This window comes from Nicotiana tomentosiformis, chromosome 7 (assembly GCF_000390325.3).
Source record: "Nicotiana tomentosiformis chromosome 7, ASM39032v3, whole genome shotgun sequence".
In the NCBI taxonomy this organism is placed as follows: Eukaryota; Viridiplantae; Streptophyta; class Magnoliopsida; order Solanales; family Solanaceae; genus Nicotiana; species Nicotiana tomentosiformis.
Genome location: NC_090818.1, coordinates 124263390 through 124335478, shown reverse-complemented (window position 1 = coordinate 124335478; position 72089 = coordinate 124263390). Strand labels below are relative to the sequence as shown.

At 38.1% G+C, this 72089-nt stretch overlaps 3 protein-coding genes across 5 annotated transcripts; 2 read left to right on the top strand and 1 right to left on the bottom strand.

Moving 5' to 3' along the window:
- Positions 1–48586: 48586 nt before the first annotated feature.
- LOC104086912 (protein PSK SIMULATOR 1-like) lies at positions 48587–51733 on the top strand. 2 transcript variants are annotated; one of them, XM_009591263.4, is made up of 2 exons: positions 48587–48778; positions 49753–51733. In XM_009591263.4, exon 2 carries the CDS (start codon positions 49803–49805, stop codon positions 51546–51548), a length of 1746 nt encoding a protein of 581 aa, XP_009589558.1. In that variant the 5' UTR covers positions 48587–48778; positions 49753–49802; the 3' UTR covers positions 51549–51733. The 2 variants fall into 2 exon arrangements, with proteins under 2 accessions (XP_009589558.1, XP_009589557.1); XM_009591262.4 differs by having other exon boundaries at positions 49750–51733.
- Positions 51734–55661: 3928 nt separating this feature from the next.
- LOC104086911 (heterodimeric geranylgeranyl pyrophosphate synthase small subunit, chloroplastic-like) lies at positions 55662–59140 on the top strand. 2 transcript variants are annotated; one of them, XM_009591260.4, is made up of 3 exons: positions 55662–55907; positions 56798–57183; positions 58377–59140. In XM_009591260.4, the coding sequence occupies exons 2-3, from the start codon at positions 56842–56844 to the stop codon at positions 59031–59033; spliced, it is 999 nt and encodes a 332-aa protein (XP_009589555.1). In that variant the 5' UTR covers positions 55662–55907; positions 56798–56841; the 3' UTR covers positions 59034–59140. The 2 variants fall into 2 exon arrangements, with proteins under 2 accessions (XP_009589555.1, XP_009589556.1); XM_009591261.4 differs by having other exon boundaries at positions 55708–55907; positions 56804–57183.
- On the bottom strand, positions 58646–62047 carry LOC104086910 (cytochrome P450 76A2-like). The gene is made up of 2 exons (XM_009591259.4): positions 61071–62047; positions 58646–60352 (listed from the first exon to the last, which is right to left on the bottom strand). Exons 1-2 carry the CDS (start codon positions 61977–61979, stop codon positions 59741–59743), a joined length of 1521 nt encoding a protein of 506 aa, XP_009589554.1. The 5' UTR covers positions 61980–62047; the 3' UTR covers positions 58646–59740.
- Between the last annotated feature and the right edge of the window lie 10042 nt (positions 62048–72089).

Below are 72089 nucleotides of genomic sequence, written 5' to 3'. Positions count from 1 at the left end.
TGAATTCTTACAACTGAGCTCTACCACACGATCTAGAGTAAGAAGAAAGAGTGACAGTCTTAAATGCCCTATAGCCTTATGCTTATAAGTGTGGTGTATAACACACCTATAAATAAGACTCTACTAGACACGGCTTGTAAACTCCCTAGGACAGAACTGCTCTAATACCACTTTTGTCACGACCCAAACCGTAGGGCTGCGACGGGCACCCGGTGCCTAACTCAAGTGAGTACCAACGTAACATATCCTTCTTATCATACTATCATGGGTAAATAAACTGGAAAGGCCTTTATTAGATAGCTAGAATTAAACATAAGAGAATACTCGACATAGAAAGACCCAACATGATATAGAAGCTTATGCATGCGACATACGGGCCTATAAGGCCGACATGATCATTTGTATACTCAAAACATAGGCCGATAAGGCCATACAAGTATTCATATACATGACATCTGTCTACAAGCCTCTATGAGTATATAAACATCATAAAGGTCAGGACAGGATCCCACCATACCAATTAATGCATGTTCAAATCATACTGACCAAATAGGCAACTTTAGAGCAAGTAGAGTGCACAAACACTTTCCGCTGAGCTGATAGCCTACTAGGAGGACTCTCAACCTATCTATCGGGATATGTGGGCATAAAACGCAGCGTCCCCAGGCAAAAGGAACGTCAGTACAAATAAAGTACCGAGTATGTAAGGCATGACAGTAGTATATAAAAGACATGAAACAAAACATAGATTAGAGAACTCAACCTGTAATTCTGAATAGCTCTATGAATCATAAAAAATTTATAATGTCATACATGTGCGTATAAATGCCATACCATACATAGGTATATGCGTACATAACATCATAAAGCCTCTAAGGGCATCCCCATATCATCTCAGTCACTGTGGGCGAAATCATCAATGTATATCAGCTGATCAGGTGGTGGTGCGTATATAACGCCATAACCTTTTTCCATATCCCATATACATATAATATATGCATATATAATTCCATCTGATCATGGGTCAATGTACATGTATAAATGAATGTAATGCATAATGAAGTAAGTCAGTAAGATTTCTCGAAATGTCATAAGATCAATATGCCTACGGATAAACTTTAGCAACTTATGTATTTTTCTGATACCCATGAACATAAGATATAATAATATGACACATGGGAAATTAAGAACATAGGCACCCCTAGTACTTCTATGAATAGAGTCATTTATGAAAGTTCCGTATTTGCACGTTTCATTTGTATCATATGGATCATGCCAAAAGGAAAGAATGGATAGCCTTAGCATACCTTAACTTACTTGATTCCTTAATACCTTCCAAGTAATTTTTCAAACAACTCAACGCAATCTACCATAGCATAAGGAGATTAAAAATCAGTGTTGAGTAAAGGCTAAGTCTGCAACTTAAACTAGTAGCTCGTTTATGTAAATTTGGGCAGTATCTCCCCTATAACAAGAGACTCCTCCAATACCATATACCAACAAAAATGACCAGTGAAATCCATCAATACATAATTATCAATAACAAGACACCATATAACAACAATAAGTCACAACTACTTCACGACGAGCTACAAGCCCAATTGAAATTTGTATATCCCATATCACCCCTTACAGACTTCTTATTTTAACTTATTAGTATCATTAACAAGATAATAAAGTCATTCATCAATGATTCTAGCCTTATAGCATATATTTATAATAAAGAAAATAATCCACAACTCCAACTATCCTCAATTGGCAACTTTATTCACTAGTTCATGTCTAGTCCATCCATTTAACTTAATCAATATCAAGATAACCTTAAGCACATGAAAGAACACAATATAATTACCTCCTACAGTGGATTCAAGTTGATATACATAGCTTACAACAACCCAATACACCCCAATCACTTCATACCCAAAATGACAACTATAGTAGCGTCAAACACCCCGAAAATATTATAAAGAACGACTAATCCACCATTGCGCCATTGTGTGATGTTTATCCACACTATTTATACTCCAAAACTCCATTAAACAGTAGCAAAATACAAGCCCAAAAGCAACACGAAACAGCCCACAAAACAGTCCACTACAAGTCAAATAACTCGAACTCACGGCTTCCGATCACCGTCCCGTGAGTTCTAACTATTAGGAAATAAATTTATCAACCTTTCTTGATATTTAAAAGCTTAAATACAGAAATTAGGCATATTTTTAACTATTAAATACATTCCAAAACTCAAACTATAAAAAAAAAAAAAAAAGAGAGGCGATATAGCGATACCTACGTCGTAAGGATCGTTTTAATGTTATCACTTCTTGATTTCGTGCCCGGGAAGATAATCTTGTTTGAAGCCCTTATAGAGAGCTTAAGGGTAATGTTAGGGGGTGTTATTTGGTCGTGATCTCTGGGAAAATGGAGAAAGAGACGAGATAAGGGATGTAATATCCCATTTTGTTTAAAGTCAAAAAGGTGCTACTTGGCACCTTTGCATTGGTCCTGCTTTAGACGCTTATATCTTTTTATCCGGACGTCATATGAATGAATGGTTAAGAGAGTTAGAAATTAAATTCCAAGACCTTAAATTTGGTATATAATATGTCCCAAAAATACCCCATATAGCACAAGAAAATTATTGCTCAAAAAGCTCTGTTACAAGGCAAATCCTTAGTCGGTTTTTCCGTAACTTTAATCCGATTTTTCCCAAACTATATATTTTATATCCAAACATCATATATAGTCATATTATGACTTTAAACTCATTTAAATCATGATTAACAAGTCTCATATTCATCTCAACGTACTTAAAACTTCGGTAAACCTTTCTTATCCTTGTAGAAGGATTTCGTCCTTTTTGAGCTTATATTAGATAATCCTATAATGACATTGACGTCTTAAGTACGAGGTATAATAACATGTCCCCTTAGAAGCATTTGTCCCCGAATGATAACTCTTAAAGGCTTGCGAAAATGGGACGTAACATCATTAAATCACTTATTTACTTTCAAAGAGGATTTCATTTTCAAGTTTACATCAATTGACTTACGACGCACTTTCACGTACAAAAACATGGGGTGTAACAGGCAGGTTAATAGATGCATCTATGGTTCGTGCCGTTCGACCCTCGGCAGTGCACACAATATATACATATATATTTTGGATCGGGCCGTATGACCTCGGCATAAATCGTGTGTAATAATACTTGGAGCCTAATCGTTTTGATATGATTTTATTGGCTTGAAAGTTTACAATTATTTAAATGATGGAAATTGACTTGGGATTTATTATCAGTGAAAGAAATATTTATCTATCGCTTGTTATGGAGATTTATGATTGTTTACATAACTCATGCTTATTTAGAATTTTGGTATTTTATTGTTAGCCTATAGTAAGTGTCGAAGTCGACCCCTCGTCACTACTTCTTCGAGGTTAGACTAGATACTTACTGGGTACATGTTGTTTATGTACTCATGCTACACTTCTGCACTAGCCGTGCAGGATCTGAGGCAGGTGCATCTGGACATCATCCCGGCGCGCACTCCTGATACATCGAGACTTAGCGGTGAGCTGCCTTCCGAGCCCGTTCTGCAACACCCGAAATCTTTCTTTTGTATTTACTTTCTGTCTACTTTACTTCAGACAGTAGTTTAGTGTTTTGTATATTCTATTAGTAGTTCATACACTTGTGACACCGGATCTTGAAATTTTGCTAGTAGACACTTAATGATTTTTGAGTATTTATTTCACTACACTTGATCTTACAATTTGTTACATTTTATTTTATTAAATTTTCTCATCTCTTACTTATCTTATAATTAAAAATTAACTATTTTAAAAATATTAAAAGAATAGATACACGATTAGTTCACTGTTGGCTTGCCTAGCGGCGACGTTGGGCGCCATCACGACCTATAGGAAATTGGGTCGTGACAGTCATTGCTCAACTAATACTTCCTTTAGACGACGTTCTTAGTGTATATTTAATTCTTACGTTTCGATTAATCTGTTATGACTTGAACTCTTGGCATCTATATAATTTCTAATTCACTCTGTGTACGTGAATTTAACACATTGCCCTGTGTGAATTATTAAAAAAATTTATCAATAAGAAATGAATTTTTAAGTTCCTATAACATTAGCAAAAATAGAATCAAATAAAATTTAATATTATTCCTTCAAGATCATATAACGATTGACTAATCTTCCAGATTTAATGATGTTTTCCAAAGCATCAAAATCACTCAATAATACTCCATTATTTCTACAAAGAATAATGTTGAGCAAAATAATGTCCCAAAATATAAGTACCAATAAGAGATCTGTATTAAAAAAAAAAAAACGAACCGCCAAGAAAAAGTATAAAAAAAAAAATCTTAGGCGCATTAATCGTTCAATTATGATAAATTTGTCATGTAACTCCCACACATTCTAATACCATCTTCACATAAATTTACAAATAATTATATATTCAGGATTTTATGTTATTTCAGAATATGTAAAGATGGTTTTAAAATATACAACTAATGAAATAGAAGTATCCACTTCTCAAATCTTCATTTTCAAAATTATTTTCCTTAATCTAGAAATAAAAACCTTTATAGATATAAAAATTAATTTCTACACACATATATACCTCTTTGCAACAAATTATATTTCAATACAGATTTGATCAAATATTTATGATTTTCTTTTACCAAATGTCCATTCTAAAAAATAAAAAAGCTAGTAAAAACCAAGGAATAAAATAAAGGAAAGGAAAAGTTATGGAGAAAAGATGACGATACAAGCACAAATCTTGAACAAAAAAAAGAGTTTGATATAATAAACAATAGATGGTGTTATATATATATAAGCTGATTGTTGATCACAATTCACTGGGCTATCTTTATTTTCTTCTGCATATAAGAGAATTGATTATCAATTTAATTTGGCAACTCATAATTGTTACACACGAAATAGATCATTGTTTAGGTAGCTAAGGTAGGAGATGAAAAGACATAATAGATTCTTTATGACTCCATTCTCTGTAGCAATAATTTAGTATTTAGTAACATGATCCAATTTACTATGTTCACCATCGCTTAGTTTTAATAATTTTCAATAGCGTAGGACAAATTGGTCAATTAAATTTTGATGGGTATTAAAGTAATTTAACTTTCAACTTGGAGCTTCATACGTATAACATAGTATGATATGATATGATATGATATGATATGATGATTAGCAACTAGAGCCATCAATATAGGCTTGGATCATTGGGCTAGCCCAGCCCAACCCGTGATTTAGTAGGGTTGGGCTAGAATTTTTGGAGCCCATTTAAAAACGAGGCTTTTAAGCCCGACTCGAGTAAGCATTTGGCCCGTGAGGCTTGACTGATGTCACGACCCAAAATTCACTATAAGTCGTGGTGGCACCTAACGCCGCCTTCACGCAAGCCAACAGTGATTGATCAATTTAATTACTTTCGAAATCATAAATTTTATTAAAGAAGAAAATTTACACTTTTAAATCCACGGAAAAGTACAAAAATTGTAGTTTATAAGAGAAATGAAAGGCGATGATAATTGTAACGGCCCCACTTGTCGTTTTGAGAATTTACGTTATGTTCAGTGACTTAAGGTCCCGAGCAATTTCATAATATGTATTATGACCCGCGTGTGTGATCGAGTTTGATTTTCGGAAGATTCGGAATTAAATTGAAAGAACAATTCTTATTTTGAAACTTAAATGAAAAGAGTTGACCGGAATTTGACTTTTAAGAAAACGACTCCGGAATGAAAATTTGATGATGTCAATAGTTTCGTATGGTGATTTCGAATTTAGGCGTATGTCCGGATTTGGATTCGGAAGTCGGTAGGACAATTCGGCGAAAAGTTGAAAAATGAAGTTCTTGAAATATTCATAAATTCGACCGTAAGTCGATTGTTTCATAATGAGGTCGGATTTCAATTCTAAAAATTTAGAACAGTTCCATTATGACATTTATGACTCGTGTGCAAAATTTGAAGTCAATCCGGATTGATTTGATACGTTTCGGTGCAAATTATAGAAGTTGAAAGATTTAAAAACTCATAATTCGATTCGAAGCGCGACTTATAATTTTGGTGTTGTTTGATGTAATTTGAAAACCCGAGTAGATCCGTGTTGTGTTATGGGACTTACTGGTATATTCAGACGAGGTCTCGGGTAGTTCGGATGAGTTTCGAACGAGGTTCAGATCGAATTTGGACTTGTTGAAGCTGCTGGAAATCTGCTTGCTGGTGCATTCGCTTCTACGAAGCCTTGGTCGCAGAAGTAAGGGTTGCATCGTAGAAGCGAGAAAGGCTGGCTGGGGAGAGCTTCGCAGAAGCGAAAGAATGGCACGCTTCTGCGACCTCGCAGAAGCGACAGAATAGTCGCATAAGCGCCTCCTTGTGCAGAAGCGGACACTTGCTCGCACCTGCGATGGCGCAGAAGCGGAATTATTTCCGCAGGTGCGAGAGTGCGAATGAACTGTGGACTTCGCAGAAGCGACAAAGCAGATGCGCAAAATCCGTCCACAGAAGCGGAACTGGGCAGAATGTTAAGGACCATAAATGGTCATTTCATCATTTTCGATTTGGGATTTTTGGAGCTCGGTTTTGGGCGATTCTGGAGGGATTTTTCACAAGCATGGTTGGGGTAAGTGTTTTATATCCGAAAGTGATTATATTTCATGAATATATGGTTATATTCATCGTTTAATTCAAGTTTTAATGGAGGAAATTGAGATTTTTGTAAAACTTTTTAAAAACAAAAATTCAAGATTTGGAGGACGAATTGTTATTAGAATTCGATAAAATTGGTATGGTTGAACTCGTATCGGAATGGGTGTTCGAATTTCGTTAAACTTCTGTCGAATTCTGAGAAACGGGTCCCGCGTTGACTTTCGGTTGACTTTTTAATGTAATATTTTAAGTCGACGTTATATTATCCGGAGTTATTTCCGATGAATTTTAATAAAATTATATAATTTATTTGGGATGATTTTTGGAATATCGACCTAACTTCAAAAAGGTAAGTATCTTGCCTAACCTTGTGGGGGGGGGGGGGGGGGGGGAGGGGAGGGGGGAAATTTTTCCTTAGGCATTGAGTCTTATGTGGAAATTGTGTGATTGAAAACCATGTACGCGAGGTGACGAGTATGTACTTGGTTTATATGTGCAATTTATACCGGTCAAAATTCGTAGACACCCTTATGTATTATATTGGAATTATTAAATCCTTTATTTATCATGCCTCGTTCCTTGTTTGCCGAGGTTGTTTTTATATGATAAATTGGTATGATTGCCACTTTGATTTTTATGTGAAATTCCGTGGTTAGTTGGGTTGACATTTCTTGGAAATAATTTCATTATGGATTCCTTATCTGCAAATAATTATTTAAATAAGTTTAAATTGAGGCATTAATATATTTATCAAAAATTTGGATTAAAGAAGGCGTTGTCCTATGCTGAGTTACTTTTCCATCCTTGATGTCGTTTTTGAGGTTACATATATGTCACGACCCAAAATCCAACTAGTTGTGATGGCACCTAACCTCACCCGCTAGGTAAACCAAATAACAACAATCCGATTCAATTAATATTTAACTGATTTTAATACACTCCCCAAGGACTGGTAACACAAATCATGAGCTTCTACGATTAGAATTTACAAAACTGGTGTGAATTAACAATACATCATCTGCCTGAAATATACAAGAACAGATTTAAAAATTCTAAAGCTGCCTAGAATAAGAGGTTGTTGTAACTGGAACGCAGGTACACCTGTCAAATCTAGCTCCCGCCGTACGCAGCAACATCCGCATCAGAAATCTACACGCAAGGTGCAGAAGTGTAGTATGAGTACAACCGACCCCATGTACTCAATAAGTAACAAACGTAACCTTAGGTTGAAAGTAGTGACGAGCTTGTACCAAGGTCAGAGTCCACACCAATAACCAATAACATCTCTTAACAATACAATTTAAAGCAGCACAAATAATAACTCAATAATAACATGCTCAGCCCGTATACAGTTTTGAAAAATAAATATTTTCTTTTCATGTATAACAGTAAAACTCAAATATTTTGCCGAAAGTCACCGAAATATGAACTCATGTACTGAGATCTGTGATTTTCTCAAAAACTCATGTACTGAGATCTGTGATTTTCTCAAAAACTCTAACGACAAATAAGAAATTTCATTATCAAATGGCATGAGGAAAAATACTTCTTTATACCTGCATATCAAGTATGCATGTCTAATGCAATACAACACAGTGATGAACTCATGTACTCACACTCTCAGAGTACTCAATCACTCAGTATTGTATATGGCCAATCCAGCCCAGGGAACTCCATCCCAAACAAAATAAATGATTCGGGCAAGATCCATGTCCAGAAAAACTATAAATAAATAAGGAAACTCCATGCCCTGGGAAGTCCATCCCAAATATAAATAAATAAGGCAACTCTATGCTGTGAGAAAACCATCCCAAACATAATGTCATCTGCGCTCACTGTGGGGGGGGACTGGGGGGGTGTGCAGACTCCGGAGGGGCTCTTTCAACCCAAGCGCTATAATAAGCCAATCTGGCCTACTGCGGTGTGCATTCCGATCCCATAATAATAAAGCCTAAAAGGCTTGTTGCGGCGTGCAACCCCGATCCATATAATAATAACATATATAAAGCCAATATGGCCTACTGCGGTGTGCAGCCCGATCTCATAAATATCTTTACAAATCACAATCAGACCCTCGGCCTCACTCAGTCACCAATCTCTCCAGTCTCTCGGGCTCACAATGTCATGAAACTAGCCTAAAATGATGATATGATGAATCAATAAATAGCAACAAAGACTGAGAGATGATATAAAATGAATGAACATGATTGAGTATGAAATTACAATTTAAACAAATAATTCAACAACAATACGACCTCGGTGAGTCTCAATAATACAGGCATATAGCCTCGGCATAATTTTTAACATGATTCTCAGCTCAATTTCTCTAACACATGAAAGTACATGAAAAATGCCAAGATTATTTGACTATACAATTTCACGAAACCAATCACGTCACAATTTCTACGGTGCACGCCCACACGCCCATCACCTAGCATGTGCGTCACCTTCAAACAATTCATATAACATGTAATTTAGGAATTCATACCCTCAGCTCCAAGTTTAGAAATGTTACTTACCTCAAACCGTACAATTCTTTATTCCAATAAGCCTTTTCCTCGCGATTCGACATCTGAACGCCTCGAATCTAGTCACAAATAAATAGATACAATCAACACAATTTATAGGAATTATTTCCAAATGAAAATACTAATTTTTGAATAAAATCCAAAATTCAACTCAAAAATCGTCAGCGGAGACCATGTCTCGGAACCCGACAAAAGTTACAAAATATGAATGCTCATTCAACCACGAGTCCAACCATACCAAATTTACCGAATTCCGACATCAACTCGACCTCCAAATCTCAGATCTTATTTTCAAATCTTTAGGCCCAATTTCTCGAATTACACCTCAAAAACACGTAATCTAGTTAGAATAATCGATGATAATTTAATATTATTGACTAACAATAATTACATGTGACTTACCTCAAGTTTTTCCGTGAATTCTCTCTGAAAATTTGCCTCAACCCATGTTGGAAATGTCCAAAAATGCCAAAATCCCGCAACCCCTCTGATTTTATTCTATCCAGGGCCTTTCGCATCTGCGACTCACTTGGCCACTTCTGTGGTCTTGCAGATGCGAGGGCTTTGACTTTTCTGTGGCTTAGGGTATTTCTGCGGACTCGCTTCTGCGACGAGGCTGCCCTTTCCACTTCTGCGTTGGATATGCCGCTTCTACAGACTCGCTTCTGCGAGGTTTCGTCCACTTCTATGGACCTTACGCTTATGCGATGCCAAGCTCGCTCCTGTGAGAAAATATCTGCAGGTGCGATTGCACCAGAAGGCAAAATTTTTAGATTTCCTCTAAGTCCAAATTTTGATCCGTTAACCATCCGAAACTCACCCGAGGTCCCCGGGACCTCAACCAAATACACAAACAAGTCCTAAAATATCATATGAACTTAGTCGAAGCCTCAAATCAACTACGGACTTCTAAATAAATATCCGGATACACTCCTAAGTCCAAAATCACCATACGACACTATTGGAACCATCAAAACTCCATCCCGGAGTCATTTGAACAAAAGTCAAACTCTGGTCAATCCTTTTCATTTAAGCTTCCAACATGAAATTTATTCTTCCGAACTAATCTCGTAACACCTGAAACATCAAAACTGACAATTCACACACGTCATAATACATCATATGAAGCTATTCAAGACTTCAAATAGTTGAAAGGAGCATAAATGTTCAAAACGACAAGTCGGGTCTTTACACTATACATTGTATGGAGCCTTGGCTATTTGTTGTGAAATTAATTGATTTTGTTGTATCTTTGGAGTTGGTTGTGGCCTATGAATTGTTGTATTATGTTGTCGTAGTAATATTCCGTGTAAATGGTTGTGTAAATTGAGTTATTATTATAAGGACATAAGGGTGGCATTCCACTGTTGATATTATGTGGGTATAAGGGTGGCATTTCACTGTGATTATGTGTGTTGGGATATTGTATGGGCGGAGTGATAAGGGTGGCTATTATACGCAGCGATAAGGGTAGATATAGGAGCGATAAGGGTGGCTATTGATATTGCCAGGGCGGAGGGATAAGGGTGGCTATTATTATGGAGTGATACGGGTGGATATAGGAGAGATAAGGGTGGCTATTGTCAGGGATGATACGTAATGATGTGGGATTATTGTGTTGGTGATTTTATATGATGTTGTGATTTTTCTTGTATTTATTTTTATCTATTGTGAAACATGCCTTGTTGTTTCGGTAAACTTGATAATAGTTTGATTCATATTGAAATTGTGAGCCTGTGGTTATTGTCGGGCGGTTTATAATATTGGCACGTGAGTTGTCCATACGTTTATGAAATAAATATGGGCACGAGGTGCCGGGAAAATATGATGATTTTATTATTGGCACATGAGTTATCCGTGCGGTTATGAAAGAAATATGTGCACGAGGTCCCAGGAAAATATGATGATTTTATTATTGGCACGTGAGTTGTCCGTGCGGTTGTGACAGAAATATGGGCACGAGGGGTCGTGGAAATATGAAAGTGGGATGAGACCCGTAATTTTTATAATTATGAAATGAGGTGTCACATGGTGACTTTTATTTGAAAGAATTATATTCGAAAGATTTTCCTTGAAAGGAATATATTTGAAAGATATTTATTTGAAAGAATTATATTCGTAAGATATTTATTTGAAGGAAGTATATTCAAGATATATTTACTTGAAAGGATTATATTCTAAAGATTTTTATTTGACAAAACTTATAGATAAAAGAGGTATATTTTGAAGGGCTTGATTAATTGGTTGTGCTTGTGTTCATTATTCGTTTGAGTAATATTTATGGTGTTCTTGCTGCCTTGCTATTTATATCACTAGTTGATTATTGTTGCTATCACTGCTATTTGTCTTTCTATTATTTTCGTATGCTATATTGCACAGGTTATTTGACTAGTAAGTGTCTTGACTGTACATCGTCACTACTCCACCGAGGTTAGTCTTGATACTTACTGGGTACCAACTGTGGTGTACTCATACTACACTTTTGTATATTTTTGTGCAGAGCCAGATATTGGAGACATCAGATTCGGACAGAGGTTAGAGTGTGATCGCAATGATTCAAGGTAGAGCTGCTTGGTCGTCATAGTCCCTTGGAGCCTTTCCATTTTATTGTACTGTCAACTCTTATTCGAACAGTATTGTATATTCGATCCTTGAGATCATTGCATGTATTCAGTTAGAGTTCGTGACTCAGTATTACCAGTCTTGGGAGGTTGTTATGTTTGTTTCCGCTTTTGGTCTTGACACTTGTATTTAATTATTTGTTTCAAAAAAAAATGGCTTGAAAGGATTTGTTGTCGACACCAAAAATAACAGGTGCACAAAACCCACAAAAATAATCGAGGATAATTAGGGAACCAACAAAAATAACAAAACCCGGGTACAAGGGCAAACTGGCAATGCAATCGTGCCAGTGAATGCTGGTGTACAGCAGGTGCACACTACTAATAAATTTGCACTGGTGGAGGTCGAAGAAGATCAGACAAACAAGGTTAAAGCAAGGAATAAATTTGCAGTATTAGAGGAGGAACAAAGTGATATAAATGAGAACAAGCAACTGGTTTTGGTGGGGGGAAAACCAGTCTTCAGTTCCAAAGATGGTCCTACTCCTTCTGGGATTCAGTCCACAGTCGACTGGGTTCATAGAAGGTTTGGGACTAGCAAAGAGGAGCTAAAACAACTCAATGTGACCACAAACCAATCTTGTCATGAGATTCCATCTCAAACATTTAAAGATTCTGGGCAGATTGAGGATCTTGATGAGTTAAACTCTATAAAGGTCTTATGGAGTGATGCAGTAGAGGTTAAGGATGATCAGCTAGGCAAAACTAAGACAACAGAAGACAAGGTGAAGAAGGACAACAAGCCAAGCTCACCTGGCGATAGACTGGCGATGCCATGCCTTAATCCAGGCTCACCAGGCGTTAGGCTAGCGATGCCAGGGCTAAAGCCAGGCTCCCCAGGCATTAGGCTGCCTAAAGTCGGGTTCACCTGATGAGGCAGCTACAGTAAACCCCAACCTTAGTGCAACTGGAGAGATTTTGGCCTATGTAGATGGTGTTCCGGTGTATACATCAGAGAACAAACTTGATGGAGATGTTGATGTGAAGATTAGGGATGATATAGTGGGTTCATACCAAATTTCAGGCAATGGGAAGGGTGGTGATCTCACTAGAACAGTGCTTTCAGAGCAGACTGCTACAGTAACTCCTGGGCTAGGCAGTGTCTATGAGCTACAATTCAAGGAGTATGAACAGGTTGATGAGCGGGCAATTGTTCTAAGAGCATCTGGGTAAATAGAGGAAGTGCCTATGGAATCTGGCACTGATCAAATTATGCAGATACATCTTAATGTTTCACTTAAGACTCCTCTACAACATTTACATGATTTAGTTACACACAATGTGACACCAATTGATGAAGACTTATTGAGACAAAATCTAATGGAGGATGAAGGAGATGATGAACCAACTGCAGAAAACTTCAAACAAGTGGCTAGGGAAGGGGATTTATCACCCACAACTAGTGCTAAAGGAGGTAAAAAAACTAAGAAGAATCAGAGTAAAGATCCACCACAACCTTCAAGAATAATGCCCAGGAAGGCAGCTTCTCTATCTAAATGATGATGATCAAAATATTAATATGGAACATAAGGTCTGTAAATACACAACAGGCCTTTCCTAGGGTGATCAACATGAATAGGGAGCATAATTTTTGTGTAGTTGCATTGATGGAGCCTTTTCAAAAGAAGGGACTCATTGATAGATATAAAAGGAGGTTGAATATGGAGACTGCTTATGCAAATATTAATGGGCAAATATGGTTGTTCTTCGATGCAGTGGTGGAATGGGAATTAGTGGAGGATATTGAGCAACAGGTGACTGTGAGAGTGTTTCACCATGACCTGGGGCAGCACATGATGATGATATTTGTTTATGCAAAATATTCAACAATGGAGAGGTTGGATTTGTGGGATCACTTGTATTACTTAGAAAGTGATATGGAATTACCATGGTTGGTAGGAGGGGATTTCAATATGATATTGCATGAAGATGAGAAAATAGGGGGACTTCCAGTACACCCTCCTGAATATGAGGATTTTGCATTTTGTGTAAACTTTTGTGGTTTGTTTGAGAAAGGGTACAAAGGAAGTCCATTCACATGGTGGAATGGGAGATCTAATGCTGAGTGTATATTCAAGAGATTGGATAGGATTTTTGTGAATTTGCCATTTCAGAACATGTTGCCAACTATTAAGTTGAGCATCTAATCAGAACTGGATCAGATCATGCACCATTGCTAATGACATGTGGGGGAGACAACCAATTTTGTCAAGCCTTTCAGATTCTTGAACTTTTGGACAAATCATGCTACATTTATGGATGTGGTGAGGCAGAATTGGGAAGCTGATTTCATAGGGGATCTGTTTTTGATGTTCAAGCAGAATATCAAGAGGGTGAAGGCAGCACTCTCAAAATGGAGTAGGGAAATATTTGGTGATATCTTCAAGCAATTGGCTATTTTGGAGGACATTGTTAGGGTAAAGGAGATGTTGTTTGAAGAAGAGCCTACAACTGAGAATAGGATTGTGCTTCAAAAGGCTCAATCTGAATTGAAGAAATACTTGAGTATTGAGGAGCAGTATTGGAAGAAAAAAGCTGGGATGACTTGGTTTGCTGAAGGAGATAGAAATACAAGTTTCTTTCACAATCATATCAATGACAAAAGAAAGAAATTGCAACTGAAGAGGACCAAAAGTGGCAGTGGGGTATGGATTGAAGACCAGGAGCAATTGGCTACAACTGCAGTGGACTTCTATCAAAAATAGTTCACAAATGAAGGTGATGCTTCTGAATTTTTCTTGCTCAATAATGTACCTTCAATGGTCACTATGGATCAGAATTTGGAACTTAGCAGATTGCTACCAATTGAAGACGTAAGGGGCAACAGTTTTTGAGCTTAGTGGGGAGAGTGCTAGTGGTCCTGGTGGATTCACTGGCTTGTTTTATCAAACATCCTGGGATGTTATTGGTGTTGATATACACAACATGGTGCTACACTTCTATGGAGGAGCTGCATTGCCTAAATCCATCACTCACACCAATCTAGTGTTGCTGCCCAAGAAACCTAGAGTTGAGACCTTCTCTGACTTAAGACCTATTAGTTTGAGCAACTTCATTAACAAGGTCTTGTCTAGGGTGTTACATGACAGATTGGAGAGTTTTTTGCCATCTCTAATAACTCCTAATCAATCCGGATTTGTAAAGGGTAGGAGTATATTTGAGAACATCTTATTGACTTAAGAAATTGTCACTGACATAAGGTTAAGGGGAAAGCCAGCTAATGTGGTGATCAAGCTTGATATGGCTAAGGCCTACGATAGGATTTCATGGAAGTACTTATTGCATGTGCTAAGGAAGATGGGATTTTCTGAATACTTCATCAACATGGTGTGGAACTTGATGTCAAATAACTGGTATTCAGTATTGGTGAATGGGCAGTCCTCAGGGTAAGTTGACAAGTGGTGTGAAACAAGGGGATCCCCTATCTCCAGCATTGTTCATTCTATCAGCTGAGGTACTTTCCAGGTCTTTGAATAAACTCTTTGAAGACAAGTCATTTGTGGGATTTGGAATGCCTAAGTGGTCTGATCCTTTAAACCACTTAGCATATGCTGATGATACGATAATCTTTGCATCTGCTCATCCTCCCTCTTTGAGCAAGATTATGGTAGTGTTGGGGAACTATGAGAAGATATCAGGTCAGATGATCAACAAAGATAAGAGTTCAAACTACATGCATTCAAAGGTTGCTAATGGATTGTTTCAGGCAGTTGGAGCTATTACATGATTTGTAAGAGGTAAATTACCCTTCACATATCTAGGGTGTCCTATTTTTTACACTAGAAGGAGGAAGGACTATTATGAGGATCTTATCAAGAAGGTGAAGGTTAAATTGCATTCATGGAAAGGAAAGTTGCTGTAATTTGGAGGAAAGGCAACACTCATCTCTAGTGTGTTGCAAAGTATGCCAGTTCATATGTTATCAGTCCTTGATCCACCAAACAGTCCTGGGGCATCTACATAAGACTTTTGCTAGGTTCTTTTGGAGCACAAAGGAAGAAGGGAGAAGCAGACACTGGGCTTCATGGAAAAATCTTTGCCTTCCTAAAGAGGAAGGGGGCCTAGGTTTTAGGTCCTTACATAATGTCTCAAGGGCACTGTTTTCTAAACTATGGTGGAGGTTTAGGACCACAAAATCTTTGTGGTCTAATTTCATGTGGAATAAGTATTGCAAGAAGGAGCTACCAATAATGGTGCATTTTAAGGGAGGGTCTCATGTTTGGAGACAAATGCTGAATGCTAGGGAAGAAGTAGAACATGAGATCGTATGGGAATTGAAGAGTGGAACAACTAATATTTGGCATGAAAATTGGACTGGATTGGGTGCACTTTATCACGTATTACCTGCAGACTTTTCAATCAATGAAGATCTTCAGGAGGTGGTAGAACTGCGACAAGGAAAAACATGAGATGATCAGCTACTAGATCAAACTTTCAATGAGGAAATTGCAGAACATATAAGGCTAAATGTGCATTATGAAGGAAATGAGGGATATTGGGATAGGCCATACTGGATGCCAACTCCTTCAGGCAAGTTTAGTGTTAGCAGTGCTTGGCAAATATTAAGGCATAAGGCTGATCCTAATCACGAATTCAAGTTAATGTGGATTAAAGTTTTGCCATTCAAGATATCCTTATTCTTGTGGAGATTGTAGAGGCAGAAAATAGCCACCGATGACATGTGGAGGAGGCAAGGGCAAATGGTGATGTCTAGGTGTTGGTGTTGTCAGCAGCCCCAAGAGAAATCCATTGAGCATATATTTATCACAAGTCCTACTACCTCTAAGGTATGGAACTTGTTCATGGGGGATACTAGGATTTCTGTGCAATTGATTCAATTGAAGCAGATTATAAGGCATTGGTGGTATGCTCAGTGTTGTCCAAAATTAAAGCCACTATTTCAAGAAGTACCAGCTATCATCACTTGGGAGCTTTGGAAGAGAAGAAATATAGGTAAACATGGTGGTTCAGTGTCCACAAATAGGGTGATTCATGAGATAAATAGGACATTGCATCAACTGGCAAGAGTGAGGTATGCTTGTATCCCTAATATTCTATTGTTATGGCCAGACATGATTCAATACTTTGAAGGATATAAACCTATATTAATCACTACAAGAGTAACATGGCAGCTTCCTTTTCCTGGTTGGTACAAATGTAATACTGATGGAGCTTCAAAGGGCAATCCTAGACCTAGCTCCCTAGGCTTTTGTGTGAGGGATGATGAAGGTGATGTGGTGTATGCTAGGGCAGTAGGCCTGGAGTGACAACTAATGTGGTAGCTGAAGCTAAGGCTATTCTTCAAGGGTTGGAATATTGTGTGGAGCATGATCTTCACCCTCTCATATTGGAGACTGATTCATTGGTGATGAAGAAGATGATAGAAGGGGAATGGGATCCTCCTTGGGTAATTGCATAGGATGTGAAGAAAATTATAGAGATGAAGGACAACTTCAATGTGATCTTTCAACATGTGTTTAGAGAAGGCAACTCAGTGGCGGATTTTATAGCTAACATTGTGTTCTCTTTTGCAGGTACATCTGAGTTTCATTCATTCTCTGAACTGCCTAGTGTAGGGAGGAGGTTGATCAATCTAGACAAATCTCAATCACCTAACCTTAGGGTTAGGATAGCAAATAGAAGAACCCAGACTGATGGCTTCACAAGATTGGACTCCGCACAAACCTGTATGTTTCTTTGTCTCATTCAGTATACTATTAAGGTACTTTCTAATGGTATTAACATGGTCACATGCTCATTCTGGGGGTGCTTTGATAGTGTACAGAAAAAATGCGATAAGTAGGTGTGGGATGGTACAATTTATCCTACTTTTGATATGTCCAAATGCTAAGGAAAATGCTGAACCCATCATATGGTATTTTTGGAGATTGTTGAATCATTTCTCAGTGGTATTAGCATGCTTTCATGCTCAATTTGAGGATGTTTTAGCAATGTTTAAAATGATGTCTACATTAAAGGTTCTAGTAGGGAAGGATCTGAGCTTACAAGATCACAAAAAGGCACAATTTCAAAGCCTAGCATTTGCCTTGCAAAGCCTGCTTAAAGCCAGCTCATTCCTGGCTTTTGCCTTGCAAAGCTGGCCTAAAGCCATCTCATGCCTGGCTTTTGCCCTGCAAAGCCTGCCTAAAGCCAGCTCAAGCCTGGCTTTTGCCCTGCAAAGCCTGCCTAAAGCCAGCTCAAGCCTGGCTTTTGCCCTGCAAAGCCTGCCTAAAGCCAGCTCAAGCCTGGCTTTTGCCTTGCAAAGCCTGCCTAAAGCCAGGCTCCTCTTTTACACGTTAATTTTGATGAGTGAGCACATGATTAATACTTGGACAAAATCAGTCCACTGCATATGGAGATTATATAGTAGCTACACTTGGAAGACTATGCTGGCTTCAACTCTGTGGTGGAGATGTTTGGAATTCATTTTAGACTATGGATAGTATACCTTGGTGCCTGGTGAGAGCTTGATAGGTGTTGCTTGGTATTTTCCAATGATAATTTGATTCACATACACTAATAGGAGAAGGAAGCATTCAACTTATCATGTTGTAATAGCTAGTTCATTAGATTTTAAATTTTCTATCTTTTTAATAGCTAGTAGCTTCATGCAACTTCTATTTTGGTTTGGACATCTTGTAAGCTTTGGACCCATTTTGGGATTTTATTTATATATTAGCCACTAGGCAAGTGATGCCGAGTGGTATAGTTGCTTAAAAAAATTGGCGTATCTAGTCTAAGAGATTAAGTGCCATCACGACGCTTGAGGTGTGATTTTGGGTTGTGACAAGTTTGTATCATAGCTCTAGGTTCATAGGTTCTACGAGTCATGAACAAGTCTAGTAGAGTCTTGCGGATAGGTATGAAGACGATGTACTTATCTTCGAGAGGCTACAGAACTGTTAGGAAATTTCCACTTCTTTCATTCTTGTCGTGCGAAATTTGTTGATTTTGGAGTTTGAGCCTTTGTATCTCTATTCTCTCACAGATGGTGAGGACACGTGCTACCAGGTCAGCTGAGCAGACAAACGCGCATTCTGCTAGGGCCGCAAGAGGCCGGGGCCGAGGTAGAGGCCGAGGAAGGGCACGTACTACAGCTAGAGCACCTGTCAGAGCAACATTTCAGGACCCGTCAATAGCTCTAGTTGGGGGACAGGCTCCAGAGACACTTGTTGTTACCCCCGAATTTCAGGAGACTTTAGCACAGTTCCTAACCATGTTTGGTACATTAACTCAGGCGGGATTGATCCCCGTTTCACCAAATATTTCACAAATTGGGGGAGGAGTTCAGACTCCTACGCTCATACTCTAGAGCAGCAGTTTCACATTGGTCAAGTTCCGGGTGTAGTACTGGTATAACCTATTATTCTGGTTCAGCCTGAGGTCAGGCCAGAGGCATCAGAAGAAGAACAAAAGAGACTTGAGAGATTTAAGAGGTATAGCCCACCTACTTTTAGTGGCACAGCTACAGAGGATGCCTAGGGATTTCTAGAAAAGTGTCACCATATTCTCCGCACTATGGGTATTGTGGAAGTAAGCGGAGTTGCCTTTACTATATTTCATCTGTCAAGAGCAGCGTATCAATGGTGGCAAGTTTATGAAGAGAGTAGACCAACCGATGCAACACCACCGACTTGGGCTCAGTTTTCGGAGATATTTTTGAAAGAGTTTGTTCTCCAGACTCTCTGGGATGCATGGCGCACAGAGTTTGAATGGTTGTGTCAGGGCACCAAAACGGTGTCAGAATATGCTATCAGATTCGGTGAGTTAGACCGCTATGCACCTATCTTGGATCTTACAGTTAGAGACTGAGTCTGCAGATTCATTGAAGGGCTCAATTATGATTTTAAAATATGTATGGCTCGAGAGTTGCAGACTGACATTCCATTTCAGCAAGTAGTAGAGATTGCTAGGATGTTAGAACGTGTTCGAAGTGAGTCTAAGGAGACCAAAATGTCTCGGAACTCTGGAGGATTTAGTGGATTCTACTCTACAGATATGACTCATCATGGCGGAGGCTCGGGCAGTCGGTCAGCCCACTCCGCAATTCAGAGTACTCGTAGTGCTCTAGTTATTACTTTTAGTGCACCACCAGTATGAGGTTCTTATAGTGGTTATTCCAATTATCCGGCACAGACTCAGTACGAGCAGCCACGACCTCAGAGGGGTTGTTATGAGTGTGGCGATACTAGGTATATCATGAGAGATTGTCCCATACTTGGGAGAGGTGGATTTCATTAGAACACTCAGGCTACGTGCTCTATTCCAGTTACTATCCCACATGCACAACCAGTTAGGGGTAGAGGACATGTAGGTAGATGGCGCCCTAGAGGGGGAGGTCCAGCCCGTTGATATAATTTCTATGGTATGGCTGAGGCCGCTACACCAGATGGTGTCATTACAGGTACGATCCCGATTTGTTATAAAAGAATATTTTCCTTAGTCTGATTCGGTTCTAAGTATCGAGGCGAGTCCTCCTATTATGCTCCACTTATGGGTGAGCTTCGTAATTCTGTAACCTACTTATGTGTTTACCCCTGATGGGAGATTTTATTGCGATAGCCGTGTCTATCATTTTGTGTTGTACACTATTGAGGACTATGAGTCCAAAAGTGACTTTTTATTACTCACTACAGTGGGTTTTGATGTTATTTTGGGATAAGTGATTACAATTTTATGAATTATATGCCCTATCAGTATGGGGGTTCATTATGTGTTGTGAAATTGTTTCACGAAATTTATTAAAAAGAAGAAAGAAAAGATATGAAAAATTTCAGCTGGCACAATGTGCAAAGTACTTGTGATTCAGAGTTGAGGATGAGATCCTCGGGGTCTAATGTGATTTGATATCTTTAACCCAGGTTACGTGCTGCGGTGGAAGTTATATCAGGATAAGATCCTTGTATTTTAAAAATTCATTTGCATTATAGTACAGATAGGGAGCTATGCCTATTAGGCTTATTTGATAACTCTTGTATTTGTTTTTCTGTGCATATTTAGCCATATTCATGCTGTAATTATTGAGTTTTAGCCCACGAGATGAGTGCCAGGTGGCGTTAAATGTGACTCGATAATTCAGGTAAATAGTTATGAGGTCTTCATGCCTCGCGATTTGCTGTCAGTATTGTGAAAAAATTTGAAATGAAGGTTTGATTAATATGAGGTTAATTGAGGATACTGGAATTAATTATGAACAACTATTATGACCAGTGATTTGGTTATGGGCAGACGTATAATGTGTGTGTGGGCACGAAATTCCTACAACCGATTGAGACAAACATGATGTGTTGATATAAAAAAAATAAAAAAATCAGACCTTTTGAAAATGTTTGGAGTGTAAGAAATTGGTTTTAAAGTTTATAAATGTGGATAAAAGAAATAATCTCAACTAAGATGGTGCTGTCAGACCATGCTAAAATTTCGGTGATGTGGACTCACCGAGAGTAGGTGTGTAATAGTACACTCAGTAATTTAATGTCCTCAGAATAATTCTTGGCACGTTCGAGGACGAACGTATGTTTTAAGAGGGGGAGAATATAACGACCTGACTTGTCGTTTTGAGAATTTACATTTCGTATAGTGACTTAAGGTCCCGAGAAACTTCATAATATGTATTATGGCCCACCTGTGTGGTCGAGTTTGATTTTCAGAAGATTCAGAATTAAATTGAAAGAACAATTCTTATTTTGAAGCTTAAATGAAAAGAGTTGTCCGGAGTTTGACTTTTGAGCAAATGACTCCGGAATAAAAATTTGATGATGTCAATAGCTTCGTATGGTGACTTTGGATTTAGGCTTATGTCCGAATTTGGATTCGGAAGTCCGTAGTACAATTCAGCACATTTCGGTGAAAAGTTGGAAAATGAAGTTCTTGAAAAATTCATAAATTCGACCGTAAGTCGACTGGTTGATAATGAGGTCAGATTGTGATTCTGGAAATTCGGAACAGCTCCATTATAACATTTATGACTCGTCTGCAAAATTTAAAGTCATTCCGGATTGATTTGATACGTTTCGGCACAAATTATAAAAGTTGGAAGATTTGAAAACTCATAATTCGATTTGAGGAGCAACTTGTAACTTCGATGTTGTTTGATGTAATTTGAAAACTCGAGTAGGTCTGTGTTGTGTTACGGTACTTATTGGTAAATTTGGACAAGGTCTCGGGTAGCTCGGATGAGTTTTGGACGAGGTTCAGATCGAATTTGGACTTGTTGAAGCTGTTGGAAATCTGCTTGCTGGTGCATTCACTTCTGCGAAGCCTTGGTGGCAGAAGCGACTTCGCAGAAGCACGGGTTGCATCGCAGAAGCAAGGAAGGTTAACTGGGGAGAGTTTCGCAGAAGCGAAAGAATGGCACACTTCTGCGACTTTGCAGAAGCGACAGAATAGTCGCATAAGCGACACCTTACGCAGAAGCGGACATTGGCCTCGCACCAGCGATGGCGCAGAAGCGGAATTATTTCTACAGGTGCGAGAGTGCAACTAGACTGTGGACTTCGCAGAAGCGACAGCGTAAATGCGCAAAATCCGTCTGCAGAAGGGAACTGGACAGAATGTTAAGGACCAAAAATGGTCATTTCGTCATTTTTGATTTGGAATTTTTGGAGCTCGGTTTAGGGCGATTCTGGAGGGATGTTTCACAAGCTTGGTTGGGGTAAGTATTCTATATCCGAAAGTGATTGTATTTCATGAATCTATGGTTAAATTCATCGTTTAATACTAGTTTTAATGGAGGAAATTGAGATTTTTGTAAAACTTTTCAAAAATAAAAATTCAAGATTTGGAGGACGAATTATTATTGGAATTTGATAAAATTGGTATGGTTGAACTCGTATCGGAATGGGAATTCGGATTTCGTGAAAGTTCTGTCGAATTCCGAGAGGCGGCCTGCATTGACTTTCGGCTGACTTTTTAATATGAAATTTTAAGTCGACATTATGTACGCGAGGTGACGAGTACGTACTTGGTTTATATGTGCAATTTATACCGGTTAAAATTCGTAGACACCTTTATGTATTAGATTGGAAAAATTATTGGAGCTTATTAAATCCTTTATTTGTCATACCTCATTCCTTGTTTGCCGATGTTGTTTTTATATGATAACTTGGTGTTATTGCCACTTTGATTTTTATGTGAAATTTTGTGGTTAGTTGGGTTGACATTTCTTGGAAATAATTTCAATATGGATTCCTTATCTGCAAATAATCATTTAAATAAGTTTAAATTGAGGCATTAATATATTTATCAAAAATATAGATTAAAGAAGACGTTGTTCTATGCTGAGTTACTTTTCCATCCTTGATGTCGTTTTTGAGGTTTTATATACGTTATGTGGATCCTTGGGCTATTTGCTCTGAAATTAATTGATTTTGTTCTATCTTTGGAGTTAGTTGTGGCCTATGAATTGTTGTATTGTGTTGTCGTGGTAATATTCTGTGTAAATGGTTGTGTGAATTGAGTTATTATTATGAGGACATAAGGGTTGCATTCCACTGTTGTATGTGGGTATAAGGGTGGCATTTCACTGTGGTTATGTGTGTTGGGATATTGTCTGGATGGAGTGATAAGGGTAGCTATTATACAGAGCGATAAGGGTGGCTATATGTGCGATAAGGGTGGCTATTGATATTGTCAGGGCAAAGGAATAAGGGTGGCTATTATTATGGAGTGATACGGGAGGTTATAGGAGAGATAAGGGTGGCTATTGTCAGGGATGATACGTGATGATGTGGGATTATTGTGTTAGTGATTTTATGTGATGTTGTGATTTTTCTTGTGTTTATTTTTATCTATTATCAACATGTCTTGTTATTTCGGTAAACTTGATAATATTCTGAGTCATATTGAAATTGTGAGCCTGTGGATATTGTCGGGCGGTTTATATTATTGGCACGTGAGTTGTCCATGCGGTTATGAACGAAATATGGGCACGAGGTGCCGGAAAAATATGATGATTTTATTATTGGCACGTGAGTTGTCCGTACGGTTATGAAAGAAATATGGGCACGAGGTGCCGGGAAAATATGATGATTTTATTATTGGCACGTGAGTTGTCCGTGTGGTTGTGATAGAAATATGGACACGAGGGGCCGTGGAATTATGAAAGTGGGCTGAGACCCGTAATTTTTATGATTATGAATTGAGGTGTCATATGGTGACTTTTATTTGAAAGAATTATATTTGAAAGATTTTCCTTGAAAGGAATATATTTGAAAGATATTTATTTGAAAGAATTATATTCGTAAGATATTTATTTGAAGGAAGTATATTCAAGATATATTTAATTGAAAGGATTATATTCTAAAGATTTTTATTCGAAAAAACTTATAGATAAAAGAGGTATATTTTGAAGGGCTTGATTAATTGGTTGTGCTAGTGTTCATTATTCGTTTGAGCAATATTTATGGTGTTCTTGCTGCCTTGCTGTTTATATCACTAGTTGATTATTGTTGCTATCACTGCGATTTGTCTTTCTATTATATTTGTATGCTATATTGCACAGATTATTTGACTAGTGAGTGTCTTGACTGTACCTCGTCACTACTCTACCGAGGTTAGTCTTGATACATACTGGGTACCGACTGTGGTGTATTCATACTACACTTATGCATATTTTTGTGCAGAGCCAGGTATTAGAGATATCGGATCCAGACAGAGGTTAGAGTGTGATCGCAAGTATTCAAGGTAGGGCTGCTTGGTCGTCGCATTCCCTTGGAGCCTTTAAATTTAATTGTATTGTCAACTCTTATTCGAACAATATTGTATATTCGATCCTTGAGATCATTGCATATATTCAGTTAGATTTAGTGACCCAATATTACCAGTCTTGAGAGTTTGTAGTTTCGACACTTGTATTTAATTATATGTTTAAAAAAAATAGCTTGAAAGGAAATTGTAATCGGCTTACTTAATCTAGGAGACTAAGTGCCATCACGACTTCTGAGGTGGAATTTTGGGTCGTGACAATAATATACAGAACTGTAAGCATCAACTAGTATATCCCAAAACCTGACGTCCCAAGTGCATGAGCATTTACTACGGAGTACAACAATAATAATACAACATCTGTCTAGAATGTAAATAAGACAGAATATAGTAAATGGTACGATGAATACTCTATGGGCTGCGATGCGTAGCCTGGAATGCAACTCACCATAAAGTTTCCTCAGCAGCTACGTTTATGCGCCAAGATGACCACCAAACGAATCTGTCGGATCCTGCATATTTAGTGCAGAAGTGCATCATGAGTATGTAAATCAACGCGTACCCAATAAGTATCTAGCCTAACTCCGGAGAAGTAGTGACGAGGGGTCAACATCGACACTTACTAGTGGTCTAATAAATCAATATGGTATATTATAAATAAATAAGAAGCACAACAATAGTAGTGAAGTAAACCTGTAACTAACACAATCTCCAAATATTTCTTTAAACGATATTAATTCCTCATCTCGTATTCTATCTCAACAGCTCAGAAAATACCTAGCGCCAATATCATATAAATAAGAAATATCATATAAAATGCAAGGCATCAGTGGAAGGAAAAATCTCGTGAATATTTGGACTGCTAGCGATATAATGCACGATTACGTCGAAGTCGTACAATCAGATTTCAGAAAGAATATGATACTGCCAAGGCGATCGGCCCGATCCCATCATAACATGTACAGTGCAGAGGTTCGAGCGGCACGAACCATAAATGCATCTATTATACTGTCGGGGCGAACGGCCTGCTCCCATGAGAGTGTGATACATAATCCTGCTGAGGCGTTCAGCCCGCTCCACAAGAAAGGAAAAGAATTATCGAATTACGAGACACGAGCTTACGGTACAGTATATGAACACAAGGTGAGTATAACCTTTACCGTTTCTCAAATAACTTTCCAACAACTCAAGGTAATAAAGCTCGGCCTAATATATATGTATATATTTCTAAATCAAGTTCAATTATAATTTCAATTAATTAAGCCAGCAAAATGAATTTAAATATTTTAAATATTACATGGTAAAGTTCTAAATCTACCCGGACATAAACATGTTTTAGCTACGTACGGACTATCATCACCTCGTGCGTACATAGCACCCACAACTAATAGCACATAACAATAACATCACCTAGGGGTAGTTTCCCCCTCACAAGGTTAGACATGAGACTTACTTTACTCTGAAGTTCTATAGCCGGCTCCAACGCCTCTCTAACACCTTAACTAAAATCCAAATGTCCCGAAACTAGTCAAACAATGTGCAAATCAATCAAAATATACTCCAATGCTTATAATTAATCAATTTATAATAATTTTTAACTCCGCTGGAAAAGTCAATAAAGTCAACCCTCGGGCCCATGTGCCCGGATTCCGAAAATTATTAAAAATAAATATTACTCTTAACTCATATGGTTTATATCCATAAAATCATCCAATTTCGTCCATGAATCGACCCTCAAATCAAGGATTTACTATTTCTCAACTTTGAGGCTCAAAATCCCAATTTCTACAATTCAAATATAGATAAAAATAATAATTAATGGAAATAATCATGGAGAAACATCAAAATAAAGGTCTTATATTTACCCCATTGTTGAGACGAGAACAACGTTGTAAAAATCACCTCAAACGGAGCTCTAGAACTCAAGATATGCCCAAAATACTAAAATTCTCGGTTTAAAACACTGTCCGGATGATTTTTCTTCATCGCCTTCACGGGAGAACTTCGCGTTAGTGAAGAGAAATTTTTCGCGTTGACCGGTCAACCCAGAAATCCTTCTTCGCGTTCACGAATAACAAAACTTCGCACCAGATTCTAGCAATTTTGTCTGACACAGAAATAGGCATAACTCTCTTACACGACATCGGAATTCGACGATTCTTATTGCTATGGCTCCATAATTATGATACGGATCTAATGGTTCAATACAATCACAAATCAAAGGTCGTTTGGTCAATATAGTGCCTTTTATGCCCAAAAACATGACGTTGAAACATCAAATAAGAGCGCGACACAACCCAAACACCTCCGAAAAACACCCGAGGCCCCCGGGACCCCGTCCAATTACACAAACCAGTCCCAAAACATAACATGAACCTGCTCAAGTCCTCAAATCACACCAAACAACATCAAAACTATGAATCGACGATTGAAACCTTTCTTTAAACTTTCAAACATTCAAACTTTGATGAAGGTGTACGATTCATTCTTAAACATTCCAGAATGACGCCAAACTTTACACACAAGTCATAAATCACGATACGAACCTATTCCAAGGCTCGGAACCTCAAACGGACATCGATAACACCAAAGTCCACTTCAAATCAAACTTAAGAAATTCTAAAACCTTCAAAGTGCCAACTTTCCATATTAAGAGCTGAAATGCTTCCGGACCACCCGATACTCAACCCGAAGACACGCCGAAGTTCGAAATCATCATACAAACCTATTGGAACCTTCAAATCCTGATTCCGAGATCGTTTACTCAAAAGTCAAACCTTAGTCCATTCTTCCAACTTAAAGTTCCAAAATTAGAATTTTCCTTCTGAATCAACTCCGAATTTACCGAAATTCAATTCCGACCACACGTACAAGTCATAATACCTGAAGTGAAGCTACTCAAGACCTCAAACCGCCGAACGACGCTAGATATCAAAACAACCAATCGGGTCGTTACATTCTCCCCCACTTAAACATACGTTCGTCCTTGAACGTTCCAAGAATCATTCTGGAGTTGTCCAAAATCATTGTTTAACACCTCATGCACCTACCCGTGCCACCACAACCCAGTTGAGCGCATTAGCTCAAGACAAACTGAAGATACTCCATTTTATTTAGTCAATAAGCCTTAGAACCAAATTCCAATATACGGAATTCTCCATGAGACCCGATTTATTTTAACATACGAACACCGCATCAATCACTACACACTGTACCAAAACATGATCATGCTCCTATGTTGAAATCACACCATGTACCACATAAGTCTTTTGCCCATAATAACATCCTCCGATTTCAATAGCTGTAATTTCATGAATTTGATGCCCGCAATACACCTCATAACATATATAAGCCCTGTTCCAACTCTCGCAATACTGCCACGACGGAAGAAATGTGTAGAAACTCATAACCACTTGCCGAATCAACAAATCATGGAGTCTCTCCTCCTGACAAGGACCATTACCTCATTCTGAACTAAATAACGATATTTCCTCTTTAATATACCTTATGTAAATTTGATTGCATTGATTTCAGGTCCAATAATCTCGTCTCACCCAGTACAAACTGCTCAGGCAATAAGCCACCTCAAACACTGACCAAGATCTCATATGACGCCATCAATGCGCCGACAAGCCAAAACTTGAATATGACGCATAAGGAGGAACAAACTCTAGAAAAGAACTACCCAGCCCGCGTAACGAATAAAACGGTCAAACAGATGCTATGAACCCTTCTCATAGAATGAAAAACAAAATACACAAGAATAGATGTAGGGAACTGTACTCAACATCTCACTGTTGCGGCGTGCAACCCGATCCACACATGATACCGTTGCGGCATGCAACCCGATCCAAACAACATACCCGTGGCGGCGTGCCACCCGATCCACACATAACAATAAATTAGGAAATACCCATCAAGCCATAATTCTTACACCTACGAAATACCCGAATATAGACCACAAGCATGCCAAGTACAAAAATACAACCCTAGGGAGACGGATAGCTCCATATGCTACAAAACCCAAGCACGACTATGGTGCAATAAATGACATGCATCTCGAGAGCCATCCTGCTCATATAATACCACAAGCTACACGGGACCACAACACTTGTGCGAATAATCAAGTCATCTCACAACCCACATAGCACATTAGAGTATTACATGGAATAGCTGACGACGGGAATAACATCCAATGCCCGAAGACTCCTCCATAAGCAATGATATGCTTAATGAATACATCAGGCCTGATGTAGAGCACACATCCATATTAGACCCATCAACGAACCCTAAGCCGATTCCGATCATCCCATACCGGGCCAACAACCTTTCAAGGATCCATAATGGCCCCATTCATGACACACACGAGCAGACGTCCCAATCCGGAACAAACTCCCACAGTTCATAACAAAAGGGATAGAGCGCCTCCCAAGCATAAACTCTCCCATTTGCGACAGTACCAGAATCTCCATACCCGATTTTTTATCCCTAACAATCAAATGACTAACACGCCACACTTATGCGATCTTCCCATAGGATATACTCCCACAACCTTCCGCACCAGGTAGCAAAATCTGAACATCAATGGCCATTGACCATGCTATTTCTATAGTACTAGCCAAGCAATCACATTTCAATACCCCAACACTCCTACCATAAAATAAACCATCCTCAGGTTGCCCGACAATAGTGCCAGCATACATTGAATATCTGAAATCCTCCCCCGCTCCTACGAGCTCGTGACATTCTTATCAAAACCAAATCGCAACCTTGAACCTCAACTTCCAATTTCTATAACGCTCAATGCACCTATCATGTCGCTACGCGAGAGTCCAAGAATTTCATCATAACCCCTAAACCACCAGTAGAATAAACACGTCATTGGCTAGAACCCCTTTCATTCCACTTATTTCAGAAGAACAATTGCAAAAGGCAACTGAATTCTCATAACCGCAAAAAATACAACCTCAAGTCGTGGTCTAAAGCGCCATAACTCTTCCAAAATCCATTTACACAATAAGGCCATTTGAATCAAATACCTCCCAAATCAATCAAATTATGGTGGTTGTCAAGCCCGCACGTACAACCACAAACCACATGTATAACTTAAAGCGCCGAAGGAACTGATCATTGCCACAATCATGCTGATTCAACCATTACTAACCAACCCAACTTCTTTCAATTTACTCTTGACTTGCCTTAGAAATAATAATAGCTACATTAAAAAACACAACGAAACTCTATCAAGACTCATACCGAGTGACCCAAATCACGAGATCACGTTGTCTCAATACCCACTACAAAAACTCGATCTTTAACCACACAACGGACCTAAAATCCTTAGACACCGCGCTTACATGCTTGAATCCATTAGACCCACTATTGAGAGCCACCCACTCTGTCCTGGTCCCGAGTATAACCAAACTCCAACACACTACTAGCACACGAACACCCTCTAAAAGAAACAACCGGCCGAATTCTTTCCATCGTACATCACATCCACCAGGAGCATAAACTCTTAGTTTTCCCAAAACTGCACATGCATCGATGAGGCGAAGTATAGCACACATTCATCAAGTTCTTCGCTCGAATTACCCCTGATGTTTTATTTTTCTTAGTCATAATAACCCACAAATGCACCGATAACCAGAAACCGCACAAGCAGACAACCACGCGCTCCAATCGTAGATGGTGGGCTCCCCCACTTAGCTTTAAGCTACAATTACATAAATCTAGAACCCGCAAAGATTCCTCCTTCTTAATTACCATGATCTCGCACATTTACCCAGCCAAATTTCTCAAAATCTTTTACTAAACATTTCATGAACATTCCGAATCATAAGACACAATTACATATTTGACCTCTTACTGTGTAGCAAGTAGAATTCTTCGTAGAAGCTTCATCAAACTCACACATCTGCTGACCTACTCACAGGAGATAGCCCACCTATGTAATTTCCATACCGACATCTTCCAACGACACTGCACTGGGCACAACTACCACGAAATCAGTAAATCCTCTAAAGCCCATACTCGTTGGCCAGCTGTAAAAGTCGGTTCATACACCATAGACATCAACTGAAAGTCTGACAATACATTCTAAACTCGAAGTCACGTTGCATCCCATAACGATAATCAAGCTTTTACACCCCTCTTCATTCCAAGCAAACTCCTTTCTGTCATATCAATCCTTCCTCAGTGCAGTAGCCATCATCCCAAATGGCATTTATGGACTTGGCCATTGTCCACCATGATTCCCAAATCGCTCTAAACTTTTCTCAAGGCATGTGGCTATCCTACCACATAATCCATATGCTACTCTGCCACTCCCACTTCGGTTAAACCATCTCCTTTAAGCAACTTCTCGACCTCTGTTTTCATACTTGACCTGCTAGCAATTCAACCACCGCGAGACACATCCCACCATGTCCTTCCTTCACTACCCAAATGTTACCTCAAATCAAAATCCATCTCTGTAGCACCTGAACTAATAAATTACTACCAACTCTAAGCCTCCTCGAAGATCATCTTTCTCGATCCATCAGCAGTAGAAACACCTATTCGATTCTGAAACCGCTACACACTGCCATCTCTGACAATCGCTTCTTAGGCACTATTTCATAACACCCCACCCCGAAGGCAAATCAAAGAAGGCCATAACACTGCCAAACCTTAATACGTTCAAACAAGGACGACGACGCCACATCACAAATGAGAACTCCACCACGCTCGAAAATATCAAGTCTCGTTACTCCATCAACCAAAGCCTAAACATCCATAATTCGATTGTCTTGCCTCCGCTGGAATTAAATGTCGAACCTCTAAACCATGAACTGAGAAATCCTCCTTTCGAGGCATTCGCATCCGCGATCCATAAATAACCACCCTACTATTTACATCAACACTGCGCGATAACCACTTAAGAACACTATAACAATCCGTGAATAGCCTCAAAACCATAGGCAATACTAATATAGGTTTGAAACGACAGAACACCCTTCCACAGGACGACGACAACAGCTCGCTCGAATATGCAGGGAGATACATCATGCACCATGTCTGCAGTACCACTACAATTCATCGATGCCCAATTGATAACAAGTGCTCCACGTCGCATAAGATTGAGTAGGAAGGAAATTAAGGGATAAACTTCAATGGAATCAAATCGCACGGAGAGGAATCAAGAAGGAAAGTGCTCCTAATAGCCCTGTAGCCTTTCGAAAATAAGTACAGACGACTCTATACCAATCCGCAAGACTCTACTAGACTTGCTCATGACTCGTGAGACCCAAGTGAACCTTGAGCTCTGATACAAAGCTGTCACGACCCAAAATCCATCATAGGTCGTGATGGCGTCTAACGCCGTCGTCAGGAAAGCCAATAGTGATTGATCAACTTACCTGCTCATTTTATTATTTTCAAAATCATAAATTTTAACAAGGAAGGAAATTTACACTTTTAAATCCACGAGTACGTATAAAAATTATAGTTTATAAGAGAAATGAAAGGCGGCGATAATATACATAACCGTAAGCATCAACTAGTATATCCTAATACCCGATGTCACAAGTGTATGGGCATTTACTAGGGAGTACAACAATAATAATACAACATCTGTCTGGAATGTAAATAAGACAGAATAAAGTAAATGGTATGATAAAGACTCTGTGGGCTGCGATGCGTAGCCTGGAATGCAGCTCACCATAAAGTCTCCTCAGCAGCCGCGCCTATGCGCCAAGATGACCATCAAATGAACCTGTCGAATCATGCATATTTAGTGCAGAAATACAGCATGAGTACGTAAATTAACGCGTACCCAGTAAGTATCTAGCCTAACCCAGGAGAAGTAGTGACGAGGGGTCGACATCGACACTTACTAGTGGTCTAATAAATTAATATGGTAAATTATAAACAGATAAGAAGCACAACAGTAGTAGTGAGGTAAATCTGTAACTAACACAATCTCCAAAAATTTCTTTAAATGATATCAATTCCTCATCTCGTATTCTATCTCAACAGCTCAGAAAATACCTAGTGTTAATATCAAATAAATAAGAAATACCATATAAAATGCAAGACATCGGTGGAAGGAAATATCTCGTGAATATTCAGACTGCTAGCGATATAACATACGATTACGTCAAAGTCGTACGGCCAGATTTCAGAAAGTACATGATACTGACGAGGCGATCGGCCCAATCCCATCATAACGTGTACAGTGCAAGAGGGTCGAGCGGCGCAAAACATAAATGTATATATTATACTGCCGAGACGAACGACCTGCTCCCATGAGAGTGTGGTACATAATCCTGCTGAGGTGTTCGGCCCGCTCCACAATAAAGGAAAGGAATTATCGAATTACGAGACGCGAGCTTACGGTATAGTATATGAACACAAAGTGAGTATAACCTTTACCGTTTCTCAAATAACTTGCCAACAACTCAAGGTAATAAAGCTCGGCCTAATATATATGTATATATTTCTAAATCATGTTCAATTATAATTTTAATTAATTAAGCTAGCAGAATGAATTCAAATATTTCAAATATTACATGGTAAAGTCCTAAGTCTACCCGGACATAAACATATTTTAGATATGTACGGACTCTCATAACCTCGTGCGTACATAGCACCCACAACTAATAGCACATAACAATTCCATCACCTAGGGGTAGTTTCCCTCTCACAAGGTTAGACAGGGGAATTACCTCGCTTCGAAGTTCCATAACCTGCTCCAACGCTTCTCTAACACCTTAACTCAAAGCCAAATGTCCCGAAACTAGTCAAACAACGTGCAAATCAATCAAAATATACTCCAATGCTTATAATTAATCAATTTATAATAATTTTCAACTCCGCTCGAAAAGTCAATAAAGTCAACCATCGGGTACATGTGCCCGTATTTTGAAAATTATTGAAAATAAATATTACCCATAACTCATATGGTGTATATCCAGAAAATCATCCAATTTCGTACATAAATCGACCCTCAAATTAAGGATTTACCATTTCTCTACTTTGGGGCTCAAAATCTCAATTTTTACAATCCAAATACGGATAAAAATAATAACCAACGAAAATAATCATGGATAATCATCCAAATAAAGGTCATATATTTACCCCCTTGTTGATACGAAAACAACGCCGTGAAAATCACCTCAAACGGAGCTCTAGAATTCAAACCCCAGAATGACTCCAAACTTTATGCACAAGTCATAAATCACGATACGAACCTATTCCAAGGTTCGGAACCTCAAACGGACATCGATAACACCAAAGTCTACTTAAAATCAAACTTAAGAAATTCTAAAACCTTCAAAATGCCAACTTTCCATATTAAGCGCCGAAATACTTCCGGACCACCCGATACTCAACCCGAACATACGCCCAAGTCCAAAATCATCATACGAACCTATTGGAACCTTCAAATTCCGATTCCGAGATCGTTTATTCAAAAGTCAAACCATAGTCTATTATTCCAACTTAAAGTTCCGAAATTAGAATTTTCCTTCCGAATCAACTCCAAATTTCTCATAATTCAATTTCGATCACATGTACAAGTCATAATACCTGAAGTGAAACTACTCAAGGCCTCAAACCTCCGAATGACGCGCTAGAGCTCAAAACGAGCGATCGGGTCGTTACAACTAAGGCTGGGTTGGACCGGCCCGTGGGCCTAATAAAAATATTTATTTAAAATATATAAAATATAAAAAGTATATGATACTGTAGCATCAGAATCAACATTTAGCATTGGTTGGTGTGTTCTTACCAAGTACAGAAGTTGCATCTATCATGAAAATGTCCAAACACTTGTTACTACTCAAAATTGGTTGCACGACTTTTTCCAAACTCAAACTGGTAATATTTTTTTTATGTGAATTTGAATATTATTAGTTTTAAAATTTAATTATTCTTAATATTTAACTAATTAATATTGCATATAAATTGTAGATGTAGATGAAAATAAAAATGTTAAGACAATCTTGTCACAAACGGATTCAAAAGTGTTTGATGAAGATGATGTGTTGGATATACCATAAGCATCATGGACGTTCTCTTGAATAGTTTGTTTGAGTTATGACTTTTAGTGAATGAAATATAGTCTTGTCTTTTACTTTTTAGTTTATTGTGATATATTGGAATACAATAAAAAGTTATTAAGTTTTGCGAAAATTTTCCAATAAGATATGTTTTAACTTTTAAATATTTATCTTTTTCTAGGTTAGTACTTAAAGAAAAAATATAAAATTATATTTTAAAAAATGATGGGCCGGCCCATAGGCGCCCACATAAGGCTGGGTGGGCTAACCATTATAAGGCCCATCAAAATTATAGGCTAGTCTAGTCCAGCCCGTCAATTGTTAAAGCCCATATAAATGAGGCTGGGCTAGCCCGATCCGGCCCATATTGACAGCTCTATAATAGTATATTTATAATTGAAACTATTTTTTCCCTATACTTCTAGTATATTTTTGCTTTTTTTATTCAAGAAGAAATTAGAAATTCCAAAAGGCCAAGCTGTTCGCCGCCGTTCTAAATACATTCACCTAAAATAAAGGGAATGCGATATGCAGAATCTTAGATAAGGACGGCCGACCCAACAAGGCTAGTTCTCTAAAGTAGTTTTTTCTCCTTGACATTATTTCTTTGTAATAATTATGCTATTTGCTAATTTATTAAACTAACCAAAAAAACAAATAAGCAGCTACACGTATTGGTAGACTTTGATTCCAAAAGATATCCGTAGAAATAACACCAGACCCTTAGTGCCGTGCATAATTTGGTAAATACCGAATTATCATATCGAAATCAAAAAAATTGATATTTGATATTCAATATTTTGGTATTCGGTATGATATTTGATTTAAATTTAAAAAAAATTGGTATTAGATATGGTATTTGACATTTTAAAATGAAATACCGAAATACCGATACCGTACTGAAATATATATTATATTACACTATACACATATTATTAATTATAACATAAATATAAAAAATCTAAAATTTTACTTTTCTTTATTCTCTAAGTTCATCAATTAACTCTAAGCAAGTAATAAGACATTTCTAATGATCAAAATTATTCTTTTATGTACAGTTTTCTCTCTCTGGGTTGATATTTGCTAGTTTTGAACAAAATTTTTGTCAACAAATATTTTTAGTTTTGTACTTTTGAGTACTTTAATTAAGAATATTACAGTATATGACTCTATGCACTAGTTAGTATTCAAACTGAATACATCGAAGTTACCGAACCGAATAAACCGAAACCGAACCATACCGAACTTAATTAGGTACGGTATTGGTATAACATTTTAAGAAACCGAATACCGAACCGAAATGTCTAAATACCGTACCATACCGACCGACAAACACCCCTACAGACAGCTACTCTGAAGGACAGCTATTTAGGAATTAGTTAGTGCATCTCGAATTTATGTTTTTTAGTTTAATTTTTGTTCCGAAGTTAAAAGTTTTAGTTCAAAATTCTAGGACAAAATAAATATTGGCTAATCTCTAAATAACATCTCTAAGAATAATTGTTTGTGCAAAAAAGATTTCGTAAATCATGATTATTTGTTACATATTTTGCCTCATTAAATTACCTAACTATGGTAAATTAATACTATAACTTGGTCTAAACACTCGTAAATTTTACAAATATTTCTATAGAGGTCAAGGATGACGTCATTTTATAATGTCTTGAGCTACTTTTAATCCTTCTTTTAGTATTTTTTTTTTTTTAATCTTTAAACATGCTTCATCAACTTAAAGTTATTGATTTGACTAAAATCTGAAGTTTATTAGTCAATAGGAAGTACCTTCTTGTTTACTTAATTTTAAAATTCTTTTCGCTAAAGTTAACCACAATATTTCTTCTTTCTTCTCTCTTTCTCATGTGTATTTTTAAATGCATTTTTCTTTAAGAGACCATGAACATGTATTTTGGCTTATTTTATTCAAAAATATTTTTAAATATTTCAAAATATATCTCCAACTATTATAAATAAAACTATTTTATTAATAATGAACAAAACTACCTTCGACTTTGAAAATTACTATTTACATCATACTGATGACAATTCGATTGGTCTTTCTCTCGCTTCATGTAAGTTGTAGATCGATAAATCTTCCACCCTCAACACTGCAAAAACTTCAAAGTGCTAGTGCAAGAATTTTTATGATGCGACGAAAGCTATCTATTCAATTGGATGTGATCTTTTATCGCTTCTTGATATTAAATATGTAATAATTATCTACTATATCTGTATACGTGTAAAATCGAACTTAGGATTTGATCGAGCATCCAACACGACAATTTGGGATCGAGAGATGGTGATAAAATCCCGAAGATCGGTTCCTGTCTTACCGAATTAGCCATCGGAACCACCAGATTTGCCCTCGAGCTTATCGAGGTCATAACCGGTCCCGGTCATAATGGTCTCAAGGAATATATTGCCAGCTTATCCGACAGGGGTCCGAAATTTCCGTAACTAACCGGGCATTACGGCGAAAATCACGGAACATACTAAAAAAGGGTCAACAAATCAAGGACCTTTTTACCTTTTATGGAATAATAGAATAATACCTTAAAAGTAGAATCCCCCTAATATATAAAGGGGGCCTCACAATTCATGAAAGACATGGTAACATACACTCATAAGCAATACATTACCGTTATCCTATAAATTCTTATTTCTTTGTTATCTTGGTGTCAATCAAAGTATATTCGACTCAAGGGTGGTCAGCTTTCCTAGGCCAAAATTACCCATCTGTATGGTTTGCAGTTAATTTTTCGTTATTTTATTTCATTGCAATCTAATTTATCGTTCAGTATCAAATTAATCCGCATATCCTTTAAACCACTAACGAATTTAATTATTATCCGATTTTGAGGATAAACAGTTTGGCGCCCACCGTGGGGCTTAGGATAATAGCGGCAATTTGATACGACTCTTCATAACACATCCTATTTTACACTTATTCTTTGAAGTGTTTATGATTTCAGGTCAGGATCGAAATGTCAAACCCACAGCTTGTCCCTTTAAACATAGACACAAAATCCGGCCACCACGACAGGAATAACAATGCAGCGCTCGGTAACGAGGCAACACTGGCCGATCTTGGTAGAATCCCGGTGGTGGTTCCCATCGACGCATGTTCGCATATGGCCATCGACACAAGCCAGCCTACCGACCCCGAAAACAGCGTGTGCAGGGAAGTGCATTTGTTTGCCCAAAACACTCACAACGGCAAAAATGATGGGATCAACCTGCGTATGATCTTCGAAATGCTATAGGTTCAACAGACGGCGATAGCTCAGTTGCAGAACCAAGGTCGAACACTGAGCAGTAATGAACTCGAGCTCCCCCGGGAAGCCATCCAATAAAACAAACCAATCTCGGAAAAAACGAGTGAGATTGAATCGGTGACTAACCTCGAAATCCTGAAATTGCTCGAAGAATTGACGAAACGGATAGAAACCGGGGAAAAGAAAATCGAAGCCAATGATAAAAAGGTGGAAATATATAATTCCAGGGTCGACCATATCCCAGGAGCACCCCCGATATTGAAGGGCCTAGATTTCAAGAAATTTATTCAAAGGTCTTTTCCCCTGAGCGTGGCTCCGAAGCCGATCCCCAAAAAGTTTCGCATGCCCGAAATCCCTAAGTAAATGGAACGACCAACCCAAACGAGCATGTAACCTCTTATACATGCGCCATCAAAGGGAACGACTTGGAACATGATAAGATCGAGTCTGTCTTGTTGAAAAAATTCGGAGAGACCCTGTCAAAGGGAGCTATGATATGGTACCACAACATTTCTCCTAATTCTGTTAACTTGTTTGCTATGCTTGCAGATTCCTTCGTAAAAGCACACGCCGGTGTTATAAAGGTCGAGACCAGGAAGTCAGACCTTTTCAAAGTAAAGTAGAGGGATAACGAGATGTTCAGAGAGTTCGTTTCTCGATTCCAAATAGAATAGATGGATTTGCCCCCGGTCGCGGACGATTGGGCCGTTCAGGCTTTCACCCAAGGACTCAACATTCGAAGCTCATTGCCTTCACAATAGTTGAAACAGAACTTGGTAGAATATCCAGCCATCACTTGGACCGACGTCCATAACCAGTATCAATCAAAAATCAGGGTTGAGTATGACCAACTCGGGACCCCTTCTGGATCCGTAAACCCCGTCAGGATCATAGACCGAGTCAAGAGAGATACCAATCACAAACCTAAATCAAACCGGGATCGGTATCAACTGTATTATAGGGATCGAAGAAGTAGTAGATTCGGGAGAAACCCTATAAGAAATGAAAGAAGGAATGACCGAGGACAGAACAACCGAGGACTCATGGGCAAAAACAGCTTCGACAAGCCCATCGGGCCTAAAGAAGCACCGAGGCTATCAGAGTGTAATTTAGGCGTCGATGCCTCTGCTATCATGTCCACCATCGGACACATCAAAGATATCAAATGGCCCTGACCTTTGCAATCCGATCCAGCCCAAAGGGATCCTAACCTTATATGCAAATATCATGGCACTCACAGGCACAGAACGGAAGACTGTCGACAATTAAGGGAAGAAATAGCCCGACTATTCAACAACGGGCATCTCCGAGAATTCCTCAGTGATCGGGCCAAGAACCATGAACAGAGATTCGAATAAACGAACCGAACCAGAAGAACCTCAGCACGTCATAAACATGATCATCGGTGGGGTCGACATTCCTCAAGGACCGATGTTGAAGCGCACCAAACTTTTAATCATAAGGGAAAAATGGACTAGAGATTATCTACCGGAAGGGACCTTGTCGTCCAATGATAGAGATGTAGAAGGAATCGTACATCCCCATAATGATGCACTGGTAATATTGATACTCATAAATAAATATCAAATTAAACGTGTATTGATTGATCCAGGTAGCTCGGCCAACATCATGAGATCGAGGGTGTGGAACAACTCAGCCTACAAGGTCAGATCATACCTACAGTCCGAATCCTAAATGGGTTCAATATGGCCTGTGAGACCACAAAAGGGGAAATAACATTACCGGTAAACGTCACCGGAACCATTCAGGAAACCAAGTTCTATGTAATCGAAGGGGACATGAGATACAACGCTTTGCTTGGAAGGCCATGGATTCATAATATAAGAGCAATACCCTCTACATTACACCAGGTGCTGAAATTCCCGACGCTCAAAGGAACCAAAATAGTGTACGGGGAACAACCGGCCGCAAGGGAGATGTTTGTTGTCGATGAGGCGATCTCGACATCCACTCTCTCGGTATCTAAGGGTACTGATCCGGTGATAAAAAATGGGGCCAAATAGCAATCACCGATACCAACCTCGAGAGAATCGGAGGAGCGGGGAATAGACGAGGGTGACGACTACGGAGTGCCAGGTCTTTCTTAACCCCCGATGAGTCCGACGTTACAAAATCAATGGTCGAGGAACTGGAGCAAGTCTTACTAAGTGAACACTCGCCCGATCGAATTGTATACCTGGGCACGCGGTTAAACCCCGAGCTCAGGAAAAAAACTCATTCAATTTCTTATAGCTAACAAAGATTGTTTATCTTGGTCCTACCTCAATATGACAGGGATACCACCGGAAATAACCACTCACAAGCTAAGCTTGGATCCAAAGTTCCACCCGGTCAAGTAGAAGAGGAGGCCCCAGTCCGAGGTCAAACATGCTTTCATCAAGGACGAGGTATCTAAACTTCTTAAAATAGGGTCTGTTCGGGAAGTTAAATACTCGAATTGGTTAGCAAACATAGTGGTATTTCCCAAGAAAGGGGATAAATTAAGAATGTGTATAGACTATAAGGATTTGAATAGAGCATGTCCCAAAGACTCCTTCCCATTACCCAACATCGATGGCATGATCGATGCCACAGCCAGCAACGAGATCCTTAGTTTTTTCGATACCTACTCCGGGTACAACCAAATATGGATGAACCTGGATGATCAAGAAAAAACCTCCTTTATCACTAAATACGGCACATATTGCTATAACGTAATGCCATTCGGGTTAAAAAATATCGGTGCCACTTACCAACGCCTAGTAAACCGGATGTTCGAAGAACAAATAGGAAAATCAATGAAAGTTTACATTAACGATATGTTGGTTAAGTCCCTGCAAGCAGAGAACCATTTAAAACACTTGTAGGAAACCTTCAACATATTGAAAAAATACAACATGAAGCTGAACCCGGAGAAATGTGCATTCGGAGTTGGATCGGGTAAATTCCTCGGATTCATGGTATCCAACTGAGGAATCGAGATTAAACCCGATAAGATCAAAGCCATCGAAGATATAACAGTCGTAGATAACGTAAAGGTCGTGCAGAGGCTAATCGGGCGCATAGCCGCTCTGGGGCAATTCATCTCGAGGTCCTCCGATAAAAGTCATCGATTCTTCTCATTATTGAAGAAAAAGAGTGATTTCTCATGGACTCCGGAATGCCAACGAGCCTTGGAAGAGCTCAAGAAATATCTATCAAGCCCATCGCTGCTCCACACACCGAAGATACACGAACAACTATACCTATATTTGGCGGTCTTGAAGATAGCGGTAAGTGGAGTCCTGGTCCGAGAAGAAAAAGGTACGCAATTCCCAATTTACTATGTTAGCAGAGCTTTAGGTGAGGCCGAAACTAGATACCCTTACCTAGAGAAATTGGCGCTTGCCTTTCTAAGCGCCTCTAGGAAGTTGAAACCGTATTTTCAGTGCCACCCCATACGTGTTGTAACTACTTACCCATTGAGAAATATAATACATAAACCCGAACTCTCGGGACGGTTAGCCAAGTGGGCCATTGAGGTCAGCGGGTACGACATTGAATATCGGCCCTGAACCACCATTAAATCCCAAATTCTGGCCGACTTTGTGGCCGATTTTATGCCGGCACTGGTACCCGAAGTCGAAAGAGAGTTATTATTAAACTCGGGGACTTCTTCGGGGATCTGGGACCTCTTTACAGATGGGGCCTCGAACGCGAAGAGGTCCGGACTTGGCATCGTGTTAAAACCACCAAAAGGTAATATAGTTAGACAATCTATTAGAACCATAAGATTGACTAATAATGAGGCCGAATATGAGGCCATGATTGTAGGTCTCGAACTAGCCAAAAGTTTGGGGGCGGAAGTGATCAAAGCTAGGTGCGATTCATTCCTTGTGGTAAACCAAGTTAATGGGACCTTCGAGGTAAGAGAAGAACGAATGCATAGATACCTAGATAAATAACAGGTAACACTACACCGATTCAAGGAATGGACTCTACAACACGTGCCTCGAGATCAAAACAATGAGGCTGATGCCCTTGCTAATTTGGGATTATCGGTAGAAGACAATGAGCTCAATTCAAAGGCAGTTGTACAACTAATAAAATCGGTAGTCGGAGAGGGCCATGCCGAAATAAACACAATGAGCCTAACATGGGATTGGAGAAACAAATACATAGAATATCTAAAAATCAGAAAATTGCCCTCGAATCCAAAGGAATCGAGGGCCCTACGTACAAAGGTAGCCCAGTTTAGTTTGTCCGAGGATGGAACCTTAGTTAGAAGAACGTTCGATGGAACGATCACGATATGTTTGGGACCAGGAGATACCGAATACATTTTGAGGGAAATTCACGAAGGCACATGTGGAAATCATTCAGGTACCGAAGCACTGGTCCGAAAAATAATCAGGGTCGGTTACTACTAGGTCGACATGGAAAAAGATGCAAAGGAATTCGTACGAAGATGTGATGAATGACAAAGGCACACTCCGATGATTCATCGAGCCGTAGAGCTGCTACATTCGGTCTTTCACCATGGCCATTCATGAAATGGGGGATGGACATCGTTGGCCTGCTTCCACGAGCACTCGGTAAGGTCCAATTTATTTTGTTTATGAATGACTATTTTTCTAAATGGGTGGAAGCCCAAGCATATGAGAAGGTCAGGGAGAAGGAGGTCATCGATTTTATCTGGGCCATATCATATGTCGATTCGGAATACCGGCCGAAATAGTGTGCGACAATGGGAAACAGTTTATTGGCAGCAGAGTAAGCAAGTTTCTCGAAAAACATAAGATCAAAAGGATCTTATCAACTCCCTACCACTCTAGTGGGAACAGACAAGTAGAATCCACAAATAAAACCATAATCCAAAACCTCAAAAAGATGTTGATCGATGCCAAAGAAAAATGGAAGGAAATCCCGCCCGAAGTCCTGTGGGCATATCGTACGACTTCGAAATCTAAGTACCGGGGCTACCCCGTTCTCACTAGTTTATGGCACCGAAGCTATGATACCTATCGAAGTTGGAAAACCGAGTCTCAGGTTCCGATACGCTGCCGAAGAAATAAATAACGAGACCCTGAACTGGAAGGCCCTGAACGAGAGACGTGATGCCACTCTCATTCGAATGGCAGCCCAGAAATAACGAATCGAGAGATATTACAACCGAAGAGCCAACCTTCGACACTTCAATATCGGGGACTTGATATTGAGGAAGGTCAAGTTAAACACTCAAAATCCGAACGAAGGAAAATTGGGACCGAACTGGAAGGCCCGTATCAGATTATTAAGATCGCTGGAAAAAGGGTCATACAAACTCGGAATAATGAACGATGGACAATTACCGAATAACTGGAACATAACCCGCTTGAAGCGATATTATTGATAAGTTACAACCCCGACCATCTTTTTTTACTAAGCTACACTTTTAATTAACACTTGCAGGTACCCAATACAATTTTTTAGTCCTGAAAGCACGTGTTGCACTCTTTTCCCCCTTGATCCGATTTTGTCCCAAATGGGTTTTTCGGAAAGGTTTTTAACGAGGCAACAATGAAATTGTGCTAACTTAGAATCGAAGTCAGCAGTATTCGAGGCTTATCTACGACAAACCCCGAACACTAAGGGGCATAATCCGAGGGGAATGATTTTTTATTTTTGTGCTCGGACAGTCTAGGCTCGCTCAATAATAAGATTTTCTGTAGAGGCCAAACGGTCGATTGAACCGTGCCCACATAGATCACCCGAGCCCGGACACAAAATACAGGTTTAACTTTGTACACTACGCACAAAATTGAAAGGAAGTCTATGCCTTTTGAATAAAAATTCCCGCCCTCTCAAAAAGTTTTTTGTTTGGTTCCCCGAAGACATCGAGCCCAAGAACCGCTTCACTCGAGGACTGCCACTTAGGCATTGCCTAAATTAAAAGGCTACGGCTATTCCGGGTTAACTAAACCCGAGGGCATGAAGCTTATTTAGCATTGCCCAAATTAAAAGGCTAAGGCCATTACGGGTTAACAAAACCCGAGGGCACGAAACGTATTTGGCATTGCCCGAATTAAAAGGCTACGACCATTCCGAGTTAACGAAACCCGAGGGCATGAAGCTTATTTAACATTACCCAAATTAAAAGGCTAAGGTCGTTCCGGGTTAATAAAACCCGAGGGCACAAAGCTTATTTGGCATTGCCCAAATTAAAAGGTTATGGCCATTCTGGTTAACGAAACCTAAGGGCACAAAGCTTATTTGGTGTTGCCCGAATAAAAAGGCTATGGCCATCTCGAGATATAAAAATCCGAGGGCATGAAACTTATTTGACATTTCCCGAACTAAAGGCTAAGGCCATTCCCGGGTTAACAAAACCCGAGGTTACAAGATTTGACGAAAACCTGAGCAAAACATACTCTCGGCAAGTCATATCCTAAAAAGTATAAGTATTTCGGGGAAAAGTTTCCGGACATACCGTATCCCGAGATGCCTTAAGAGATAATGAAATTGAAGGCAAAGCTTGTTCGGAACTCCGAACATGACTATTTAATGCCAAGGCATTCCAATATTTGCAAAATATAAAAAGGAAAAGCAAAGGAAGAACTCGAGAATTATCAAAAAGAAATAGAAAGTTTGTATTTATGAAGTATGTCTTTACAAAGGCCGAGCGGCCTTAACACAAAGTACTAAGTACAAAAAGAAATAAAATCAAATAGAAGCGGCTTGATCTTGGCCGAAGCCCTCCTAGTCACTGGGATCCGGGGGTCTTCTCCATCCTCGGACCCGCTTGAGTCCTTGGAATCCTCCTCCTCGGGATAGGCCAGCTTCCTGGCCTCGGCTTCAACCACCTTCGCATTTTTGATCTCGGCCGATAAGTCAAAACCCCGAGTGTGAACTTTCTTGAGGGCTTGTCTTCGAGATTGCCATTTCATATGCTCGACTATATTTTTTGATTGGTCTTGAGCAGCTTCGGCATCGACCTTGTACTGCCACCATTTTAGCAGCTTCGGACTTGGCCACGACGACCTCTGACTTGGCCATTTTAAGCTCCTTGACCAGATTATCTCGATCTCGACTGCCGAACTGAGCCGAGATTGAAGCTCCTCAACCTTTTTTGTCTGACCTCGGCCTTTTCCTTTGCCGCTATTAGCTGGATTTCGGCCCGAACAACCTCTTTTTCCGAGGCCAAATGATCCATTTTGCCTCTCCATTCATCGGTCTCAGCTTTGACTATATCCATTTCAGCTCGGAGCTGAGCAATCCAATCGAGTTTTTGCTGGACCTGCGGGTTTTGACCATCAGTCACCGAATCAAGTTCATCATCACATACTTCGAAAACTTTTACCTGATCGACCAAGTCAGCATGATCCTTCCGGGCCACTTCCAGCTCGGCACGGAGGTTCTTAGTCTCCCTTTCGAGTTGCTCTCTAAGAAGTTTAAAGTTGTGTCTCTTTTCAGTAAGCTCTCGAACTCCAGCTTCGAGTTGTTTTAGGTAATCTCGGTACCTCAAAAAAGCCTCGTGATGAAGCACCGAAGCCTACAAACAAGAAAAGAAATGTTAAGTCATTTGCGAAATAATCTACGTGTAAATTAAAAATTCACTTAGGAAAGCAGAGAGTTACCCCTCGATCTTGCTCACGAAGAAGCGGAGGAGAATTATTATCCTCCAGAATGAAGGATGAATCTGACCGAGGGTCACCTCGTACCTCTTACAGAAGGCGATGATGACCGGATCTAAGGGGCTCAGCGTGAAGGGGTAAGTGTAAACACTTAAAAAACCCTCCACATGGGTAGTGATCGCTTCCTCGGGCGTAAGGATTACTACGTGCTTATCAGCCCAGTTACAGTCTTCCTTGACCTTGGCAAGGACACTATCGGTGACGGAGCATATATCTCGAGACCGGCTCACACCGGCCTGGTACCGAGGAGGTTTTCTCGACCTTGAAATCAGCTCCTGTTGGGAACCCCGTAGGGACAAACATTTGCAAAGGAGGTTCCGGTGTCGGTTCCTCGGCAGCGGCAGACGAAATAGTTTTCTCAACAACCGGTCGCGAAGCAGAGGGAGTTTCTTTTTGGGGAACATATTTTGAAGTCTTTGCCATTGCTTTTAAATAGTAAAAAAAGTGGAGAAAAGAGGATGTTAATGTAAAAGAGGGTATGGTTGGCAAATGAGCAACTTTTACGGAAGTTTTCAGAAAACCAAAAGGGAAAAAGTTTGAATGTGAGCCAGAAAACTAGAAAGTGAGAGTGATGAAGTTTCTTAAAACACAAGAACAAAGAGTTTGAATGTAAAGTTCAAATGAATAGATGAGAGGGTATTTATAGTTTTTCAAATGACGGTTCACGTCTTGGAGTGGCCGACCATTAACTGACACATATTTAATGCCTAGAAGACTGGACCGATGGGATGTTTCAGCTGTTTTTATCGCTTACATCATGATTTATCGAAGAGGAAATCGGGAGCTCACATCGTTTCTCGTCATTTACTCTCCGAAAAATGAGGGGACTATCTGTATACGGGTAAAATCGAACTCAGGATTTGACCGAACATCCAACACGACAATTTGGGATCGAGAGATGGTGATAAAATCTCGAAGATCAGTTCCTGCCTTACCGAATTAGCCATCGAAACCACCAGACTTGCACTCGAGCTTATCGAGGTCATAACCGGTCCCGGTCATAACGGTCTCAAGGAATATATTGCCAGCTTATCCGACAAAGGTCCCAAATTCCCGTAACTAACCGGGCATTACGGCAAAAATCACGAAACATACCAAAAAGGGACCAACGGTCAACAAATTAAGGATCTTTTTACCTTTTATGGAATAATAGAATAATACCTTAAAAGTAGGTTCCCCTAATATATAAAGGGGGCCTCGCAATTCATGAAAGACATAGTAACATACACTCATAAGCAATGCGTTACCGTTATCCTCTAAATTCTTATTTCTTTGTTATCTTGGTGTCAATAAAACTACATTCGACTCAAGGGTGGTTAGCTTTTCTAGGCTGAAATTACCCAATTCGTGTGGTTTGCAGTTAATTTATCGTTATTTATTCCAACTGCAATCTAATTTATCGTTCAGTATCAAGTTAATCCGCATATCCTTTAAACCACTAACAAATTCAATTGTTATCCGATTTTAAGGGTAAACAATATCAATAATATTTAAAATGTTAAGTTTATAAAAGAATCGCACTACAAAGTATGTTTATAATCCTTCTATTTTCCTCCTTCCATTCATTGCAGAAACCAGACAATTTTTAAATACGTAAAACTATTATTCTTTTGTTTAAATACGTAAAACTATTATTCTTTTGAAAGTGGGCTAGGCATGTCTAATTAATTAAACAGATTAAAAGGAGTTTTGTGTTGGACAAATCAATGATTTAAGACATGACATATCTTGATGTCTTCCTAATAGACACACGATCTTCACATGTTTGATCAAGTTTTGTAACGTAACTATTATATAAACCATAACTAATCTCAATGTGAACTTGAAGAGACACATTACTAGAACAGCCAACTAAGCAAATCATCACAATCAACAACAATGGGGGGAAAATTTTAAAAAGGAAGTAATAGGAACATTGTTAGACACATCATATGCTTAGTATCTCTGAAATTACAAAGAAATATTTATTGTCAAACAGCCCATAAATTTTTATTCAGTCCAACATCAACAATAACATAGGTTATTGAGTATAATTCCACATTGTGCATGTAAAAATACTATTTTCGATATACCTTCGTCTCAAAGAAAGCATGCATAATCACAATATAATAGAGAATGAAATAAGGTGATGAAAGTTCAAAGAAACAATAACAACATCAAAATAATATAAAAACTAAAACAAAAGCAACATCAAATAGTAATACAAATTTAAAAATAATGAACATGAGAAAAACACTACTGCTACTGGAATTTTTATTCAATTCATTTACTTAAATTTTTCTCTCTCAACCGAGGTTCAATGTCCGCTTTGGAGCTCATGAAGTCTCACTTTGAGGGTAAAGTACTTTCGACTAAAAATGACTTTAATTTCGAAGCTCGAGCTCAAGACTTCCAATTAACGATAAAGAAATACTTATCACCCATCACACCCCAATAATTATTATCTTTTATTCTTAGGGGGCGTTTGGTTGGGAAACAATTTATCCCATAATTAGTTATCACGAGATTAGTTATCTTGAGATTAGTTGTCCCATCCTTCCATAAGGATAAAAGTCACTACAATCCCGAGATAACTAATCCCGAGACTATTTATACTATAAGGGGTCGTTTGGTATGAGGGATAAAGAATAATTAATCCCGAAATTAAATTTAAGAAGAGTTTATCTCATGTTTGGTTGGGAGAAAATTACGATATAATTAATCCCGTGATTAGTTAACCCGAGATTGTAGTATTTTTTTATCCCACAAAAAGATGGAATAACTAATCTCAGAATAACTAATCTTGTGATAACTTCTTTTCAACCAAACGACCCCTAATTTTATCCCAAAATTAATTATGCTTTATCTCTCGTACCAAACGAACCCTTGTATATTATCAAAAACCAGCCCACGAGGATATGCTAAATGAAATTCCCCCAATAGACAGCCAAACAAGAAAATTACAGCGGCATCTCGTAAAAGTGAATAATCAAAAAGCATAAAACTCAGCTAAATCCAAATTATATTACCTCGGTTCTTACGGCGAACTTTAGCCTCAATCCTTTTATTAGTGTTCTATACTGCCCTACTCTTAAGTGTAAAGTAGCACTACTCTACGTCTCTCTCCTTTTCTGTTACGGTCCTTCCTATTTTGCGCTGGTAGTGCGTACGTTACAAACCTTCACCCCACACCTTTGTTTCTCTCTCATTCTCTTCTCTTCTCTCTCTCTCAAAGAATCAATGTTTCTTCAGAGTTTTCAGCCCATTCTCATTTTCCAATTAAAGGGTGAGTTTCAACTTTCTTTATTATGAATTTTTGTTGCTTTTTTAGCTGCATTATAAAGATTTTGTTTTGTTTTTTTGCTGTTCATTTTCTGAAAATGGCTAAAAATGGATTCTTTATTTCTTGGGACTATAGTTAATCTTCAGCTTGTCACAAAGAATTCATTCATTTATTTATTGTTTGAAGAAGATGGCTCAAAGTGAATCTTGATTTTCCAAAAGCAATTTTTGATGGTTTTTATGTTTGTTTCTTTATAATGAAAATCTAAAGAACCCTTTTTTAAATCTAAAGATACCATTTATGATATCTTTTGTATTTTCTTGGGTGTGTTTTGTCAATTTTGGATGTTGGGTTCTGTATTTGTTTTCTTGAGGTTTTGAGCTTATGAAACCTGCAAATTGCTATATAGTGGGGTTGTTTTGTAGTTAAATTTATGAATTTATATTGAGTTAGATTTATTTCTGTTAATTTTAGTTTTTTCTTTTAGTTTGTTTAAAACTTGAAAGGAAGTAGATGAGCCAAAGTAGGCAAAGCCTTGTGCTTTATTCAATGGTTTAAGTTTTGTAAAAATAATTGGTGGAAAATGTTAGTGAAAGTAGTTTTTATTAGACTTTAGTTATTTCCATTAATAAAAATTGCATCTTTAAGGGTTTCAAACATCTTTTAGATCAATATAGAGAACGAAATAGGGATTTTAACTATTAGTTGGAAACTTGTTGTTCTAATACTGATGGAAAATCAGAAAGAAAGGAATATTTGTTGTTCTTCTTTTCCTTTTTTCCTGAATATAAATTGCTAAAGTTGTGAGTTTTTCTTAAAATAAAGAGTGTATATTCCCCCCTTTAGATTAATTAAATGAAATCTATTAGTCAAATAATCGTAGCGAATACACATACTTGGGGTTTAAGCAGTGTTCTTCAAATTAGTTGTCTGGTCATTGTCGTGGTGGTTAATGTTCTTTCATCTTTTTTCAGCAGGTAGATGAATTTCTTGAGATTATAATCTAGTTCTGTATTTGTACTGGGGAATGATGGGAGTTGAAACGGTGACAGAATCGTTGTTTAATTTGTGGAGAACTTCGCGAAAGAGCTCGGTTTCAGAGACTGAGAGGAAGCATGTGATAGGAATTCTGGCATTTGAAATTGCAGGTTTCATGTCTAAGGTGGTTAACTTGTGGCAATGTTTAAGCGACAGGCGAATCGACAAGTTAAGAGAAGAAATCTCATGTTCACTTGGTATTCAGAAGCTTGTTGCTGAAGATGATGAATATCTTATGGATCTTGCTATTGCTGAGATAATTGACAATTTGGGATGTCTGTTGAAATCAGTGGCTACGCTTGGTAAGAGATGTGATGATCCAGTTTATCACAATCTTGAACGAATTTTCGAAGATCCAGTTGAAATTGAACTCAATGGGTGTGCATGGCGATATAGGCTGAAGAAAATGGACCGGAAGGTTAAGAAAATGGAGAGATTTGTTGCAGCCACGACTCAATTGTATCAGGAGCTTGAAGTTCTTACCGAGCTTGAGCAAACTTTGAGGCGGATGCAGACCGGTGCTAGTTCAGGTCAGATGAAATTGCTTGAGTTTAGGCAAAAAGTTATATGGCAAAGAGAGGAAGTGAAGAATCTAAGAGAAATGTCTCCTTGGGTTAGAACTTATGACTATACTGTCCGGCTTTTGCTTCGATCTATTTTTACTATAATCATGAGGGTTAAGTACCTATTTGGGACAAATCAAACAGGAGTTGCTGGAGGTAGCAAGCATTTTGAGGTCATCGATAATGGTTATCTTGATCGCAGCCGGTCCATCTCTGCGCTTACTCTGTCCTCTGTTTATCCGTCTGAAAATAACACGTCGGAATCCTATTTAGGTTCCTTAGGCAGATCATTTTCAAGCCTTGGGCTAAGTGGAAATAAAGATAGATCAACTAATAGAAAATCTCTTGCTCGTCAGTCCTCTGTCTTTTGTGGAAAGCCATCACAACTGAGATCCAGGCGATTCACGAATGTTGGACCTTTTAAAGGATGCATAAACAGTGGCACTGAGTCACCTGTAATACTTGAGAGTTGCATGCCTTCTAACAGCGATCTTTCAAAGTCAGATGACAGTTTCCAAAAAGATAACGACAAGTTTGAAGACACGAATCCTGTTCCTGCCTCCTCCAATGGCATAATTTTTGCAAAAACTTCTCTATTCAATTTCAAGCGTAAGCTGTTAATTGCTCCTCAAGATTCTCTGGGCTATGCTGCTTTGACACTCAAGTATGCAAATATCATCATACTTATAGAGAAACTGTCCTCAGCACCACACTTGATTGGTCTTGATGCAAGAGATGACCTATACAATATGCTGCCCGGTAGCGTCAAAAACTCTCTGAGGGGTCGGTTAAAGGTATTTGCCAAATCATTGACTTCATCCGTTTATGATGCTGCACTTGCAGCGGAGTGGAGTTTGGCATTGGGAAGGATATTAGAATGGTTGTCGCCGCTTGCTCATAACACGATAAGGTGGCATTCGGAACGAAACTTTGAGAAACAAAGACTGGTTTATGGGGCTAATGTGCTTCTTGTGCAGACCCTTTACTTTGCAAACCAAATAAGAACTGAAGCAGCGGTCGTAGAACTTCTCATGGGTCTAAATTACCTGTCAAGATTTGGTAGAGAAATTGGTGCAAAACCGTTAATGGGGTCATCTTGTGGTAGAGCTAGTAGTGAGTATTTTCTCCACAAGGATAATAATCCGAGTGCATACCACATGTATCGTGATTAATACACATAAATGACTAATCGGAATCACTAATCACGCTTTTATTGTTGCTTGATTGAGTTTGTAGTGAGGTTTGTATATTCTTTGTTTCTTTAGTTCTTTCTTCCTGTTGCCTAAGGTATCCTCTGCTAACACAAACTGTTCATTCCCTCGGGTTGGCATAAGACTTCTGCTGTTCTATTGATTTATATATACTGCTGAACTTTGTTAGTTGACAAATAAATGCAAGTTTAGCCACTTTGTGTAAGTGAATGTAGCCACATGTATTCAAGGGATGTCGGTACACCCCTTCGCTGGAATTTACATTGTGTCGCTAGGTAAAGTTGTGTCTGTGTGTCCTAAAGATTAAGGGTTCGAGCCGTAGAAGCAACCACTAATGTTTGCGTTAGGGTTGGCTGTCTACATCACACCCCTTGGGGTGCGGCCCTTTCCTGCACCCTGCGTGAATGCGAGATGCTTTGTGCACTATAGTGCCTTTTTAAAAAAATAGTATATTTGACACTCGGTATCTTCGTGGGTTAACTTTTTCATATTTTGATTCCCCTTCGTGAAAATTCTTTTGTATTAATACAATGTTAAGACTCGGAGTGTAGGCTTAACAATTTATTGAGTATTGACACCCCGAGTCAACTGCATCTGCATCTAGTTAGTTTGTGGCTATGAACTGTTATCTTACAAGTTACCAGATGCTTAAGTTTTAGCTTAGAACTGGACTGTTTTTATGTTATTGCTTTCTCAATGAGATTTAATGCTATAGTTCTGGTGTTAGTTTCCTAAGGGGTGAAGTTTCAGGTACTAATAGAGGAATAGACAGTGAGTGAGACTGTATACTGCAGCATTTTGGATCTCGTGAACATATATTGGTCGAGTCTCAAAGTGTACTTTATGATATGAAGGATGTAGTTACCGTGCTTTATAGTACGTTCGGTCGGAACCCGAGGCGGACCCGGGATTCAATGGTCTCGGGAGCATCGTTATACTCAATATAAATTTATTACTGTTCATAAATATTGGTACGGTGACCTTTATTAATATTTGAATATTTCTTAAAGACATTTGTAAGTATATATAGAATTTTGTCGAAGCTGTGTGCCGGTAACCCCTCTCCCTAAATGTATGTGTGCCTCTGGTCAGACCCTACCAACTCTAGATTCTAGATTCGCCTGCTCAAATCATCTCTCTAGATCATCTATCCTAAGTTCAATGTATGTAGAGGATACTTACTTTAAAATAGATATGTACTTACTCTAAAAAATGTATGGAAATGATAACCTTGTATTTGGTGAGTTTTGATCTTAAAGAGAGGAGCTGTGTTGCTGACTGCCAAAAGAGTATTAACAAAAGAAAAGGAAAGTCACTTTTGGTTCTAAACATGGGTTATCCCAATAACTCAATTATACAGTGAAATAAATGCAAACTGTTGAAGCCAAAAGTGTGCTTCAACGGTGAAAAAAATTAGGCCAAATAGGTGTACGGCTCCTTAAACTTGACTCTAGTTTTCATTTTGATATTTTAATTTAGCGTTTTTCCTATTGAACACTTTAACATTATATAAAGTGATCTATTGAACACTTTACTCATAACCAGTAAAAATAATAAGGTGCGTGTAATTCACACATGAATGACTTAGCAAAAATGACAAATAAGAGGGAGATACGTGGCATTTGGGCCCAAATAGTCAAAAAGAAGTTTTGAAAACAAAAAAGATTTATTCTAAACACCCCCTCCCACTGTCATCTTCTTCCCAACCACCCCCTTTCCTTTTTCATTCTATGGAATCCCACCAGCCTAAGTGCATCATCGTCCGCACCCTAGCAAGCATTGGAGGTAGCTTTCGGATATCAGCTTCATGGGCCTCTTGAGCCTTTGATTATTTACTACTTCAGTGAAGCTTAGATCTGTTAAAAATGAGGTGTCATCTGACATTCACTGCCTACCTAAAATAGGTTATTTTGACCAGAGGGACGGGACGACAATATTATACTGGACTCAACTGTGTTCAAACCTTTCTGCCCGCAACTGAAATCAGTAATTCTTAGGCAGTATTAGGAAGATTAGTTGCTGAAATTATGTATACCTGATGAAGAAGTTTAATTGGATTCATCTTTGGATGTTGCATTGGAAGTTGAATCCACATAAGGTGTGTACTAAAAGGCCAAGTAGATCTAAGCTTCATGGGCCTCTTGAGCATTCTTTACCTTCTTGAATTATTTACACGCATTTTTTGATGCAAAATTCTGTCCATACCTTTCGCTGATATAGGATTGAATGTCCTTGGCAGCTTCATCTGAAATGTGCTACCCATCTGTTCTGGTCTTCCATCGTTGTGGTATCGGAGATTCGTTCGTTTTCTGTCTATTACTGATTTCGTGGTTGGTGTGTAAATATTAAAACCTTGATAAAATTTATTCCAGCAATAAAATTTATTAATTCCGGCAATCTTCATTAATTCCGGCAATAAAATTTATTGTCGTTCTTCTTCTGCTTTTAAAAAAGTCAATTTTTGATTTAAACAAAAAAAAAAATATTATCTCAAACCCATTAAATTCACGCGCGTAAGAGGGGTGAAATACAACTCTCTTGCCATGTCAGCTTTTATGTTTAATAGGCATACATTAATTTAGGTTGAAGTATTTAATAGATAATGGGTTTAATTAAAATGTCAAAATAGAAACTGAATCCAAGTTTAAGGGCCGTACACCTATTTGGATTAGTTGCTTAAACAGAATAGAATAATTTAACGAGTTCAAATGTCGTTGCATAGATAATGGGCTGGTCTGGATTCTGGAGCTTTGTGCTTCTAGCAACCAATAGATGACAAAGTGTCTATTATAATTAAGTGTTACTTCCAAATAAGTTGTGGTCGACTAAATAAATTTTTATTATTTATGTCATTATATTTAAACGCATTCAATTAAGAGTACCCCTACATTTTACACGTACCTTCCCAAGAGTAGGTAGCTGATTTCACATGTAGGGGTGACAAACGGTCGGATCGGATCGGATATGGGCGGGTAAAAGATAAGTAAATTATGCGATCCGATCCATATTTAATACGGATAAAAAATGGGTTAACCAGAGGATAATATGAATATCCATATTATCCAAGATTTCTTGAATATGATCATTTTTGGGAGATTCCTAGTATCCAAAACTTGAGTAACTCCTAATTTGAGGCTTTAAGAATATAAAAATTAAACTCATTAGTTATTCACTGGTTATCCATTTTCGAAGTGGATAATATGATTCTTATCCATAGTTGACCCGTTTTTAATAAGTTCATTATCCAACTCATTTTTTAATAAATAATATGGATAGATAACTGTTTTCTTTTATCTATTTTGCCGTCACTGTCACTACTGACGTGATATAATCCGCACAGTTTTGGAGTGACACTAGCAGTAGCAGCAGGACCAATTTGCAATGATCCAAAAACAATGTGCAAAACGTGATCACCTAAAGGAAGGCGACCGTAAATATCTTGGCTTTAATTTCACTATGGAACTGAATTTTCATTTATTACTCAAAAACATTTTTTTGAAATATTAAGAGAAGGTGCTTTAGAAAAAAGAGAGTGCTTTGCTAATAGCTTGACAAAACAAGCTAGTATTATACTAGATTTCGATCTTGGTAAAATCTTATATGCATTTGCTATTTACACTAAATTAAATTATAAATTAAGGTAAAAATATATAGTATTAATTTACTATGATTCAATAATAAGACTGAACACATATGTCATGTATTTATTGAGCTATAAATATCGGACGCGGGCAATTTTTTACCATATTTTACCTAGTGTTATAACATTATGTTCCATCCTTCCCAAGTAATATAAAATTATTTGATTGGGAACGGAATTTAAGATTTATTTGGCTATAAATTATCTATTAAAGGGTTAAATTGCTTTTAAATATATACAAATATATTTTTTTTTTGGACAAAATTAAAAAGAAAAGTGTGATATATAAAAGAAATATATATATTATATATTTTTACAACTCTTAAAAAAAATAACCGTTAAAAGATAAATATAATTTTCACATACATGTATTATATAAAAATATATATATTTTATACACACTTAACTAGCAAATATAATTAACTTCGCTCACCAATCAATTTTATATTTTTTGCCTATATAAATAAGAACGTAGCAATATCAATTTGGGATGTGAGGATTATTTACCTTTATCGAATCTGAAGTAATCCGTTAACTTTAGCCCAACCGTCAAACCCAATCTAAGATCCCGGAATACAGACCCAAAAAAGGAACTACTGAGAAGTGAGAGAGTAGGTAGCCGATTTCTCCGGCGCCGGATAGAAGATTCAACGGCGAATCGAATTGCCCGTCGGTGTTAGGTAGCACTCTTGCATCTTTCCCAAGACAAGAAACCCTTTTCAATATTTTTTTTGTAGCAATCCTGACATTTATTGCTTATTAATCAAGTTTTTGAAATCTCTTTTTCCCTCGTTTGACTAATGTTTATAATCTAAAGTTATGAGTGACCGAGCTGGAATTTATGGTAGTCCTTGTCGTAAGACGTTACTAAACTAATAAAATGTAATTTAGGCTGCGGTAGTTTGCATTTTGGATGTATTATGTTCTGGGGAGAAAGCTTGTTAGTTAACCCACACAAAATTCCTAATTAACTTAAAAAATATCCGCCCAAGGATGTGGCCTAGTTATCAATGAAGTGAGTTGAGAACCATGAGGTCTCAGGTTCAAATCCTAGCGGAGGAGTTACCTGTCCAAGCCTTGATTCCTTCCTATCTGTCCAAGTCTTGATGGATAGAGTTACCTGATATCTGTTGTTGTTGTTTGTGGGAGATAGTATGTATCCCGTGGAATTAGTCGAGGTGCGCACAAACTGCCTCGGACAACAAGATTATAAAAAAAGAAGAAAGAACTTCAAAATATCTAAGGAAGACTGCTGGTGGGAGGTAGTAGGTACCGGTGAAATAGTTGAGGTGCGCACAAGTTGGAACTAACACCGCCATCATACACAAAAAAGAAAAAAAAAAAATCTAAGAAAGACTATGAATATTAGGAGGAAGCTATCAGTGAAGAAGGATTTCACTCCAGTATATTTGTATTTCTGATTTTTGATGGTGAAGTTTGTAAGCTTGTTTGGTACATTGTCTTTTTTGATTTTTGCATTTTATTGTTTGTCTCAAGTCATTCATGTCAGCGGATAGATTTCCATCTATGTTGCAGTCAATCTGATCATTCAGTTATGCTCCTTACTTAGTAACAGGTGGTTTAAGTGGAAAGCGAGGAAAACGGAGATAAATTATGGTATTCTCTATGGTGATGAGTTGTTCACCTCATCTCTGTCTTCCTAGGAGCCACATGGTTATGCAGAAAACAATCCGGTGCTCTTCTTCCGTTTCGACAGCGTCTGAGTCCATCCAGTTTGATCTTAAGAATTATTGGACAACTCTAATTCGTGATATCAACCAGAAGCTTGATGAGGCGGTCCCAGTTAAGTACCCAAATCAGATTTATGAGGCCATGCGCTACTCCGTTCTGGCTAAGGGTGCTAAAAGGTCCCCACCTATCATGTGTGTTGCCGCTTGTGAGCTTTTTGGTGGAAATCGCCTTGCTGCCTTTCCCACTGCCTGCGCCTTAGAGATGGTTTGTTCTTCATTTTCTGTTTGTATTCATCATTTAATTCTTTTGGGTGATAAAGGACACACACTTGTTGGCCTTCTTATGTTTCTTAAGACTTTGCTATGCTTGCATCACTTGTCGTAGCCTAGGTAGAAAGGTGATAACATTACTTAAAAGTTATGGATCTTCTGTAGAATAATAAACAAAAGCACCCACATTGTAGGATTAACCTTTAATCATTATTATTAAGGAACATTATATCCTTGGCAGCTGCATTGAATAACTGGAATTTGTTCTCTTTGCTGTCTCCACGGACAAATGCTTGAACCAATAAGTGAACCACCTGATACTATTGCCTTCTGGTCTTTGAACTGCAGTAGTCAAATTGTATTAGGATATAATGCCTGAGCTTTCTCACCCTAACCAATTCAGATTATATTATTTATGCTTATCTTGTTGGAGGAAAGAAAGTTCTTAAAAGCAGAACTGGAAACGTTTTTTGACTTTTTGTTTTTTGATAACGGTGGTGATCAGACCAGTTTGCACGTGCCTCAACTAATCCACAGGGCATTAGCTAAACTCTATCAACACAAAATATCAGGGTAACTCGGCCCACCAAAACTTAGGCAGATGGAAAGAATTCACCTTGTGACGCCTCTATTGGGATTCGTACTTTGGTCTCGAAGGTTGTTACTTCATGTCTTTGACTGCTTGGCCACTCTCTTAAAGGTTGAAATATTATTAGATTAAGTTCAGATGTATGTCTTATTTGGCTTTTTGGTGCAAAATGAGCAACATGAGTGATGAGCTTCATCTGCCTTGTAGAGTAGAAGGAGCTGATTTTTCGTAATCTTTTTGTAACTATTTCTGCACAATCTTTCTGCATTCAGGTTATGAGATTTAATTTTACTTATCAAAGAAAAAAAAGCTGTGCTTATAAATTCAAGATAAAACTTGACCCAAATTCTCGAGGCAACAGAACATGCAACGGTAAGTTGGTTAAGCTACTTAAACATCATGTTTTGCAACTGATGTTTTGTTTTGTGCAATATGCGCACAATGAAATCTTAGTTGTATATGATATTATGCCAATTTCTAGCTCTAATATTTTTGTGTGTTGATCCTCCGATTGAGCTTTGAGATATGCTGCTGTATTGATGCTTACATTTGACACATGTATATCTTATATATGTTTGACCTTGATATGTTTCTATTAGGTTCATGCTGCTTCATTGATTCATGATGATCTGCCTTGCATGGATGATGACCCAACTCGACGAGGGCTGCCTGCAAACCACACAGTTTTTGGTGTAGATATGGCAATATTGGCCGGGGATGCTTTGTTCCCTCTTGGGTTCCAGCATATTGTGTCTCACACTCCAAGTGATCTCGTTCCCGAGGATCGAGTCCTCAGGGTCATTACAGAGATTGCTCGAGCTGTGGGGTCCACTGGCATGGCTGCCGGTCAATTCCTTGACCTTGAGGGTGGACCAAATGCTGTTGACTCTGTCCAAGAAAAGAAATATGGTGAAATGGGTGAGTGCTCTGCCGTTTGTGGGGGTCTCTTGGCTGGTGCTTCGGATGAGGAGATCCAACATCTGAGAAGATACGGTCGAGCAGTTGGTGTCTTATATCGGGTTGTTGACGATATATTGGAAGCAAAGGAGACCGAGGACAAAAGTGGGGGGAAGAAAAAGAAAGGCAAAAGCTATGTTAGTCTTTACGGCATTGAGAAGGCTAAGAAAATTGCTGAGGATCTTAGAGCACAGGCTAAGAGAGAGTTAGATGGTTTGGCGAAGTATGGTGATAAAGTCATTCCACTTTACAGTTTTGTAGATTATGCTGCAGATAGAGGTTTTAGCCTTGATAACTAAGTCTAATTTATATTTGACAGTGTTGTCTTATGTTTCATCATGATATTTGACCAGAACTATCAAGTTTGTTGTATGGATTGTTGTTAATGAAGCTGTAATTGCTATAATCTCAGCTAAATAGGATGTCAAGCTTACATTGTTAAATAGCACCATTTTTTTCTCCTTTCATGATCATTAGCAAGGACTGAAAAATCAGAATGTGGCCAATCACTTGTCCATTTAGGCCTTGCATTTGGGCTGTTAAACAGATGTTTTCCTTATGTAAAAGAGAAGACGTCGTTATAATACTACAACAACAACAAATCCAGTGAAATCTCATAAGTGGGGTCTGGGGAGGGTAAAGTGTACGCAGACCTTACCCCTATCTTATGAGGGTAGAGAGGCTGTTTCCGAAAGACCCTCGACTTAAGAGAAGTGAAAATAAAGCAATAAAGAAAACGTCGTTATACATTATTCCTGAAGCCTCCTAAGGCTGTAAATATTCCAACCTATGTTGCTCGCACTCTCCGAAAATGTCTCGGTGTGCGTGTCGCATCCTTCATAATTATTGTATTTTTGGTGGATCCAACACGAGTGCAGCAACATTTTGGAGAGTCCGCGCAACATAGTTTCCAACTCTTACCTTAAGATAATTGAAAAGGATAAATATTTTAGGGGAACTAATACCTCAGCTTTTTATTACAAGCAAATTCACAACAAAGTCCAATTTAAGCAGATGTTTTTCTTGGTACTGCTTTCAAAGGTTGGAATTTTCTCACTGTCATTCCCATTCTCTCCTTCATATCCATTGATTTAGGAGTGATAGTTTCAGGAAGTTCCCAATCAAATTCATGAAGCAATGAGCCCAAAACAAGGTGTAACATGCGATTACCTAAAGGAAGTCCTACACACATCCTTCTACCAGCACCAAATGGTAAAAACTCAAAACATTGTCCCTTGAAATCAATCTTTGAGTTAAGAAACCTCTCGGGCTTGAAATCCAAAGGGTCGTCCCAATATTCAGGATCTCTTCCAATTGACCAAACGTTAACGAACACTTGAGTGTTTTCTGGTATGTCATATCCCATGAATTTGGTGTCATGTATTGCTCTTCTTGGCACTAAGAAAGGAAGAGGAGGATGTAATCGTAGCGCTTCTTTGATCACAGCTTGCATATAAGGAAGATTGTCAATGTCGCTTTCTTCTAACTTCCTGTTCTTTCCTACTATCTCAGAGATCTCTGCTTTTACTTTGGCCATTGCTTCAGGGTGGCATAGGAGTTCAGTCAATGTCCATTCCACGCTGCTACTAGTCGTCTCTGAACCGGCTAAAAACATTTCCTGCATTTTGTATCTAATCAAGATTTATCTCAAGTAACCAAGAGTACACTAGCATACTTATTTCAAGGTCCTATGATCTAAATTGTTACATTTGGCTACAAGAGTCAAATTAGACCAATGAAATAGAGAAGTGCATATTACATGTACATATAATGGTATTCAATTATCGGAACGAAAAAAAAGGACAGTCTGATGCTCAAAGCATCCCGCATTCATGTAGTATCCGGGGAAATGCTGCATCCCAAGGGATGTGATGTAGGCAGCCAATGGCGAATTTATGCACTAATTTTAGGTGCTTTAGCACCCATTGACCTCCCCATAAACTATGTATAGTTATATCAAAAATATAAGAAAATTGATATAAGATGGTAGCAAGCACCCAGGAACCAAAAAGATTAATGAGTGCTGTGGTGTTGAGATTGAAGTAAAGATGTGTCTGAAGTTAGAGGCGTGAGATCGATTCCTACTTGTGACTAGAAGTCATTTTTGATAATGTTAATATTAACCGTAGTTTTTTTATTAATTTTTTCCTCTATTGCGTTCGAATAGTTGTACACTTCTGGTATGTGGTTGGTAGCAACTTTATGTTAAAGTAAAGGAGCACCCACGACCTTAAAATTCCAGATCCGCCACTGCTAATTGAACTGATAATCTGTGAAAACTTTAGGGGATTGTATAAATAAAAAATAGGAAAAGTGCAGCAAACACTAAAACATACCAATATGAATATGTTGATCTGATGTTCTGTTAACTTAGCTGGTTCATCTTTTCCACTACCCTCAAAATCAAGCAACACATCCAAAAAATCTTTCTTCTTTTCGCCACCATCTTCTCGCTCCTTTATTCGTTCCTTGACGAATGTAGAGGCGATTTCCAGAGCTTTTCCCATTTCGCGATGCATCTTCTTCTTTAAGCCTTGTAAATCAAACCTCCTAAGACATGGAAAAATGTCTGAGACATTCGGATTACCCGACCATTCCATAATCCTCATCATGGCAGTAAAGAACTCGGAGGCCTTTTTGGACCCTGGATGTACTAAATCGCGCGAAAACATCAAATTCCCTAGCATATTAAACGTTGAAAGAAACACAAAACGCGTTACCTCAATCCCACTTCCTTTAATTTCCACAACATTCGCCTCTTCTTCAATCCATTGAAGCATATCATCGACACATTTTTGCCTGATATGTACTGTTGCATTGATCCTTTTGTTAACAAACATTTCCACAGTACATATCCGTCTTAGCACGCGCCAATACGTGCCATATGGGGCTATAGCTAAGGACCCTTTGTTGTAATCATGTACCAACATGGTGTCCATAATTTTTCGCTCAGCAAAAGCGAAATCATGATTCTTGAAAAACTCAGCAGCTGTTTTGGCTGACAAAATTGACATGGTTTTAACTGAGCCAATATTGAACCATACAATAGGACCATATTTGTGTTTAAAACTTGCTATTGTTTGATATGGTAATGTTCCAAGATTAAACATGTTGCCAAAAATAGGCAATCCAGGTGGTCCTGGAGGCAAATTGTAAGAACAAGACCTTCTTTTGGAGAATACTATGATTAGAGTTGGTACTAAGATAATTGTAGACCAAACTACATAGCTCCATTCCCACTCCATTTTCCTCAAATTTTCAGGTTTTGGTGTGTTTGGTTTGGTTCTATGTTTCTGTTATTGCAGAATATCTACAAGATACAATATATAGAAAAATTGTATGACTTATTGAACATGGTTATCACTTGACAACGCCGAATATGCGTTGAATATTATAATATTGACATCTGCAAACTTCTATGTAGCTATGAATTTTTTAATAGATTTTCAACTGAAATAGCTGCAATGTTTAAGGTATTCAAAACAGAACATGATCTGGCCATGTTATTCAGAGATTGGCTCACATTACAAAGTCAATATCACTTAATTTTTGCGGTTAAATATACGCAAAATACTTATCATGATTCTGGAAAATAAATAAATAAGGCAAAGAATACATCAATTATTATTTTTAGTTTCTTTCTGTCGGTGCGGTTTCAGTTTACCGAGGACATGTCCCTTGACAAGAGGGTTGAGAATTAGAATAGAAGGATAGTAGGTAGTCCAGCATAATTCTGTTCCGTACTGGGGTACTAGGGTTAGTCTGGTAGTGTTCTTGCCCTTAAACTGCTAGTATTATATGTTATTTTCCTACTATCTTCCACTTCGATTTCCTAGTATCTTGCTGTTGTTACTGTTTACTGCTATTGCTTCTTGCATCTAATTTTCCGGCCTTTAGATTGTTGCTATTATCTTTCTGGCCTTTGATGTTGATATTGCTCGTTTTTATTGTTTCTTTTTATCTTTCTTGAGCCGAAAGTCTATCTGCGTACACACTATCCTCCCCATACCCATTTGTGGGATTCTATTGGGTTTATAGTTGTTGTTGTTTTAGTTTGTTTCTTTGCTTGTTAATGCTTTGCTGTAACGACCCGAACTTAGAAGTCATGACCTGCACCCAGTTTGATTGTTTGAAGGCTCACCCAACTTAAACAATATATATCAATACATTTCATTAAGCTAATTCTCAATCATAAACTTAATTAACTATATCTTTCATCAGTCTAATACAAGTACGCAATGAAAACATGAATCTAGTGTGAGCTTAGGAGTAATAAATATGCTAAGACTTCCTAAGGAAAAGAATTACATAACCATTTCTCAACATAGGCATATAGCCAAAAGTATAGTATACAAAATGCATTGTGAAATCATCATATGGGTAAACATAATCAACTACAGCCACATTTCAGATTTGGTATACTTAAACTTGAAAACATATATCAAATACTCTTGTTCATACATGCATATAAGCTGAATTTGTTATGTTCATAGTGGAGACATATCGAGTATTCTTATGAGTGACAGGGATAAAGGATGTTTTGAGATTTGGCAAGAAAGTAAAGTTAAGGAAATGATTTCTTAATTCGCCCCATGTCATTAAAATACATTATATAAATACTAGATGAGAACATCTAACTAATATGAAGAGGAGCCGGTGTTCATAGAATCATAGTTGACCAACATGCATGTAACGAACCGAAAATGACCGTCTATAGCTCCTCAAAATTTTGAGGGTGGACGACACAATTACCCACAAAAACAGAACTATTTACCCTTATCTATCAATTTACTTTTCTACCCATCAAACTAATTATCTTTCCTACGTATTATTTTTTTCTCCTTTTGTTTTTTGGTCTGGTCTCCTTTTCTTTTTTATTTCTCAACTTGTCTTTTTTCCTTCTTTTCTCCTTTTCTTTTTTCTCGTTTTCTTCTTATTTTTTTTCTTTTTCTATTTATTTATTTTAGTCCATATTATTATTATTATTATTATTATTATTATTATTATTATTATTATTATTATTATAATTTCTTGTTTTCTTTTTTTTTCTTTCTTTTATTTATTTATTTTGGTCCAAATCATATTATTATTATTATTATTATTATTATTATTATTATTATTATTATTATTATTATTATTTAATTTCACACTCAATTTTGGCTCCTTTTTTTTTTTTTTTTTTGCTTTTTTATTTCTTGTTCCTTTTCTAATTTTGGCTCCTTTCTAATTTCATTTAACTTATTTTTTTTATATTTTTTTTCTATTCATAATCTAATTTCATTTACTGTTTTCACTATTTTTTATTATTCTTTTTTTTATACAATAAGAAAAAATAACTGATATAGTAAATATGTGTTCACCTTTTTTTTAAATATAACTAGTATAATATACCTCTTCCAAGAGTGGGTTGCTCTAGTGGTGAGCACCCTCCACTTCCAACCAAGAGATTGTGAGTTCGAGTCACCCCAAGAGCAAGGTGGGGAGTTCTTGGAGGGAGGGAGCCGAGGGTCTATCGGAAACAGCCTCTCTACCCCAGGGTAGAGGTAAGGTCTGCGTACAAACTACCCTCCCCAGACCCCATAGTGGGATTATACTGGGTTGTAGTTGTTGTTGTTGTAGTATAATATACCTCTTATTTTTTTTCTCATTTTTTAATTTAATTATTAAACTGAAATAATATCAGTTGCCACTTGATCTAATTCACTGAATATCACACTGACTGCTGCTGAATGCCATAAATTACATAATCAGATTCTAAGAATCAACACGTGATTGCCATGCAAAACTTGATCTCATTCCCTACAAATATCAGTACACACTCTACCATTAGCAATAACACAATCAGTTATGGAGCAAGAAAATACAATCTACAGCCACCAAATATTTATATATACTAGTTAGAATAGAAATGGTAATAAAAGATTGGAAAATGCAATAAAAGTATAAGTAGCAAAAAAGACTTCTAGTACCATATGATACCAATATGGTATACATGTATACCAACAGAGTATATGATTGCTCTAGAATATTGCTACAATTATCTGCGATTATACTACTGTACCAAAACATTAAAGGGTACAATAAAAGTATGAGAAAATTACATGCTCACATTGCAAACTAAATATTCGCAAAGCAACTTGCTTATTCCGTATACTAACAGGGAATATAGTTGTATGGGGTCGTTCCAATAATTGCCTTTAACTATAAAAACTATTACATAATACACATAATCTATGTCCATCGGCACAAAAAAATCCCAGCACTGCAAATCATGTTCATATAAATAATTCCATAATAGAATTCACTTAAAAATGCAGCTAAAACAACAAAAAAAATATTCAAACTACCATATGATACCAATATGGCATATAACTATACCAACATGGTATATAGTTTTACTGGTTAATTCCCGGCTTACAGCCTATATAAGCTTTCTTGCTGTGATCGTTAGTATCTAGTTAAACGGGGTCAAGGTCCTCTATGGTCAATCCCGCAGCTTTGATCGTATCAGGGTCCCTGATAACATCCTTGCTATCGTCACATATCGACCTCAACCCTGTCGATTGTTATGCCCCTTTTTCTTTGTCCTTAGTTTGTTGAGTGACTGTGCAGTCTAGGGCGATACGGTAGCATTCCCGGGATGTGCATTGTTCCCCTCATATGTTAAATATTCCCCATAGAGTCGGGAATTTGATGACCTGGTATAAACTGGAAAGGACGGCCCTCTTGGTGTGTATCCATGATCATCCTATTATGGCATTGTATGCTGCGTCTTAGTCCATGATGTTGAACATGGTCTCCAGAATGACGCCACCAGCTAGGACGGGGAGTGTTATTTCGCCAGATGTTTGCTCGACTGCATTGTTAAAATCAGTTAACGTGATGCAACATGGCACTATCTTATCTTCGAGTTTCATTTGTGCAAGTACTCGAGGATGAATAATGCACGCGTCGCTCCCATCGTGTACCATAATGCGTCGCATATCAGTGCCCAAAATTCCTAAAGTAATAACAAAGGCATCATAGTGAGGGAAAACCAAACTATTAGTATCTGACTTATCGAAGATGATACTTTCTTCGAGTTCGTCATACCGCTCGTGGGTGATCGACCGTTTGAGCTTGTGGGTAGTGGTGAACTTCACGCTATTGATGGAAGCATCGTTGCCGCCACCGATGATCATGTGAATGATACGGGTCGGTGAGGGCGATTTGGTCGGCCCTTGATGTTGTTCACGTCCTCTGGCAAAGTTGGTCCTCCCCCGGTCGCTCAACAATTCTTTGAGGTGTACTTGTCGCAACATGTTTACGACTTCCTGCATTAAGGTGATACAATCTTCGGTTTTGTGCCCTCGTTCTAGGTGGAACTCGCAAAGGTTGTCCTATTTTCTAGCACTCGGGTCTGACCTCATCTTTTGAGGCCACTTAACCTTTGGTCCGAGGTTCTCCAAGGCATAGACCATCTCTGTAGGTGACACACAAAAGTTGTGAGTGGATAACAAATGAGGCATACCTTTTTCGTTCTGGTGAGTCCTTGTCCTTGATCTAGGCAGGCCTTCTCCGTGGCGGGAAGAGGGCATAACAGCCGCTCTGACATATGGTTGATGCCGCTCCCTATTGGGTCGCGAATGTTGATAACCAATTTTGCCCTCATAGTTTTTCAAAATATATATATACTTTCAAAATAGCATTTTTTGCATCATTATTTAGTTTATAAATCTATACAAGCATTTTCTATAATTTTTCATAAATTTTAGAGCTTTTAAATTAATTTTCTTGCATTTAAATTATATAAATATTTAGTAATTATTCCTTTAAATTATTCTTGTGATGATCTAACCTTTTAAAATTATTATTTGCATCCATAATACATGTTTCAAATATTTTTACTTTATTTTATATAATTATATTGGTATTCTTAGGCTATTTATCTTGCAATGATAGCCTATATTTCACATTTTTATTGCATTTGTCATTTTATTCAGGGTCAAAATGATATTTTTACATTTTTTATAATCTCCTACCATTGTTTAAAGTATTAATTTTCATAAATAGCATTCTTTATATATTTATTTAACTATTTTATTAAATTATTTTCTTTTTAATCTCTTATTTAAAAGCTAGCCCAATTTTTGAGTTATTTTTCAGACCAGACAGACCCAAATCCCTGGCCCAATCCTCAAGCCCAACCCCAAGCAACCCTGCCTAGTCCAAAATCCGACCCAACTCATTTTTAATCTCAACCGTTGATCAAAAGCGATCAACGACCCACAACACCCCACTCCCTTTCCTTATACCCCCAAAACCTAACCCTAACCCCATTTCCTAAAGATAGCCGCCTCTATTCCCTCTATCACTGATCTCCTCTTCACTAAACCCTAACTGCCTTCCCTTAATCCCTCTCTTAATCCCACTAATAATGGGATTAGACTACTATTCTCTTGCCATATTTGAAACCTTTTGGTATTGGTTGTCCGTTTGTGGTGTTACCTAGGTGCTTGCCTAAATATGGCAAGCAATACCTTCTGAAATCGAACCAAAGTGGTTCGAATCTTTGATTTGGGCATTATTTCATCTACATACATTCAATACCATATTATGTGAGTCCGATTTCATTTAGATCTCTGTTGATTTACACTTTCCCTAAAAAACTATGGTTTACCCGATTTCTCTCCTAAATTGATTTTGAATTGATTTTACATGCTTTCTTTCCTTATTTGTTGTTTGATTTACTCTGTTTCCTTGTGTGGTCGTTCAATTTTTACTGCTATATAAATCCCTCCCCATTCCCCTTTGAGACAGATTTGAATCGACATATTCTTCACTAAAATTGGGGGCTTTTGCTATTCTCTTGTTCTATATTCTGTCTTGGCCGGCTGAAAGCCAAGGCCACTAAGACCTTGTTACTCAACCTCCTCTTGGTGCGAGCATTTTCAGGAGTTCTTTCGAAGCTCTTGGGAACTTTGACGTATTGAGATTCTGGATTCTTGTGGAATTTTGATTCTTTACTGTTATTCGTTTAACTGGTGAGTTACTGTCTTTTGCAATTTCAATTCTTATATATCTAAAATTCGCATATGTTTTCACTTCTGAGGTTCATAGCTTAATGTGTTTTCTGGGTTATTCTTGTTTGCTTTACTTCAGTTTTAGGTCTCTTTAACCCTTTAACTTCATAATGTTGCTAGTCGAAACGTGCCTAAGCATGATTCAAGTAATTTAGATTCTCCTAAGTCAATATGTTCTGAACCACTACTGTGTATGACCTTTGCCCTAGTTAGCATCTTTTTAGTGTTTAGTTCTGCTAAAAATGCCAATTCTGTTATTCGAACATGCTCCATCTTCATAATTTGTACTCTCTTTAGTTTAACTAGTCGATTGTGTTCAAAACCTGAGTGTTTGCATTTACTATATGGCACGAGTTTCTCTTCCTATTCTATTCTGAATTTCTATAATGGTATCTTGCCTATGTAGCATGTTTTAATCCTGTATCAAGATCTTCTTTTTATCAACTATGACTAGTTCTCTGTTAATATGCCCTTTAGCATGTTTTTGGCTCCATTGATTCACCAGTAATTGTCATAACCTGCTTCCCTATCATGTTTAAATTAACACGACTATTTTGTAACACTAGGACCTATACTTAGCATAATTTGGACCTTTTAGGTTTTCACTTATTTGGTATTATGAATCTGTGTATGATAATTTTTTCCAATCTTGCAAACTTGTTCTTTCCTTAACTCTGCTAATGTGTGACTGCCTATGCGCTAAGTGTTGAACTTGTTTCTAAATCTTTTCTAAGTTTGTTCTTAAATCTTGTGACCTGTTCGATTATCTTCTTTATATGCTCAACTTGACTATGTATGTGTCCCTCAATTCTTGTCTCTCAACTTTGGTTCACTCTCCTTCACTTGTCACCTGTGCTCTCAACTTTTTATTCTTAGCCGGCTGAAAGCCAAGGCTACCAAGGCTTTTACTGCTGACCTCCCTAGTGTGAGCACTGCTCGGGGTCCTTTTGAGGCCCTTGTGAACTCTGACACACTAGGATTTGGGTCCCTAATCATTTCTCCTAATATTGGAACCTCAATTATATCCCATGAACATGTAAGCTGGTTGGTTTAAGTAATTCGATGCTTGGCAATATGATTGTGTGATTTGGCTTCGAGCTCTTCTATGGATTCTGGGTTGTGTTGATGAACATGGCTCTTTGTTGAAAATCTGGGTATGCTGTTGAAGTTCCAGACAGTGCTAGGTTTTTTTGTTCGGGCCAGCTATGGGCTATTGTCATTATTTGTATAATATTTTGTATCTTACTTATTATTGGGCCTGTAATAACTTTTGTAAAAATGATTGGGGTGTTAGTAAAAATGGGGAAGGGGTAGATTCTTAATGTTTGTGTAAAAGGGGTAGACAACATGCCTATAGGACTCATTGATTCACTTGCTATATGTGCCGTTCAATTTATATGTGCATTGTAGAAACTATGTCATTAGGATAAACACACACACACACACACACACACACACACACACACACACACACACACATATAGTTTGTTGGCAAACATGAATTCAAATGCTGTAATTATTCTTACTGCTATGTGTTACAAGAAAACTTGCCTATAGGAACAAATGCCAATGAACTTTCTTTCAATTCATTTCAGCATATTCATTAGAAATTATGCCTATAGAATTTTGATCACCTCATTTGCTATTATCTCGTACTGTTCACTAGAAACCATGCCTATAGGATTTTAATCATCTCATTCATTACTGTATAGCACTGTTCACCTAGAAAACATGTCTATAGGGTTGAGTGTAATGATAAAATCAGCTCCAAGTGCTAAGCATTAAAGATCCTGTCTATAGGACAACAATGTTTCGTCCACCTCTCAATATGATTTATTAAGCACTTATGGGATCTTCCCAATGGTCCTTTCATTATTCCTTACTGCACGATTCATCTAGACACAACATGCTTAATAACCGGAAATCTGCAATTTCATTAATCAGCATGCAAATCGTATAATCCTGTCTATGAGCAATGCCTGGCCTCTGAAACTGTTTGCAAGCCCTGATGCCTTGTCACGTAGAAATCATGTATATAGGGATTTAAGTTTCTTAATTCCAAATTTCTTAACATGAAGTTTGTCTTGCGTGCATTTGTTGCCTAAGTGTGGAGGCAAACTTGAACCTTAACTGCCTATATGTGAAGTCCAATGTATTTTTGTATATCGCCTAGTTTTGACATTTCAGAGCAGCCTAAGTGAGGTCTAGAAGCATCCAAATAGAGGTCTAATACCTCCTGGACCATAGGTATGGGACGGGTAGTGCACGCATAGGGTACGACTTAGAATTGAATTAGAACGCTTTTAGATAACCACTTTAACATAGTAATCGGGTAGCAGAAGATGATAGTCTGTGCCCGCTGAATAATATGAGTAATTCCCTATTCCAAGGGAGTTATGAAGTATTATTTATGTTGCATGGGGTGATCCTTTAAGCTAAAAAACTTAGGACCCCATTTTTTTCTTCTTTATGTGTGGTTATTATATCTAAGTAATTGTATCCCTATATTCGTACTAAGACTTGTACTAATCATGTTGTAATAAAATTCTTTGATTTCTGAATTCCCTTTGTTTATTTGATCACCTAGTTTAAAATGTAATCCACATAATCTTAAATTCGGCTGGGGCCCACAGTTGTGGACATCAAAGAGTGCCTAATACCTTCTCTTTGAAGTAGTTTGAGCCCTTACCCGATCTTTAGTGGCGTTGACTAGTCAAGCAGAGTTATTTGCAAATAGGTGCCCTAATGCACCTTAAAAATCGTTAGGTGGCAACTTTTCTCCTTTAGCACTCTATATCCCATTCCAAAAGGAGTTGTCACGACGTCGAAATCCGCTTTCGCGAGAAAACGGGTCACGACAGTATGACGACTCTGCTGGGGATTTACACTTAGGCTCTTACCATAATGAACTTGGCCTATGTGGATTAGTTTTCTTTGTTATAAAACGCACATTCCTTTTCATCTTTATTTGTTAAATTTTGCTATTGCATGCACATCCCTTTCCCGTTCACCTTTTCTTGTTTAAACCCGTTATAACATGCACATCCCTTCCCTTCTCCACATTTATTTACTTAAATTTGTTATAACATGCACACCCCTTTCCCTATTTTCCATTAGTTGCTCTAACTGCTCTTCATTAGATATATCATGCCTCTCCCGTCCCTACTCCCTTGTTTGCTTTATTACATTATCGCATATATTCCACGGATTAACTTCTGCCTTTGTCTTTCTTATATGTTTTTCATGTTTTACCTTAATACTTTATTTACCGCTTTTTATATATTTATCATGCAAATACTTGGCAATGTGTTATTATCTCTACATAAAGCATGCTCCACATCATACTCCACTCGTGCCAATTATCAACATAGCGGCTCTTGATGAGTGTCCACGCTCTTCCAAAATTACCCTTTTAAATCAGAAAGGCTTATTTGCGGTAGACTAGTCGATCAACGGTGCAGTCGACGGTCCCGTGCCTTTCCCTCTCAAGTTGTCCACTTGGGAGTACCCGTCTAGGACATTCTAGAAACCTCACTCCAATATTAAATGTACATGCATCATGTTAAACCTAGTACGGGTTAGAACGTTGCTAACGTGATAGCCCGCTAAGATAAGCCTTGTCCAAAGTCCGATGGGATTTCCACAATCCCAATGGACACCGTCACGTTATGTGCATTACTTGGAGAAAATATGCCAATATGTTTATCATTAGTGTATAAATAGTCAAATCTGGAGAGGGAAAGGGCTAACTTTATTTGTTTGCAGAAAATGAAGCACGAAGTCCCCAGGTTCGGCATGGTCCAAAACATCCCACCTCTGCTACTTGATTGGTGGAAAAATCTCGTGCCTAGCGATAAGAATCATGTGAGAAGGGTCCTTGGTAATTTGCCGTCCTTGTTAGAAATCCGACCGAATAGAGCATTGATTGAGGCCGCTACTATGTTTTGGGATGATAAAAGGGCCGTCTTCCGCTGTGACATAGAAATAACTCCTCTCTTAGAAGAAATAAGAGGTTTCGCTAAGCTGCCGTGGGATAGTCCAGGGTTATTAGTGCCAGAGAATCGCACCCCTTGCTGTTTTCTGAAAATGTTGGGTTTCAAGAAAAATGATGAGTTGCTTTGTTTGAAGAAGTCATACATCCCATTTGAATTCCTTTATAAGTGTTATGGGCACAATAAGTCATATCGCCTTCATCATGATGAACTTGCCATTACTTCCTTGGGTTGGACGCACCGTCGGGTTTATGTGTTCATTGTCTGCTTCTTGGGGTTGTCGATGTTTCCAATGAAAGGG

What these genes read in the sequence shown, in the direction of transcription:
- LOC104086910 (XM_009591259.4), bottom strand. Translation starts at nt 61,979, where the DNA reads ATGGAGTGGGAATGGAGCTATGTAGTTTGGTCTACAATTATCTTAGTA. An exon ending in AGATCAACATATTCATATTG is followed by an intron (nt 60,353 to 61,070) that starts GTATGTTTTAGT and finishes TACAAAATGCAG; the next exon opens with GAAATGTTTTTAGCCGGTTC.
- LOC104086912 (XM_009591263.4), top strand. Translation starts at nt 49,803, where the DNA reads ATGATGGGAGTTGAAACGGTGACAGAATCGTTGTTTAATTTGTGGAGA.
- LOC104086911 (XM_009591260.4), top strand. Translation starts at nt 56,842, where the DNA reads ATGGTATTCTCTATGGTGATGAGTTGTTCACCTCATCTCTGTCTTCCT. An exon ending in CTGCCTGCGCCTTAGAGATG is followed by an intron (nt 57,184 to 58,376) that starts GTTTGTTCTTCA and finishes TGTTTCTATTAG; the next exon opens with GTTCATGCTGCTTCATTGAT.